Source organism: Olea europaea, chromosome 23, assembly GCF_002742605.1.
Source record: "Olea europaea var. sylvestris chromosome 23, O_europaea_v1, whole genome shotgun sequence".
Taxonomy (NCBI): domain Eukaryota; kingdom Viridiplantae; phylum Streptophyta; class Magnoliopsida; order Lamiales; family Oleaceae; genus Olea; species Olea europaea.
In genome coordinates, this window is record NC_036259.1 from 8,536,202 (window position 1) to 8,608,290 (window position 72,089).

Here is a 72,089-nt window from a genome sequence, read left to right on the forward strand (position 1 = left end):
AATCATGTGTAGCATATCCTTAGGTATTTTTCATATAGCATTAAATTTCAAAATCCTATTTCAATCACGAAATTATGATATTGTCTTCTTTTAGTCGAACAATCCAACGAACATGAGCAACATGAAACTTTCACAATGCGTAAATACGGCTTGTAATCAACCACACTCCAAGTGAACATAATAGCATTCATAACAACGAATGATTTGTATGACTAATCACAATATAACAAATTGACATGTCCATGTCAAACAACTATGATTTACAAAGAGCAGGTTCAACTATTACCTCAAAACACACACATGTTACCGACTTTTCAACATTCAAACTAAGAATCTTTAGGCCAGCAAAATAATACGACGACATTTTACTAGGTGAATGTCACAAAAGTGTGTTTAAAATTAACTGTTGTGTTACACCAAAAAAAAATAAAAAATACACGTGCTTTGCGAAGCACCCTTAGTGTCTACACTTCCAATCGGAGTCTCCACCCTCAATGTCTACATCTCATGAAGAGCTTCAGTCACAGCATCCCCATGTTCTGTCATGTTGACTTGTCGCGGGTGGTAGCTGTCATGAAATTTCAACAGAAGACCTCAATTTCAGGTTTGCATTTGAATAGCATGTCAGTAGTTACATTGTTGAACATTAAGAATGTGAAGAATAATAGTAGGCATTAGCAACTAATATGCCTCCATTCAACTGTCGAACGATCAAAATCAACACCATATGGGGAGTAATTCATGACAGCGGTTGCAACCTTATCAAAGTAAATGCATATAGCTCCACATTAGCAACTTTGACAGTACTACATTGAATTTGTATGAACATAATATTTGACACGTGGTAATGCGAAATGCACGTGCAATGTTCAACCAAAGGTTGACATACATGTTCATGCGAAATGCATATGCAATGTTCAACCAAAGTTTGACATACATGTTCATGTGAAATGCACATGCAATGTTCAACCAAGATGCGTTTTATAATATTTCATACATGTAAATGTGAAGTGCACATGCAATTATCACAGTGGAAATGTGATGTGTCGAGAGAACTGTCACGAAAGTTCATCTCGCAAGATGACTGAACTCATCTATTAGGAGCACCCATCTGTCGAGAATTACTGAGGCAAACTGTCAAGAACGACAGTTCATCTATCGAGAACTACTGAATTCAAATGTCGAAAACGACAGTTCAATTCAACAGACCCTTGCTTCATTTTCTTACAGACGAAAGCATTAAAACCATAGAAATGTCGAGTATTTATTTATGATGAAGGACAACTTATATCACTTTCAAATTTCAGCAACTAATTAATTTATAAGATAAATAAAGTGTGATATTTTACTTCAAATATTTAATACAAAGCAAAATTTGAATTCATATTCGAATTTACATTATCACAAACACCTACTATGCATCTTTTTAATTTCCTCAAAAATTTAATTTTTCTACCTAATAACTCCATTCAATTGATCCAAATATTGATTTTTATGTATAATAACTAAATGTGTATTTCACATATGAATTTTCACATCATACTTACTAACATAAAAAAAAGTTTCAAAATATCAATTTCATACTAACAAAATATAGCACCACTTCAAATTTGTAGAAACAATTTACAAATATGTAACAGAAAGATTCATGAAATGTTCACCATACCCAGAACTTATGTAATATGATTCCTTATCTCATTTGTTCACTTTTACACTCTGGACATTTCAACTTCAAATTTGTAGAAAAAATTTCATCTTCTCCTCAAAATGTAAAAAATGGAAGAAAACAAACCTGAAGATATTAGTGAAAGTCTTCGTCGGAGGTGGGCATCGCAGTGGGAGGTAGGCGATTCCAGTGAGAGAGGAGAGTGCGTGAGAGAAAGGAGTGTGTTTGAGTCGGTTTCTTTCTTCTTGCTTCACCTCCTCCTTCTTCTTTTCCTTTTATATTTTCAACATTGAATAAACCTCATGACATTTCACAGGTTTTTGTATACTTTTTAATAGTTTAGTCATATCTCATTTAATGAAAAACACATAAGGTATTGAAATTATTCAGAGAGGCAAAAAAGTCCGAAAATGACATTTTTGATAGAACTTTAAAAAGATAATATTTTTGATAATACAAAGTGAAATTTTGACTCTTATTGTAATTTCCTCTTCCTTTTATCAAACATAATGGTTTGAGTAGAGATCGAGCCTCCGTTTGACCCCTATTTTTTGAAATGAAAATGTGTGGAATAATATTTTTTTTTTAAATGAGTGATTGAAAAAAAGGAAATATTTTCGATTCACGTGTAATATTATTTTATAGAAGATTTTTAATATACAACTTTAAGCAGTTTCATACGAATTTGGTTAACCAAACCTAGAGTAGAATCACCAAATAAATTTGAAGGACAGAACCAAAACCAATAAACACCAAACCAAATGCAGTGAGACAAATAAATAACGTTGACCAAACCAAATAGCATCTTGTAGACCAGAGCACGTTATTTTTTTGCTCAAAACGGAATGTTGACTAGGATTTAAATTTCAAAGAGTTGAAAACGGTGGACACCCACAGTCAACATAGGGGACCCGTCACTTTCGACGGCTCAATATCCATATGTCACTTTCCGTCAGGGTCTATTTTTGTCACATATTAAAATCTTTTAATATGTATGTCAAAATCAAATAAATAAATATATTTATACATGTATATGACATTGATGGTTAAGCTTTTATATGAAAAGATTTCAATAATCTAATTTTTTTTTTATTTTCCACACGTGCAACTGCAACCTTGTTTTGATGCGACTTAATAAAAAAATATTATTTACAAGACTTTATTTGATACTCATATTTTTCATAAATATAAATACATTTTTCTTCATCTTCTTTTTAATCACGCGTTTTTAATAATATAATATTACACACAAATTCAATATTTTTTCTTATTTTTAACCACGCATTTTCCATCAATCAGCTATTTGATTTTTTTTTTCAATTTAATGGGCTCAAACAAGTCCCAAATATTTTAATGGATATTCTTTATTCGACTTGGCTTAAAATATTGCTTTTGACCTTATTTCAAGAGCTTCTCTATCTTGAGAATCTAGTAAAGTGTTTTCCTTTTCTTAACTTCTAGATAGAGGTATAAAATTTGCTCCAAAAATATAGTTATAATGTATATGGATTAAACTCCTTTAGTAGGTCTTGGTAATGCAGCATGATTCAATGTATATATGTTGTGTTCTTGGACCTTTACAGCTCATGATATTCAAATTTTTAGAACTTTTTTGGTTGTTGTTAATAACTTTTGTCTAGTGAACAAATTTAGTTTATTTTTTAATTCTTAAATTTAATTTTTTCATGGAGTAATCTTGTCAGTTAAAAAGTAAATTACAATAATTAAACTACGATGCAACGAGTAAACAATATATTTTTACTAGCATATACCTGGCATGCAATACTAACTTGAAGTGTGGGTCGAGCTACTCGCCTCGAAATAATAAAAAAAAAGAGAATATTTTTATGGAGGTGGAATTGAATTAAACTTGTGGTACATCCGGGGGTATCGAAGCGTGTACTTGGACACGCGGCGACCCCCCATTGGAGGAAGCGCATGTGGGGACATGCCCTTCCTCCAACCGGGGGTCGCCACGTGTCCATTAGGTACATACTTCTGTATCCCCCGATGTACCGATAGCATTACCAGGTGGAATTTCCTTGGTTCAGTTCCCTTCTTTCTATTTAATAAAATAGAGACAAAAACTATATATTGTTATATAGTTTGAAGTGGTCGTTATAATATACAAGATCTTATGTTCTTTTCTTTTTTTTCCTAATGTTGTTAGCAAATCACATTGATGAACAAATTATAAAATCATGTTTTTTAACGTTATATCAAACAAAATTAAATAGTGTCTTCCGGGTTGGAGAAGAGTGAGCTACAATAAAAGCTCGTAGGAAAAATTAGTGAAAAGTTATAGAAGAGCCTTGGTGTCAACTAAAAATGAAAAATAGAAGCGAAGTAATGAAATAGGGATAAGGGACAAGGAGCATCGAAATCAAGGTATAATCTCAACACTCTAGGGATTGGGATGGGGTAGAGAGCTTCGCCCTACAACAGCCCTATCCCTATACCGTTCTATTGTCATCCATAGACATTATTGAGAAGTGAGTAAAATATTGAAGTCTTGGCACGAGTACGAGGGATAAGGGATGCTAAAGCTTGGCCTTACCTTCTTTGGTTGAAATACAAATAAGTTAATGAAAAGCAAGGTTAGAATCTCGTAACCCTCAAAGCAAAAATCAGCACTCAAATGCTTTAAAATCCCTGAAAGACAGAGATTGAGAGTGTCGTCTTGACCCTACGCAGTTTTCTTTGACCATCCATAGAAATCAAAGAAAATCAACCCTCAAATTTTTTAACAACAGCTAAAGTATTTATGTTTTATTAGGGGATGAGAATTTAACAACTCAATCAAAGTGATAGACCAAAATCGACTTGGCGCATTTTATGTGATTTTTGGATTAGGTCGGTTACTTTTGTCGGTAAGCATGTCAATTTCAATTTTGGGTTTTATCCACCAAACCAATAGAGGTTTAAATTATTTTTTTTAATATTTAAATAAAATTTCAAAATACAAAAGACCAAATACCCAAATCCTACACAACATGACACGGCATAGACATAATGCATTTAACCTAAATTCCAAAATCTTACCCAAGAACCAAAATCCATTTTTCATTCTCGCCATCTCTCAATATTTCTTTTATCTTTCTCGATACCCAGCTTTTCATAGTTTAGTTTCACACTTACACTATGAAATGTGATTTTCTGAAATAAAAACGCCAAAAACAAAAATCAAGATAAAAAAATCAAGCCAGTCCCTCATAGTTACAACAATGAAGTAATAGGTATAACAAAACTCTTCGCCAATTCACCCTATTGAAACTACCTTTGAGCCAAATCCTTTCATTGCTATTTGAGAAAGGCCTTGTTCAACTCCTGATGCCAATGCTAATGTCAGATCATGTCTCACCTTACTTGACACATGTTGGCCTGTTGCTCTTTCCATCAAGGTCTAAGGTATCTTATTGATGCGCACCTTCCTTTGGCGGTCACCAGTAGGAAAGATCTTGTGCCTCAGGTTTCTTTTCGTCATAGTCTCTTAGGTTATTGTCTTCTCATTGTAATGAACCTGTCTCTGTGCTTAAGTTGCTATAACATATGTATTGTCCACTTTGGGAGAATATCTTAAGAGTTATAAGGGATAAGAAGATATATGTTATTTCAAAACGGACAATATATATGTCATAATAACTTAGGCATATAAGGTGGGTCGTTACATTTGTCTTCTGTAAATCTCTCATCACCTCCTTTCAACAATCACGTTTCAATTTGTCAAGGTAAGTTTTTAATTTTCCAAGTTTCTCGAGTGTGTTAGTTTCTCCTACTCTCAACTTTTTAGTTTGTAATTGTTTTACTCATTTTCTATTTTGAATCTCATTAATTTCTCATTTTTGAACTTGATAAAGGGTTATGAAAATGATGTTCTAGTTTGGGAGTTTTGAACTTGATTTGATTAACGTGATGGTGAAAAGTGAAAACTTGTAGTAAAATTGAATAGATTCAAATTGATTCGATTTAAGTTAGCTTGATTTGAGAGCCATTGTTGAGTCGGCTTGGGTTTTGATTCATTCAAATCAACTTGATCGATCGCGATGTCAAATTAGGCTCTAAATCAATCCAATCCACACACCATCGTACTACACAATATTACGAAGCCATTTTTGGATGAAGGCATTTCGGGCAACCCGGGCAGACCCCACGGTTCGGGCAGCTTCTCATAAACACTGCACACGCTCAAAAAGAAAACGATAATTATCCCACACACTCGCACAATCTCTCTCTCCACCTCGATGCAGAGAGAAAACAGACATGTCATGAGAGAGAGAGGAAAGTAAGTACAGTACAGAGGTGAAAAGTTGCAGAGAGCCATAGAAAGTGCTCTCAACGAATTACATAAGTCACTCAAAGAAAAAAAAAAAAAAAAAAAAAGAAAAGAAAAGAAAAGGAAAATATTTTCTTTTTCAGTTTTCATTATCATCTCTGAATAGAGAGTGAGGTTATGTAATTGGATCAATTATTTGAGTGCAATGTTGGAGTTTTTGGGCAGGAAGTGAGATACTATTTTGTGGGTTTTGTGGGATTTTCTATGCGACTCTTCGCTTGTGTTTGGATCTGAGATATATTTTGATGAACCAGTGAGTTTGGATACTTATCTGCACAGATACGTATGAAGCTGATGGAAAGAGAGGGCATGGTATCATTAGTGCTGTGGTTAATTTTAGTGGTGCATCCACTGAAATTTATCTGTGCTAACATGGAAGGTTTGTGTTTACATATGTGTTTTTATATTTGCCTATTTTCAGGTTTTTTTTTTTTTTTTGGATATAATTTTAGTTTATTTATTTATATGTTTTTTTGTTCTTTAGGCCCTAGATGTTGAATTTATTTTCGCAATATTGTAGTTTTATTGTAAAGCTTCAACATTTTCTTGGATTTTTTTATTTATTAATGCCATTATTGGAATGATTTTTTGAAATGTATATTTTGAATATAGGGATGTTATGCCAAAAAATATGTCAAAAATACTCACTCACCTAACTCATTGTGACCTATATTGACGAACTGTTAATTTTATATCAATCCACTGGCATTGACCTTATTTTAGAAATTCTTATATAAATTGTAGTACTGCCTTTCTAATCTTAATTGACTCTTTACTTGAATCATTCTCAAGAAATTTATTTCTTGGTCAACGTTCTTTGGAATTAGTTCTACTTTACTGAAATAATTACGAAAACCTTGATCTTCACACCATATCTTAGCTGTTCCATATGGCAATTTGGGATGATCAACGTCCCTTAAAATTTGATGGTATTGATTTTGACGCAGTATTATTACTCTGTGGAATCTAAGTTTTGCAATTGCATGTATGAACAGGTGATGCTTTGCATAGCCTTAGGACGAACTTAGAAGATCCAAACAATGTGCTGCAGAGTTGGGACCCTACGCTTGTCAACCCCTGTACATGGTTCCATGTTACATGCAACAATGATAACAGCGTTATAAGAGTGTAAGAATCTGCTTTAATTAATTTTTCGATTTTCATACGTTCATTGCTTCTTTCTGAAGTTGGTGTCACGAGTTTGTTTGCCAAGTGTAGCATTCTTTAAGGCCTTCAACATCTATTTTTATTTTCAGTGATCTGGGGAATGCTGCTTTATCAGGTCAATTGGTACCACAGCTTGGTCAGCTGAAGAATTTGCAATACCTGTACGTCATGTAAATTTACCGTTCCTATTGTATTTTTATCATTAAAAATCATAAGGCTTCAAGTCAGCATTATGAACAGAAAATGACCATTATATTACATTGAACATTTCACTATGTTTGGAATGACAAATCTGCTGGCAATTATATTCTGTTTTTCTATGACAAATATATGATTTGCTCATGGCTAGAATCTCGCTGCATCAAACCTAAAATGTATGATATTTACTAAAACATTAGTTGTATGGATAAACTGCATCAAGATGTTTATAAATTGTCAGCACCTGAATTTTGCATGAATAGGATGATGATTGGGACATTGTGATTCAGATTTCATTCTATTAGCACAGCAGTCTTATTATTACGTGAGAAAAAAAACAAATTTTACTATTTGTAAAATTAAGAAAAGTTTGAGAATTCTATCATAAGAAGTTTTGATATCATATAGCAAGTTTTTAAGTGTCATTTTCATTAGACAATTGAATATGTTAAACCTATTTAATGAAAAATCATCCTGCTAGTGATTTTCTGGGAAATATTCTGTTTTTGTACTAAAATATACTTAAGGTCCACCTGGATGTCACATCAGCCATGGAAAGGGTCCCACTACATGCACACGTGTCTTGGGACGGAGATTAACTCCTCGTTCACATAGGCCAGTTGGACTAAAAGAGCACATCGGCCTTCGATGCGTCCCTAAGCAAAGAATACTTGGACCGCTAACACTTGGCTAGAAATGTAATGGGAGGTCCCGACCACAAACAAGATTGAGGGCCTTGGAATGACCTCGAACATGAATGAAACTCAGTTCAAACATTGGCATAATCAAACTGGAAGTTAGTGCACTAAACCCATCTGTGCAGACAATGGAATTTTGGATAAAAATCACAAATGTGCAAGCATCCATAAGCTCTGGAAATGTACTCAATTATGACTTCTAACACAATGATGAAGAATGTTAACTCATGAAAATGGCTAAAGTACCCTCATTAATTACCTATAAATGGACCATTGCACAATAAAAGAGATTCCATCTTTCACTTTAAAAACTCCTAAAGTTTGAAAGATTATCTCTTAAAACATCTCAGATTGAAAGAATATCTGGGATTGGGCCTCTGGAAAATTGAAAGACTATCTCCAATCAAGAAGCGAACTCTGACAAAAGAGCGTTGGAACATCTCTCTTTCTCTTACAAAAATTTGCTTCTAAACATGCAAAATCTCCAAAAAGAGGTAAAACCTCGATCAATTTGGAGATAAAATTCTATTGTTGGCGTTAAAAAAATATTATCGGTTTTTTAAGGTCAACTATTCACCACCGTATGTGAGAGATCTTACCAAAATCACGAGAATAAAACAGGTGAGGGACAAAAAACTCAAAAATACAAGTGGAATCAAATCAAGGAGCAATTAGAAATCAAGAAGAGGCAGGGTGTTCGTAAAAATCCTGCAAGCGTACTGATTTATACAAGTAATAATCGTGATGAGAGAGTTAGTGTCCTACAGAGAATAATGCTCAATTCTAGTATATTTAATATATTTAAATTCGTGACTATAACAAAAGATATTTGGTTGGTAACTAACTATGTTTTATAACAAAAACTTTTAAAATTAATAACAATTGGTTTAAAAGTCAAATATGGGTGAATGTATTCGATTTTTGACTCCACTCATCAATTTCTAGTTCTAATTCTCAAACAGTGATAATTAACTCAATTCATGCAATGTGACAATCGATAATTCCATTTTTATTTACTATTATTTTCCAAAATATAATAAATCGATGATTACTACAAGACAATCATATTCCTAATCCGAATTCATATGGCAAAATATGTATTGACATTTAAAATTATCCCATATGATAGCATACGCCTTAAATACTGTTCCTAATATTTATTGTTCGTGTGTTCCGTAAACAGCGTTCTACCTACCGTGAGTTTTTTAATACTATGAATAAGCAACTTATTGTCCTAATAATGTGCAAACATTAAAACAATGTAATTATACATATTAATGAAATTACAATGCAAAAATTAAGATGAAAACACAGAGTCTTAAATTAAAAACTAAGAATCAAAGAGTTTTGTCATCTATTCAATACAAAGGATTTTAGCCTAACATATTAATGTAAAAATTACAAAGAAAATAAAAGAAAGTCATCACCGGAATCATTAAATTATAAAGAAAATCTGAAAATCTTCAATTTATGCCTTGAAATCCAGATCAAAGCGTTGAATTCTTTATTCTTTGATGTAAATTCTCACTCTTTCTCTCAAAAGTCGGCTTACAATCCTCCAGGTTTCGACATGTTCTCCTATTAATATGATGTCAAGGAGGTTGTTTACCAAAATAAAATAAGGAAACCTAGATTTTTTCACAGTTTAACACTGAGGCGTTCTCCTAGTGCAATCTAGGGTGTGTGCCTGGGAGCCTTGGGGTGCCTCAGCTGCTCATTTTTTATTGGGGCCGTGCGCCTCTCTTATAAGTGAGGGCGTGCACCTTGTCTAAGTTCCAACAGCCAAGCAGTTTTCAGTATTTTTGTTATAACTTTTTCTCTCGATATCTGATTGAGGTGGTTCAATGTACGTTGGAAAGCTTACTCAGAGAGCTGCAATTCTTGTACAAATATTTCTTTTCCAATTCAATGTTTGCTATGCCAAAATTGTGTCTCACTATAAGGCTAAAAATTCGAAGCATAGCCTTTCCGGCAGAAAGTTGATGTATGATAATATTTTGACTATGATTTATCCTTTTGACTTCTTTCCTCATCTAATTGATCTCGAGCATTCTCAAATCTTCATCGTGAGGTTCGAAACAACTTATGAGTATTTATATTTTAGTCCTCGAACTTTGGATTTGCTTCATTTTAGCCCTTTTCCGTTCTTTTTTCTAATTCTTGATCGAAACATGAATTTTTCCTAATGAAAGCAATAAACAACAAATTAGGTACTAATTTGTCCAAAGAATAACAAATTATCATCATTTAGGATCCCAAATAAGTGTAGAGACTACACTTTTATCACAGGGCAATCTTTCCATCTTAGCAGATAGGAGTAAATGTCTCGGAACAAATAAGAAGCCAAACTTACATGGGATTGAATGAACATTCCTTACAAAAGGTCTCGAATTGAAAGAATATATGGGGTTGATTGGTCGATTATCTTGGGGATTGAAAGAAATTTTTGATTGGATATCCATTCATGATTCAACTATCCGAACTTCTAATTCTTTCTGGCGTAAAAGCCTTGAAAGAAAAGAGAAGTGGTGAGAGAAGCCAATTATTCAAACTTCAGATTTCCTTCAACCAAAAAGCCTCGGAATCAATAGAAGTTGATCTACTATGCTTCGATCTTCTCTTAATATGATATTTCGAAGAAGAGAAGTCGTGCAACGGTTAAAACTACAGTTGAAAGATTTCAATACTAGAGGCCAAGAATTATCAAAATCCTTCATTTTACATAAATATGAAAATCGAACTTGGAGGGCTAATATTACTTACTGAAATAATTATAGTCCACGTGGATGCCACGTCAACCATGGAAAGGACACCACGTTCACATGCATCATGGGATGGATATTTATGCCTCCTTCACTGGCCTGTTGCACTGAAAGAACACCTAGGCCGTTGAGGCATTACTGTGGAAAGAATACATAGAAGCTAGGAGGCTTCGACCACAAACAGGATTAAGAGCCTTGAAACGACCTTGGACATGGACGAAAACCTTAGTACAAACTCTAACAAAATAAACATGAAAGTTAGTGTAATACGTGTTAATATGAAATCATCATGCCTTGTACACACATATACATACAAATATTTGCGAGCATTGATTTTACATATTTTTTCACATGTTTATCTGAATGCATTAACTTAATGATTTTGTCTAATATTGGATCTTCAAGCATCATGTTTGTTTGATTTTTTTGACAGGGAGCTCTATAGTAATAATATAAGCGGTCCAATCCCCAGTGATCTTGGAAACCTGACTAATTTAGTGAGCTTGGATCTGTACTTGAACAGTTTCAATGGTCCCATTCCAGACACATTGGGCAAGCTTTCTAAATTGCGCTTCCTGTATGCATACTCATCCTGGATGTGGAATAATATTGCGAATCTGAATTGCTTGTTATGGTCTTTGGCTCATGTCGATTTTTTTTTTTTTTTTTGGTTGCCTGATTTATATCTCTTGTCCCTATCCTCATATGCAAATCAAAGTATACCATGCATGTGGCAACAGACAAAGTTATATGCTTGTCACCTTAATTGTCGCTGTAAAGCATACACGGAAAAGAATGTTGTAAGCCTTCCCTTGAGTGTTGCTAGGATTGCTTCTTTTCTTAGTTATTTTTTCTAGGAAACGAGAACAGATTTTGTGTGAGATGGTTTTGTTGTTTTAAACTGTGGAATGGCTGCGACCTGTGAATATCGTCCTGACGCTGAAAGTAATCATGTTTACAATATGGAAGTGGTTTTAATTGTATAATTTAACTAAAAGAAACAACTTCTTCATTAAAATGGTGTAATTTCGATTGCTTATGAGCAAGGGAATATGCTATATAGTGACTAGAAGAGAGGAAATTAGTTCTTGTTTCATCATCGAAAGACACTTGTGAACAAAAAATAAATTGACAACAGAGGATCACTGATTCTTATTATTGACAGTTAGCAGCGTGTCTGCCACACACTGGAGGTTGCGAAGATTTCAGGGATAATGCTACCTTAACTGAGGAAGAAAGGGGAAAAGCTGAGGGCTTAACTCTGGTTCTTTTGTTCAAATCTGTCTGTTCATCATTTGAGCCCATTAGCTATGTAGGGGCATGCTTGCATGATCATCTTTTGAGAAACTTTGTCAATACAACGAATTTGCTTTGGGTGCTGAAATTTTGACCATAGTGGTGTTGATGATGCTGTTGATGTAATTTTGAGCTATTGTGAAAGTATTCTTGGCAAGTAAAATGGAACGTAAAACTTCTTCTTCGCATTCAACCCCTGACCTAGGAAAAAATGAACAGCAAACTAGGAAAAGATCCAGAAATGGACAGAATTTACAGATCTGTGAAGACTATGATTTAACAAATGTTAGCATGATAATTTCTGTGTGTCAGTGTTCTGAAAGGATTTGAGTTTGCCTTTTCTAAATGCCATCTTATATGAGGATTTTATAATTGTATACTGATGTGTCAGATGGAAACATGTTGACATTCTCGTATGGTTTCTCCATGTGGCTTATTTGCAATTTAATTACTGTAATATCTCATGAGACATTATGAATCTTAACCTGCACTCTTGGTGATTTCTGTGCAAGGATAGCCGTCTAAATAACAACAGCTTGACGGGCCCAATCCCCTTGTCATTGACAAATGTGTCATCATTACAAGTGCTGTAAGTGCCCAAGTTGGTCTAATTCTACTCTGTTTGTCTTTTTCCCCTTCTACACTCTCTTAGATGTAGGCATGCGATTCTCTCTGGATGATGTGATGGTTTCGTGTCAAATTTATATGCAGGGATCTATCCAACAACCGTCTTTCAGGTGCAGTTCCAGATAATGGTTCCTTTTCTCTATTCACGCCTATCAGGTTTCTTGCTGATATACACCCGGCATTAATTTGAATAGAAAGTATCGTGGTTTTGAATTGGTGCTGACTTAGAGAATTTGCCAATTTACAGTTTTGCTAATAACTTCGATCTATGTGGCCCAGTCACGGGACGGCCTTGCCCTGGATCTCCTCCATTCTCTCCACCGCCTCCATTTGTTCCACCACCCCCAGTTTCTTTGCCAGGTAATTATATTAAGTATTGGTTTGTGGCATTTGTGCAAATAGCAGCTCTACTTCAGGTGCTTATCAGATGAGTGCCATCTTCAATATTTTTTATCTTAGTACGTGCAAGGATAGAGTTCTTCTGTCTTTGTTTAGTTTTTGAAGTAAGAAATTCTCTATATATTCACAGTTTGCCATCAGCATAACTGTGTGAAAAATGGTTTTGTTTGGTGCCTGCTAAGATTGAGGAAGTCCTATTTTTTACTCTTAATGGGACGCTGATTTTGCTTGTATTGATTCTATTGATCAAAGATGTGTTGTTCAACTAAGATGTACATAATAAATATATACAGTTCTATTCCTGTCTATGATACTCATGGAAATGTATTAAAAATAGCCGCATTTCATCTCAGCATATCTGCTGGAATTTCACCCAGAAATTGGAAGAACTAAATGAGTTCTGGTGCTGTAAATGGTCTTTTAAGCTTAGCTTCAGTTTTAAATTGGCTGATTTTTACTGTCTATATTTAATTCTGAACATATAAATGTAATTTGTTGGGAATTACTTGCCATTAGCTCTTTAACCGGCTTAGCTGGTATTCCCTAGCTAAATCTATTATACAAGTTTTTCTCTGGGTGATTGTTGATGAGAAGGAATGAAACTGTAGGACAAAATAGTGCTACTGGAGCCATTGCTGGTGGGGTTGCTGCAGGTGCTGCTCTGCTCTTTGCTGCCCCGGCCATTGCGTTTGCATGGTGGCGGCGGAGAAAACCAAAGGAATATTTCTTTGATGTACCTGGTTGGTAGTTTGACTGTACACATTCATTTGCATTGAACAAGATTCTCTAATACCGTACATAACTTGTCTGCGTATCTTTGCAGCTGAAGAGGACCCTGAAGTCCATCTGGGGCAGCTAAAACGATTCTCTCTTCGAGAGTTGCAAGTTGCAACAGATACTTTCAGCAATAAAAACATTCTGGGAAGAGGTGGCTTCGGAAAAGTATATAAAGGTCGGCTAGCTGATGGTTCACTGGTTGCTGTAAAAAGGCTTAAGGAGGAGAGGACTCCTGGTGGGGAGCTTCAATTTCAAACCGAAGTTGAGATGATCAGTATGGCAGTGCATCGTAATCTCCTTAGATTGCGTGGATTTTGTATGACTCCTACTGAACGCCTGCTAGTTTATCCATATATGGCTAACGGAAGTGTTGCATCATGTTTAAGAGGTGATTGTTAAGACCACTCCATTGCACCAGGATCTTCGTGTTTCAAGTGTCCCAATTTCCATTATTTTCTGGTTCTCGTCTTAATTTATGGTTAAAATGTCCAGCCGTTGGATACGCTTTCATTCCAATCATGCACCAATTTAATTAATTGAATATATTTGCAGAACGCCAACCAAATGAGCCACCTCTTGATTGGCCCACACGGAAACGCATTGCTTTGGGATCTGCACGAGGACTATCTTATTTGCATGATCATTGCGACCCAAAGATCATTCACCGTGACGTGAAAGCAGCAAATATATTGCTAGATGAAGAGTTTGAGGCCGTAGTTGGGGACTTTGGTTTGGCTAAACTTATGGATTATAAGGATACCCATGTTACTACTGCTGTACGTGGCACGATCGGACATATAGCTCCAGAGTATCTGTCCACAGGAAAATCTTCCGAGAAAACTGACGTTTTTGGATATGGAATTATGCTTCTTGAGCTAATAACTGGGCAGCGGGCATTTGATCTAGCTCGCCTTGCCAACGATGACGATGTCATGTTGCTTGATTGGGTATGCCACCTTAACTTGCACTTGGTTTTCATACTCCTAGTTCGATGTTTTAAGAACCTATTTAAGCTTCCAATTTAGTCTTTCCCTGTATCTTTACCCACACCTTCGTCCTGGCTAATTTGAGAGGCATCTTCCTTTATGCAAATTTTCCGGCAAATCTAACTTGTGAAATAACCTGCTGATTTTTTTATTATTATTTTTTTAATCCTATAAAATTTCGGAACTCAAGGCATTTGAGTTTTATGTCTTACCTTTCAGGTCAAAGGACTTCTCAAAGAGAAGAAACTGGAAATGCTGGTTGATCCTGATTTGCAGAACAATTATGTGGAGTCAGAGGTGGAACAGCTAATTCAGGTTGCGCTACTTTGCACTCAGAGCTCTCCTATGGACCGGCCCAAGATGTCAGATGTGGTGAGAATGTTAGAAGGTGATGGTTTGGCTGAACGGTGGGACGAGTGGCAGAAAGTTGAAGTTCTTCGCCAAGAAGTTGAACTTGCTCCACATCCAAGTTCAGATTGGATAGTTGATTCGACAGAAAATCTACATGCAGTCGAGTTGTCGGGTCCAAGGTGACCGACCACTCACACTCATGGCTCATTTGAAGAGAGGAAATTACTAAGACTTTTTTCTTTTTTAACCCGTTTTGCTTACGAGAAAATAACATCTTTCAAGTCTCCTGAGAGCCTGTTGTGAATGTATGGTTATATTTGTGCATAGGAATTTGACAGACATTTGATGAATTGCATATAGGGTTAAATCTACCAATTGCCACAACTTTATACTTTAATGTCATCATGGTCGTCTAATTCGAATTTGTTTCACCGCGGCCACCAAATTTCATATAACGGTTCACAATGGTCGCCCAACTTCCATTCATCCTTATCGCTAATTTTAAAGGAATAAAATGATAACTTTACGTTACATGTTTAAAATAAATTCTAATAAAACAAAAGTAATTTTTTTTTTAATTTTAAAAAGGTTTTTTAGATGAGACTTTTTTTTTTTAAAATAAGTTCTTTGTATATTTTGAAAACACTTTTTTTTTCTTCACATCAAGTTTTTATTTTATTTTTTAAGGAATGTTTATTTAAATAATTTTTTATTTTATTTTATTTTTTTAAGTAACATTTTTTTAAATAAGTATTTATTTTATTTTAATTTTTAAGTAACTTTTTTAAAATTAAAATTTTATTTTATTTTATAAGTATTTTTTTTTCAGTAGTTTTTATTTTTTAAAAATTTATTTTATATAAATAACCATTTATTTTACCCATTTTAAAATTAGTGAAAATGGTGAAAAGAGGTTAAGTGATCATGGAAAAATATTATATGAAATTGGGTGGTCATAATGAAATAAAATCAAATTGGGTGGTCATGGCGGCACTAAAGCCTTGTTTGTCATCCTTTAGCAAATTAAATTGTTTGAAATAGTAATATTCTCCATTACACATTCACATAGAGCCTGTTTGGGAGTGATTTTGAGAATTGATTTTTTGACCGTTATGAAAAAAGTGAGGTCCACCTGTGAGAGAAGAAGTCAAATATGAAAGTTGGAATAGTGAAATAACGGTCAAAAAATTAATTTTTTGAGGCAAAAAATAGCTCCCAAACAAGCTGATAATAAAATATTTTACACACAAACCAATAAAAATTCTTTAAATTTTAACCACACATTCTTCAAAAAATACTGTACAAAAAGTCTATAATTTATTCTATAATAAAAGACAAACAGGCTCTAAGTATAAAGTTAGGTGATTATTGATGAATTTAACCCATTGCATAAATGAGTAGTCGCACAACTTATAATTGGTCTCTTAATCAAGCTAGCGAGTTTAAAGTTTACATCCTTGTACCAAAGGGATTTTCATAGAGACCATAACGATTGATAATCGAGATGAAAATTGACTTATTAATCGGGTTTCCCAGTTGATCAGATTTCTCAATCATAAGCCATCTGTTCTCCTCGCGATCACCAAATTTGCCAGCCTTTTCAAGTAGTGGACTTCTCGGATGAAGCGTGCCTCTAGTATCATGTGGACCTCTTGTGATGTAAACACAGTTCTATTTTTTTTTTTGCTTATTCCCACTTAATAGTGGTGACAATCAGTTGAGCTGGACACCTGAGCTTGACTCGACTCATGGCCCTCATGGGATGAATTGATCCATCTAGAACCCGTTTGTACAAAATTTGTTTGACTCGATCGACGACTCATTTCAAAACAAGTCCAAAGACGATCCCGTGAGTGGCTTGACCTGGTTGTCACCCTTATCATTTAAGTAAGGGAAATTATAAAAAATGACACTTTTTTAAAAATTGCTATAAAACTTTTGATGTGCACTAAATTTTATCAAAAATGTTACTTTTTTGGTGGGAAATGTCCAAATTACCCTTAATCTCCCCCTTTTTAGGAGCATTAAATGCTCATTAATGGTAGCTTCCAATTCAATCAATTGTAATGATTTCATTATTTAATTTGTATATTATAATGATTTGGTAAATGTATATTATATTGTATAATATGAATTGACTAAAAAAAAAAAGAGAAAAGACATAAAAAAAATTTAAAAGAAGCAAAAATAAGATAAAAGAAGCAAAATAATCCTAGTTCACATCAAATACATCCATTCTTGAAAAAACCCTCCATTTTCTTTCATTTTCTTTATTCCTTCATCAATAATATATTGCTATTCAATTCATCATCCATTTGGAGAGGTTAGTTATTACAAATTATTTATATTTTTATGTAATAGTTTATTATTTTTCACATATTAAAAGCAACATGATCATCAAAGTGAAGAAATCATTTAAGACCATATTAATGATGATGATATTGTTTTTTCTTTTTCAAATCATTTTAAAGGGAAAATATACCAAAAATATTTAGGCAAATGTCAACTATTCCATATTTAATGAAGCGGTCATTTGTTTATGGAGATCTGTAGAGCAATGAAATAATTGTTATAGTTGAGAATTGATTATAATCATTAATATTTCGGAGAAAGTAACAAACAAACAGGCCTTAAACTTGTCGGCGGTCTCGACAATTTATCTGTCAATCTCGACGGTTATACATGTCGATCTCGACATTTATAAACTGTCGAGATCGACAGATAAACTGTCGGGATAGAGTTTTAAACTGTCAAAATCGACAGTTGAAAACTGTTGACACCCTGCATTTCACATTCTCCTGTTGCATCGGTTTAAATATTCGAAAGTGCCCCTTCGATGCTATTACATATCGACATATTCATTGTTCATAATTCTTATCATTGTAATCCCTTTATTTTAGGTATGAACACCTATTTGAGATTCATCGTGTCGCACGGGGGAATGTTTATTCACGCGGATGACGAATGGAAGTGGACAGGGGACAAAACTACATCCATTTTAGTGTCGAAAAATATTACTCGAGCCGGACTTCTGTTACGGTTAAATGAGAAACTTGGCATTATCGATCCGCACATCGAAATGGAATTGAAGTTCAAAGTCCCAAACATGAATATACCGCCAGCTGAAATACGTGAAGATGAAGACCTCATGTGGTACATATCTATTCATATGGAAACTGCTCTGTACGTTAATATTGTGGAGAGAAATATGCGAACTGTTGACATGGGGAGGGATACGAATTTGCATGACCATTTGTTTGCGGCGACGGATGTTCACCAGAACTTAGAACACGATGACATGAATCATGAGCCTAGTTCCCCAGTGAATAATGCAGTCGAAAAGGGAATTTTGATGATGGGGCTGCACCTGTAGACGATATGTTGGACAACCCATTCAATGGTACAGATGCTGCTAGTATTGCAGACGTTAACGCCTAAATGTTATCACAACATATTTGTTCGGGTACAGATCAATGGATTACAGCTGTGGATACATCCGATCTTGTTGAACAACAAATATTCTTGAGCAAGAAAGAGCTGTACTCGAAAATTCGTGTACTTGTTTTGCAAGACAAGTTTGAATTTCATGTAAGCAGGTCAAGCCGCAGAATGTTAACCGTTGCATGCGTGGACTGTAATTGCAAGTGGATGTTACGTGCTTCGAGTGTGAAACAGACTTCTATATTCATGATCCGAAAATTCAACCATGTGTACACATGTTCGGTAAATATCCGTCGTAACGCACATCGACATGCCACTACTTCTGTAATTGCTGAGCACATTTTGGAAAAATTGGATAATCCATACCGGTTGTACGATCCTACTGCTATTGCACGTGACATAGAACGCGAGTTTGGTGTCAAAATAAGTTACCAAAAAGCACATAGGGCGAAAGTTACCGCTTTACATATGGTACATGGTACACCGGGGGATAGTTTTCAAAAATTACCTTCCTATTGTCACGTTCTAGGAGAGCGTAACCCGGGGATAGTAACCCACATCGAAGTTGATTCCCATAACAGGTTTCAGTACTTCTTCCTAGCTTTCGGTGCAAGCATTCGTGGCTACATACGCTACTTGAGGCCTGTTATTTGTGTTGACGGTAGTCACTTGAAAGGTCCATACAAAGGTACACTTTTGCTGGCAACCGGTCAAGATGCCAACAAACAAATATATCCCTTGGCATGGAGGATCGTTGATGCTGAAACAAATAGATCGTGGATGTGGTTTATGTCCAACTTGAAAGAGCTTATAGGTGACTTTGCTAAATTGGTTTTTGTTTCCAACCGGAAGAATAGCATTTCCAATGCCATTGCTCACCTATTTCCCCAGTCCCGTCATGGGTATTGTATCTGACATCTAAAAAAGAACTTAGTCCAGCGGTACAACAACGCAAGTGTAATATTTCTATTCAAACGAGCTGTACGAACTTCTCGGGTTGAAGAGTTTGAAAGACTTATGGGATAGATCCGTATGGTAAGTGCAACAGCGTACGGGTACTTAGAGCGAGCAGGTTTCTCGTTTTGGTCACGAGCACTGTTTGTTGGTCAAAGGTACAACATTTTGACAAATAACAATGTCGAATCTTTGAACTCAATGTTGAGACATGCTCGTTCATTACCGATCACGTGCTTGGTCGAACACATTCGACAAACTATGCAGAAGTGGTTTCACGAACGTCGAACCAATGCAACCACATGTACTGGCATGCTATCGTTGAGGATGGAGAACGAGTTACGGACAACGTTTGAAGCAGGTACAAGGCTTCGAGCTCATGGCTTGACAGAACAGTTAACACAGGTTGGAATATCCAATGACACGGACATCGTCGACTTCTCTGATAACAGCTGCACTTGTCGTGAGTTTCAAATTAATCGTATGTCATGCGTTCATGCCACTCGAGCTGTCTGCTTGCGAGGTATGTCATTGTATGACTTATGCTCACCGTATTACACATCGGAATATTGGAGAGCTGCGTATAGCGAAGCTATATATCCCATTATGCGTGAAGTGGACTGGATAGTCCCATACGAAATTACAGGTACTCCTATTAGGCCACCCAATGTACGTCGTCCTCCAGGTAGACCAGCCACAAGACGTCAGCGATCCAAATTCGAGTCCGCCATACGACTCAGGAAATGCACTCGCTGTGGTGGACAAGGTCATAATCAGAGCACATGTTCCAACCCCATTGTACCACGAACCGTTTAAATATGCGTTTGTAATAAATAGGCTTTTGTTCGAAAGTGGTTGAAGTTGTATGTGAACTGTCACCCCTATGTCGTTTGTAATGAAAGAATGTAAATGTTCTCATTTCGTTATCATTGTCGTTTATTTGTTGACATTAGTGTTTCGTATGATCGTAACTAGTTAGAAGATATTGTAGTTGATATCCCTTCAGAACATCTCGATAGTTAAAGTGTCAGTCCCGACAGATGGTTACAGAGTATATAATATGACTTGTCCGAAATATTTATGCCTGCATGACTACACTGTTACCCATTCAACTCTCTACTTACACAGATATTTTGAATCATAACATTTCTTTTACATTCCATTATCGTTTCTTAACAGCAGATATCGTCTTCTAATTTAGCAACAAACAAAAATGGTATATTTCAAGGACGATTTAGGGCTGACCTAATTAGTACTTTTTCCATACGGACTTGTTCATAAGACACCACGTACATATAGACACATAACTCCACCTACAAGGAATTTTAAAAATAACTTATTTTCGATGCTTCCAAGTTCATGTGTTAAGCCCGAACCAAGTAATCCCGACCAACCTACGTTGTCAATAAAGTGAACTTGTTCATTCGAGGGTACGTCAATTTTCAGTAAACAAGGGATCCATACAGGAGAATACAAGTTTCATACTTACACAAATGAACCTATGCTCTTACATCCCGACAGTTAATCTGTCGTTCCCGACAGTATACATGCCGTTCTCGATAGATTGTTTCCGTCCTTGTCCATAGTAGGTCCAATACCAATATCTACCAAAAGATGAAGAAAACAGGACGTAGACAATGGAGGTGCTCTTGGTCACCATTGCCGAACTATGTTACCAGATCCATCCCTGACAAAATACGAACTATACATTATTTCATACGCACCACATACCCATATTAGCCACTTCATTGATTGTCCACACTCGAACCATCTTGTTCGGAGTCATCGGAGCTGATCACAATGATCTTGGGAGATGGAACATGAGCCAACCACGCGTCATCGTCAGACTTAACTTCCACCGGAACCATCAATGGGACGACCCAATCAAGCACGGTCTTTGGACTCTGGGAAGCTTCACTTGCAACGTCGTCGAGGTTCGGAAAAGGAACAACGGATGTGGCTCTCGTACCACGTTCAAAACTCACTTCGTCATCGTCCGAAGCAATAATGATGGGACATAGTGGGGACGAACCAGGTGTTGGTAGCGGCTCCTCATGCTTGAATGATTCATTACTCCCTGTCGACGACGCTATTGTTCTGATATGAAAATATTTGTTGAACCCGTTGAGGAGTAAACGTAGAGACTGCAACATGAATTTTCAAGTGTGAATATTTAAGGTGTCAATGATAATGTGGACTTACCATGCTATATAGAGTAGATTTTTTGGAGAGATGCATTGAAGCTCATTAAGTGCCCCAACCACCAAACCCCATACAATTAAAATTTGATAGACAACTATATGATGGATGATGGTCTAATTATACTTAAATCCCTACTAGATGTCCTTAAATGGTGGCTGGGGTTGGCAGATTAGTGCCAATGTGAGTTATGACTATTGAATTATTCTGGCAATGACTAAAAATGAGCTAAGCACGGTTTTCAATTCCATTTTCAGTTTTTGACTGTGGTGCTCCTTCCAGAAATTGAGAAAAAACTTTTCAATTTAACACCCATGTGTAAGATTTTTTCCATGTTGCTGCATGTATTTGTTATAACATTACATGAAATACAACTTAAATGAATTGTGCTATGCTGGTCCTTAATTTTTACTCAGTTCAAAAATGAAAATCATAATGCATTCACAAGATTCTGAAATTACTGTCTTTTAGATGATGCATCAAACTACACTGCATACTCTCGAGTTAGTGGAAATTCCGGAATACATAATTTATAGTCACACGCACATGCATAAAGAGCAACAAATGGCAGCTTTGTACAAGTACTTCTGATATAACACATTCAGACATGATGTACAAAAATTTAGGATCATCCATGTGCGCCTGCTTACCGGGTTTATACAACATTCATTGCAACCAACAACAATTACATGGACGAGCTAGGCAAGCAAAAGCGTAACTGAATTTGGACCTATTTATATAAAAATCATCACAACCAATAACATAAAATTTGTTCATACAACGTTCACCCCTTTCAAACACCGTACGTGAACTCAAAGTTGCGATGCAATGACCGTGGAGGGGGTTGAGGCATCTTCATCCACTGTCATCTGCACTTCAATAACCAAAAATGATATAATGAGATCAAAGTTATCATGGAAGTTAATTTGGTAAACGCAAATATACAGCATGTTCGACAAGAATACTCAACTAAACAAATAACGACACGACGGTGCTCTTACATACATAAAGAAGAAAAAAGCTCAGCAAACTAGAAATTACTCCACAAGATTGCAATGCTGAAGTATAATGAAATCCATAATCCAATGCGAAGTGTGGAAGCTAAAATTTAAACTTATAACCTTTGTTACTCAAAATGGGAATGCTAAATTTGGCAAGCCTCATGAAACATATAGATACATTCCCAGACAACTTATTGTCACTTCAATCCAACATTAACCCACAAAACTAATCTCATTCGGTCATCCGACCCAATTCACAAGCAATCAGCAGCACAACATCCAATCCAGTGAATTTCATATAGAAATATGAATACTTAGAAAATTGTCTTCCAAGAACCATACAATTGAAATGGAACTACGATTACCAATAAATGCCCAAACATACTAAAGTGATAAAGCATAATCAATTATTAAATAACTTCAACTATATCAGATATTAAGAATAAAGGAAATTAATCTAGGTTAAAGAAAAATACTCACCTACATGGTAGCATAGGACGGTGGGGGATTGAAGACGGATACCGGCAGCGACAGAGGCGGAAGAAATTTCTCACCTTCGTTCGCACAAAGCTGAGATTTTCACCATTTTCTCCCCACAATATCAAATATGAAAACACGGAAAGAGTGATAAGTACTTAGGGTTAGAATCAATAAAATAAAGGGCGAATACTGGCTTCGTGATGGATTGGAGGAGACTAGGTTTTCTCTCAGGGGGAAATGGAAAATGGGAATGGGAAGGGTCAGGGAAAAGGAAGGGACCTTATACTCGTTTTATAATTTCTACAGTTTTTTAAATTTAACTTTTGTATACGGGTTGGGTTGGTTGGCTTCGGGTTGGGTTTAAGGGATAACCCATGACCCAACCCAACCAGACAGAAAATGGGAGAAATAAATCCGAACCCAACCCATTTCATTGCGAAAATCGACCCTAACTGCTCCGTTTCGGTCGGTTTGATCGGTTTTGCCCATCCCTTTAGAGATATTCAATTGAACGTGACAAAATTCGACAATATTTTCTTTGAATTGCATGTGATATGAACAGTACGGAGAATATTCGTATACTATTCGACATGCTCCTTTAGAATAACATAAATGTACGATTACGCAAAGACGAAGTCCACACAAACTTTAAATCATGTAAATGTTTCGCCAAAAATACCTTATTTCTTCACTCTCTTCACCCTCCCCCTGGTGTACAGAGTCTTTGTAGATACAGCAGGACGTCGGACGCATGTCGATCATCGCCTCTTTGTGGTGGGTGGGTCATTGCATTGCACGGGTATGCTGGCCTCCCCCGGCATGTTCGTCGCACCGCATACAAAACAATTCCACTTTAATTAGCACTTCATCCATTTTCATCACGACTTTGGGTTAGGGTGATATGATGAGTTCTCCACTGCAATGTACTTACCATCCACCTCCGCTACACCACTAGCGGACGCAACAGGTTTGTCTAAGAGGTTCCTCGAACCACCGGAAGACACTTCGTCATCGTGACTGCTCTTTTCTGGTTCGGAATCCATGCCGCGTCCATCTAGTATGAAATTAACATGCGACGAAATATTAGTAACACTGTATACTTCAAACAGTCGAGAATACATACTAGTGCATGAGGTTATACGTAAGTAAATGATCCAAATATTATGCGTTACTCTAAGCAGTGAAATAGAAGTAATCCACCGTAGTGTACGTACCATCCGCCTTCGCTACGCCAGTAGGGGACGCAACACCGTCGTCCTCACGTTTCCCCGAACCACTGGAAGCTACGTCACCGTCGTTACCGTTCAGTGCTAGTTCGGATTCCATGCCGGCTCCATCTACGCATGAATACCAATGTCAGCAAACAGTAAAGAAGAGATGAAAATGTATCCATAGTAATTGATGCACATACTTTGCGGTTCCACACATTCTGGGACAGGGTCGATCTCGTCTCCATTTCCGTCTAAGTTACAAATCCCATGTATACTTAATGTCAGCAAACATATGTAACATATAGTAGATAACAATTTAAATGCAGTACACATACCATGCACTGAAGTAGCTAAAACTGTGGGCTCGTTTGCCGCCTGAGCCGTAGGTAGGGTATTTCTAGAGGGAGCTGGGGGGACGAGGGTAGAAATGAAGTCCCTGACCTTCACAAATTCATCGGTCACATGATGCATGATCTCAAGCTTCACTGTTCGCAGGTGAATTTCGATGAGCGTTCTTTGATCGAGCAATAGTTCCTCCACCTCATCTCTCGTGAGGCTCGCACCAGAGGTTTGACCTTGTCGTACATGAGATGTGGAGGGTGCATGAATGGGAGAAGTACGGCTGTGCATGGGGGGGGAGGAATATGTCCCAGTCTGTGGTGTACGAGTGTGGTCATCCTCATTGTCCCCACTGTCCCCCTCGTCCGAGGCCTCTCCATTGCTGTCTCCACTCTTATCACCTCCGGTCTCCTCACGGGCTCCCTCGTCCTCACTGTTGCCCGACTCATCATCGTCCTCGGAGCCTCCTCCACTGGAAACCATTGCGCACTCCCCCCTCGAGTTTCCAACATTCCCCCCACTGGGCAAAGGATCTGGGTCAAGCTGTACAGGGATAATGTCCCATGCAACCTCGTCCAACGCAGGTACAGTACGGTCTTCAAACGTTAGGAGGGTGGAGATACATGGTTGCCCAAGCTCGGCTTCGGTGGGATGAAGCGTCGCGGACACGTGCAGCTGCAACATAAAGGAACTGAGTGCCATCGAAAATGTAACGAGTAACGACACGTGCAGATCGCGTGCATGAAACGCAATCCAATACCTTAATGTTCTTGAAGAATGCATCATACATCTATTGCTGTGGCTGTTTGGTACACGTCCAACTCAGAAGCCGTGGGGATTGATGACCCAATCGCCGAGCAAACCTATCCCCAATTTCCGGCATTGCCTCGAATGCCCAGATCTGTTACAGCAGATAGTAACTGTGAGTTGAACATTAAAGGAACCAATGACAATACATTTCTGATGAAATAATGAATACGTTGTACAAAATCTGTGTGTAGTACCTGCATGGCAATGGGGAAGCCGTGAACTGTATAAGTAACCGCCTTCTCCTTCTTATTTGTGGCATCAACAAATCTTTGTCCCAGTTTGCGTTGGAAGCCCCTTATTAGACAAATGTACGATACTCTACCCCAAGGGTAGGAATAGAACATGTCCAGATCGTCCACGATCGATAGCGTGGGAAGTTCAATACTGGCATGGCTATCCGGAGCATTGAACACTCCTTCGATGATTAGAGCAAGTTCGAGCTTGTACCAATCTGCTCGGGGCGTCGACGGCCGGAGAAATGCCTTCTCAAGTTCGCCACATGAAATCCTATCCGTTGATTTGAAGTATTTATTCTTGAACCTCTTCTTTTGTAGAACTCGGTCCATCGCGGCGTCATCTGGAAGAGGACCACACATTAAACCCGTGACTAGAGCATACTCTTGCAGGCCAAACCTGGCTAAAAGGCATTGCACTTTAAACCATACTTCGCTGGCCTTTTCAGTTCGTATGCAGCGAAAAACGAGCTGCTGGATTAGTTGGGCTGAGAATTGGAGATCTCGAACCTCGGCTAAGAACCCTAGGCATGAGTTACGGAAGTTCGTGTGCTGCTGGTCATTGAAATGCTCCAGCATTGTCTTCACGTATTGTAGATTGCTTCGCTGTGAGATGTGGGCCCTCAGCCGCGCATTATTTGGAACCAGATATTCAAAATTCATGCACCCTCCTGCAGTTTAACATAAATTTAATACGTCAGATGGTAGTATTTGAAGACACACGACACGTCGGGACGGAAATAATAGAACCACATTTCAACGAATAAGGTGCAATGACTAATCAATCAACAAATGTCCGGATCATAGCATTGCAATTATGTTAATGCAAAAGCAAAAGCACACATGCAATGTTGGCACCACTAAACAAATCATGAGATCATACGTTTGAGTAACAGTAATACAAAACACACGTACGATGTTGCAACGATAGATCAATGAACAAAATCGTGACATCATAGCATAACAGTATTTTTAATGCGAAACTTACGTGCACTGTCGGAACCAAATTTCATAAGTAGGGAACAAATGAACTATCGTTCCCGACAGTTCATTGGTGGAGAGGCTCATCTGTCGAGAATTACTGAGCCTAACTGTCGAGAACGACAGTTCATCTGTTGATTATTCCATCTGTTGAGATTTTCTGTCGCGAACTGTCGGGAACGACACTTCGGTGGTAAGTGATTTAACACTTCATGTCTGTGCATGGAGAGTGATAGTGTAAAACATTATATTCATTTTGGAAGTAGTGCATGATACAGTTCTCAACGTGCAAATACGATAAGTACACCTCAACGGCCATGTCCAGACTACAAAACACCAGCTCTGACTAAGATAATAGCAATTCAAGACAATATCAATTGAAGACAACAACGTGCAAATATGCTAAGTCAAAACACCAGCTTTGACTAAGACAATAGCAATTCAAGACAAAACTGTAGTAAGCAAAACATATCTAATATTAGGAAGCACAAAACAGCTCGGAGCACTCACGACTCACAATTCCCTGACCTCTTCTTCCTTTCCTCTTCTCAGCAACACCTTGAGCCTTCTTCTAAGTCAATTTCACATTGGCCACTGTGCCTGCAAAATGTAAATTAATCAACTCACATTTCCAACTGTAAACACTCAAAACTTTTGAAATTCAAAAGTTATGTCGGTTTGACAAATATGGCATTCCTAGTGTTAGGCTATAGTTTACTTTTGCTTTCTTTACCATTCATTGTAAGAGAAGTAATACGTCCTCATCTATTTTCTTATGTATTTTTGCTGCTTTGTTGGAGGTCAGGCCTCTGCCCCTTCCCCCATGTGTATATTATGGTTGGGGATCCTAACCTACATCATCCTCCTTTGGAGGAGCCTAAAAACACTCTGAGAATGAGTTGATGATTAATAAATAAATAAATAAACAATTTCTCCCATCAACTCTTTGAAGTGGTGGGAATCTTTTCATGATAGCATATTAAGTATTCCCCTTTCAAATTCAAAAAAAGCAATATAAGTTGATATGGAATAGCATAACAACCCAGTAAATGAAAAACATTGCCTTAACCCTTCAAAAAGAGGATCCGTAACGTGTTCTCTACTTATGACTTGTCTCCTTAGCATACAAATTGTTTGACATCCAGTGACCAAATAAAAAATGAACATGAAAACTTGGAGACAAAAATGACCAAAAATTGACAAGTTTAAATTTAAAATTACTTTATAATTCCATAGAGGAGGACTGCATTAGTCAATACCACCAAGATAATTATACTTCCGAAATCTACACTCCACAAAACCATAATCCCTAATTGTTCAATTTCCTAAATCGAATTCTAAGCTTTCTTCTCAGCCAAGGGAGTTCACCAAGTATAGGCTCAGGAAGCAAGCAACAACTGCTTGCTGTGGATCCTGGTAGTACATGTTCCTTCCCAATTCGTATACTTCGTTGATTTGATGTGTATGCAGATTATACAACTTTCTAAGATTCTCAGTACAAATTCAACGATATATCTCATCCAAGATGTCATATTTCTACCTATAAACCAACTGTCATAACTGCCATTCTTTTTTGAAAACCATTTTCCTTCCTTTGAATCCTTTCCATGGCAATCCCATTCTCCTCGTCATCATTTCAATTCAATTCTCTACTCGCATTTCCGGTAAATATTCGCCCTCGCCCTCTCCCTCTCATATCAAAGCTCCCATTTTTCAAGAATAAGAAACTCCACCGATTCTGTTGCCAATCAAGCAGTAATTCTAATGAGGTAGATACAAATTTCTGAATAATAGGTTTCTTTCTTCATTATGATTCTGACGTTTAATTAATGTTATAGGATTATTTGTTGGATGCTCCCGTTTCAGTTGGAGATAGGTTCTCTTTCAGTGGAGGTTTGGAAGTTGGAACTAAGATTGATAATACGGATCCCTCCCATCCCGGCCAGCTTTAACTATGTTTTATTGAAAATGAATAAATTTTAATAATGGTTTTTCTGAAATTAAAGTGTAATTTTTGACAGGGAAGTATTCTGATGAACCAAGCCCGGCTGATGAATGGTTCAAGCAAGGAATGATAGTATGCTATTTGGACTTCTGTTTGGCTTCATTTTGAGATGAAGACAAAATTGCAACTTATTGACTTTATTTTTCTGCCAAAATTTTTAAAATTTAAAGGGGTTAGGCTCATTTGGATGTTGATTGATGGGTATGTTGTGTTCAGATGAAAGGCCATCCTGTTGGTGGCATAGGAGAGAAAGCAAAGGATCCAATCTTCGGACTTGCAATGGGTGGTTCTTCACATGCCACATCTGATCTTTTTAGGTAATCAAATGAGACTTTTGTTAAAGATTGTGTTTCTGGGAGCAACAAGCACTACAAGAACAAATATGACATGTTAGGTAAGGTGGATTGTAGAGTCCCAGGAAGTACAACGGAAGGAATGAAAGTTATATCTTATCTATTCTAGACCGGTCTAATACTGTGCACCAAACATGGCCTTAATGTTATGGGTTAGCAATCAATGTTATTCAGATATTGAGGACATATTATTTGCAGGGCTATGAATTGAAACATGCTCATTTTGTGCAATAGATGATTTTGTGTACAAAGTGGAAGCCCTGAAAATCCACGAGTCATACTGATTCATGGTTTCCCTTCACAGGTGAGTCTTATGCTTTTTTGCTACTTTCAATCAATGAAAACAAGATATAAATGTAGTCCCTTCACACATATACTTAGTCCAGTTGAAAAGTGGGAATAATTCGAACTTTCTTATTACTTTGGTAGTTGTTGCATAATTTACAACTTCCCGCCACGTAATTATTCATTTGGATATGAAAGCATACTTAAATCCTACAAGATAATATTGTTATATTCTCACTATACAGTGGTACTGAAATCTTAATTTTTCTGATATTTGATAAAAGCTTACAACTGAATCCAAATTTTCTTGCCAATATATCTAAATGGGTGTACTCTGAGGTCTGTTAACATTGAGTTACAAGTTCAGATATCAGACCTCTCAGTTTCTCTAGGATACAATGTAATCCACTTCTAAATTTTTTGGTATATTTTACCTTAGATTTCACTGCTTCAAATAGAGCATTAAGGGAACCTTTTCAGTCTATTTAGATTTCCGTGATGAGTAGTACCTTCAAATAGAGCATTAAGGAAACTTTTTCAGTCTATTTAGATTTTCGTGATGAGTAGTACCTGAAAAAATAGTTATATCTTTCTGTTATAGGCTTATTCTTATCGCAAAGTTCTACCAATTCTCTCAAAGAATTATCATGCTATTGCTTTTGATTGGCTAGGTAAGCTTAAGCTCACTATTCTTACTAGAAATTACAGTTATTTGCATAGTTTTTGTAATTCGCACAAACAAAAATAAGTATTTCCGTTATGTTTCAGTTTTGAGTAATGTTTTACACTAAATTCTTTCTTGTTCGTGGCATAAATGATCTGTCATTCCTGAAGTCCCGTTACAACAGTTTAAAACAGTTTTTTGCTGCATGAGCTTAGATAAAGCTATTGTTATTAAATTCTCTTGGCATTCTTGTTCTTACAGGATTTGGCTTTTCAGATAAACCTCAACCCAAATATGGCTTTGACTACACTTTGAATGGTATTTTCTGCCATAAGATTTTAATTAGTTGTCGTGTCACTATTAAAGAAAAATATCTACTATCAACGCTAAAAGTTTCCTTCTGGCTTGCAGAATATGTGTCATCCTTGGAATCTGTTATCAATGAACTCTCAAAAGATAAGGTTACTCTTGTTGTCTAGGTACATGCCATCTTGAATCTGGATCTATAACCATACTTCCAAAGTTATTTGTCATCTGGCCTCTAATTTTGACAAATATTAGCTTATGCTGTTCTTTTATAGGGATACTTTTCACCAGGAAAAGCTTAATAATCTCATCCTTCTAAATCCACCAGTATGATACAAATATGGATATGCTATTTATTTCCTTATAGTCTTGGATAGTTGAGATATTGATTGACCAGAAAATATTTTTATCATCTTAAATTGTTGAGGATTATACTCATCCTTGGAGTTCAATGAGAATGCCAAAATGCTACAACCAGGCTGAACTGAATAAACACTATCTTGACCATTATTTGAACAAAGTGGCCATCATTAGATTTCATCTCACGTACTTACAGCTGAAATGAGGACATTGTTTGATCACACAACGTATGCTCCCGAGTTTTGTTATTTTATTCATTCGTCGTATGAAGATCTACTTGGAATTTTCAATATACTAATGTTAGCAGAAAGTTTGTACATAAACGCACTTATCTCCAGAAGAAGCACTCTCCTAACAACTACAGAAGCATCAACTTAAACAAGATAATAATACAGAAAGGAAGTGACAGTATCAACAATTAATAATGACAATAATATAGGAAGCACGAAACTAAAAGAGAATAAAGAACTTCACATGCGAGGAAGGAGCTCACGAACTGAACCAATTTTGCAGAAAATAGAGAGAGAGAGAGAGAGGCAGGAGGCTCACGAGTCACGGACTCACGGAGTCTATTGTCACAAACACGGTGCAGTGGGCCAGTGGCAGATATCGGAGAGGCTGTGGGTGACCGTCGGCGGCAAGAAATAACTAAACCGCAGATTTCCAAAATCTTCAAAGCCGGTGACTCGAGGCAGCAACGACGACCGATCTCCCCCACGATCGATGACAGCGATTTGGCCAGAAAATAAGATAGCCGGTGAGTGAGACAGAGGCGGCGGGCGTCCGGATGTGAAAGGCAGAGACGAGAGGGAAATGGAGAAGTAAAAATTGGATAAATTAGGTTTGCAATTGCATTTTCTCTCGTCTGCCATATTCTGACACAACACACATTACACAAGTTTGGTATTCTAATATTTTAGAGGGGCAAAAATGTCATAAATTGATATTTTTGATAACAAATTTATAAGGTGACAATTTTGATAAAGCAAACCCAATTTTTGATACCCAATGAAATTTCCTCTTTAAGTAATGAGTAGATAATGCATTCATGATAGCTCCTAGGTATCAGTGTCTTACATTTCTAATCACTCATATTCGACAAATTTTAACTACATATGTCATACTAGATAAAATCAAATAATATAGTAAATAATTTATTTTTATTTTTTAGTATAATTTCGAACTATTTAATCATCGTTTCCAGATATGCCAGAAGTAATCTAGATGTATCCTACAAGAGGTGATTTGGTAAAGAGTTGATTAAATAAAATGGTAATACTTTAATAAGCCTGCAATTGTTTGAACAAAATTATATTACTATTCTACAAAATGTACAAGCTTTGGAAGCACGTACTCATTTCTTCCCATAGAGGAGCAGGTGTACCTTATTTTGGTTGTAAAAATAACATAATAGAAGCCACTCAACTTTGAACAAAGAGTCATTTCAATCATTCAACCTTGTTTATTTATTTATTTATTATTATTATTTTTTTTTTTTTTGGTGTTTCGAAAAGTTTTATTTCATTTCAATTTGATCACTAATAACTATTTTATCACAATATTTAGTGCCTCATTTTACGTAACAGACACATTTCTATACGTGGACAATAATTATATACCTTACAATTTTTCATGTCTAAAATAATTTCATGTATAAATTTCGTGCTATTACATTGTTCTGAAAATTTCTAATAACATGTCATACTATGCTATAGTAAAATTGAATTTCACCAACTTTAAGTATACGTCGCTGTCACACCATGTTGCAAACTAACATAACAAGAGGTCGATGCAAGAAAATTCGCTTGCCGGATAGGAAAGAACACTTAAATTGTGGTAGAATCTTTATTGGTAACAGAATTGAAACTGCATTTATGAGTTTAAAAAACTAGTTAAGTGACTAAAATGAACCTTTCTCAAAAGTTGGGGACCTGCCATGCTTTTAATACAACTATATATCTATATATTTGCACAATCCTGTTCGATGAAAAATATCATCTGATTTTTAAATCTAACATAAATCTTATATTAATATCCACAGTCGTCAAATTCTCTCAATAATTATATAAATTTCACCATCTAATAGTCAATTAGTACAATTCGCGGGCTGTGATTAGAAAAAATCGCTTCGTCGATGATGGATTCTTTTATGAATAAGGGAGGATTCAAAGCTGCGAAATGGTAATCTATTTTTTCTTATTGTATTTATAATCATAATTTGTTTTCGTTTCTAGGGTTTTTATAAGTATGCACAATTGGATAAGTTGGCGGAGAACTGTTGGAAATTTTTGGACTCGCGATCAAATCAGCATGATACTTTCGAGATGACAAGTGTATAATTTTAATTGACGATTTTATGTGCTGCTATACTCGATTAAATTTGATTGGGCTTTTGGCGTTAGTTCATTAATCTTTTATTTTTATAAATTTATGGAATATTAAACGGGTGTTTATTATCGAAGTGAGGATAGTATGTCTGATTGATTTGTTTTTTTATTTTTTGTTTAAAATTGTAATGTTACACAGTAAAACTCTGTTGAAACTGACAATTCCACGAATAAAGCTTCTGAGGAACAGAAGAGAGATACAAATAAAGCAAATGCGTAGAGAAATTGCCAAGCTCCTTGAGACCGGCCAAGAAGCCACTGCTAGGATTCGAGTATCAATCTGCTCCTTTTGTTCTTATAAACTTATTTGATTTACACGCAGTCTTCGTCTTCATGCAGAAAATGATTATAATTATATTGTAATTTAGGTTGAGCATATAATAAGAGAAGAGAAGATGATGGCAGCACAGGAGATAATTGAACTATTCTGTGAGCTTATTGTTGTACGTCTTCCAATCATTGAAGCACAAAGGTATTTTGTCCACCACCACGTCATTTTAATAGCTATTCCATGGTTAAGTCGTTCTCGACATAGTTTTTGATTTGAGCTCATCAATTCTTGTGAGATGTACTCAGGGCTGGCCCTGATAATTATGAAGCCCTAGGCCACTCATTATTATGAGGCCCTTAATGTAGAATGTGAGGTTCAATTCCAGCTCAATGCAAAGAAGTCTCCACCAGTTTGTCAAAATGAATGTCTTTAGTCTGCAAAATATTTTAGCCTCTGCAAATAGAGAAATGTCAATGGACTCCAAAGTTGCCCCTCAAACCAAAGAATTCACTTTGTAGCATCAGTTTTCCATAACTTATACCATCTGTTCTTGTGACATACATATCTAAGTTGAAGATCTTTTTGAAGCATTGTTTTATAAGCAATTAAAGATTCTAATCACAACTGGCAGATGCCTCGACGTTGATAAAACAAAATCCAAAAATTGTTGCTTGGAAGAGCCAGTTCAACAACCTCACCAACCCTAACCCCAACCCCAATTGATATCCAGTCTGAACTAAAATTGATATATAACTTTAATGTAACATTGATAATGAAATTAAATATTGTAAGCATATGAAACATAAATGCACATTCCATGCTTCTGTTTTCTGTGTTCTCAGTTTTCATTAATTTAGAATCTGAATTTTGATTAATTCAGTTTGCTATAAATGGTAAGATCAGTGAGAAGGTAGTTCACAAGGCCAGAGATTTTTTGCCTCTTCCAGAACTATTTTTGCATAGTAATTAATAGTGCACTAGAGATTCTTTGCCTCTTTCAACACTACTATTTGCAGGAATTTTTTTTTTTTAATTTTTTTTTAATTTTTTTTTTTATAGATTTCTATGTTTAGTTTGAGGCCTCCTTAAAAGTTGAGGCCTTTTCCATTGCCTAGTTGTCCTTGGTCTAGGGCTGGCCCTGGATGTACTAATGTTAAAGTCTTAACAAAGTACAAGTTAATCTTGGAAGAGGAAGATATAGAAATATCTGTGTCGTAACTTTGCTTGTTGTTCTGTAAAATTCTGCAAGCCTATGGTATTGTTGACATGTAATAGATTAACAGAGTCGAGAGTATCGTCCTATATGGAATGAATTTAATTCAAGCTTACTAGTTTCTTATGGGATTCGAATTATGTAAACAAAATAGATATTTTGATGTTGTTTTTATGCTAAATTATCTAAGAAAGTAGTAGAAAGTATTTGTGTATCAAATTATGGACGATTATATTGGATTTAGAATCCACCTATTGTTATCTGTTGCAATTCTTTATTTTTAATCTAGTCTCTTTTGTGCATTTTTGAAAAGCAATAAAACTAATGTATTGAACTTTCTTTTTCAAGATAAATTAATTATATCATAAGCACGACTCGAATTTGAATGATTAGAATGCATTAAATTTTAGATTATTTATATGATTGTACAAGTGATAAATGTTATTCCTAACATTTATTGCAAACATGTTAATTTTGCCAGTTTCTTAACTTATTATAAGTCTCTCAACACTGCAATAAGCAATTAATTATTTAATTGGTGTCCAATCAATTAAATAATGCAATTAGTATGTAAAATTAATCAAGAAACGCAAAAATTGAACTGAACTAAACTACTAGTCTTGAATTTAAAATAACTAAACAATAGGGTTCATCTCATTCAATACAAAAAAGAGATTTAGTCTAGCTTGGTTTTAAATAAATTACAAGAAGAATAATGAAACATATCCCCCGAATCAGGAAAGAAGGCAAAAAATCTTGATTTTCAATTCCATGGTTGAATTCTTTAAAATCTTGATGTAATTGGCTTCAATTCTTTGCTAGGGTTTGATCTTCTCTCCCAAAAGTAATGAATTATCTTCTTGTTCTTGATGAATTTGATGTTATTCTTGTGTATGAAGAGGCAAGAGAGAGTTCTGCAATATTTCTCTATAAGTTTTGTATTTCTAATGGTCGAATTTAGGTCAAAATATCGTTCTGAAGTTGATGCCAATAAGAGTTTGAATCAAGGAAGGGAATTGGCCAATCCGTAATTTTTTTTTAGTATTTTGGTCGTAATTTTCTTTCTCGATATCCAATTGAGGTGATTTTAAATACATTGGAAAGATAACTCAGCGGGCTACAAATCTTGTAGAAATAGTATTTCTCCAATTTGAATGTTTGCTATCCGAAAAATGAGTTTCAAGTTGAGGCAAAAAATTTGGAGCATAACCTTTTCTGCTGCAAATTGATTTGTGAGAATGCTTTGGCTATATTTCACTTATTTGACTTCACATTGCATCCAATTGATCATATGTGATCTTCAGTTATCATTTTATGGTCCGAATCAACTCTTGGGTGTTAACATTTTGGTCCTTGAATTTTGGATTTCTTTTGTTTTTACCCCTTTTCATTCACTTCTTCCAATTCCGCCAATTCGTCTCGAGTTTTACCTAATGAACAATATTAACATCTGATTAAGTCATAAATCCTCAAAATTTATTACAGTTAATTTTATTTAATGGTCCAGATAAGTGTATAAACCCTAAACCTAAAACACACTTATCACTAGTCGAACAATGATTATTATGTCAAGGGTTCACCTATATATGTACATATGAAACAGGAGTCATTGTTTCCTCTTAACCGAGATGGTATTTGAGAAACTCAATGACAATTTGGAGGTCTAGTTCTTTAGCTTAATGATGAGGGAGCAGAAACAGATAAGGGTCTGGTAATTGTTATGTAGCAAAACCAAAAACTAGGAGAGATCAGTAATGAGAAGATATCCAAGTTCCAACTGCTATCCTTTTCGTCATAGGTTTCTTTTTTCAGTTCAGTGGAAACTTCCCTATAATTTTCTTTCCCCAATGATTTTGAGACTATTCCATCTTGCTATTCCTTTTATCTGGCCTTTATTGGGATGTGTGAGCATTTTTGGAGTCATTTTACTCTTTCCCACGGGTGAAGTTCTTAAGAAAATTGAGAAAATTAGAATGTTTGGTGATGGTAAGCATCCTAATTGTCCATCATACAAAACATACTTACATTGTGGTTAAGGATTTTCTAACATCAACAAATTCTTACTCTCGGATAAGTATTTGATAAAAGATGTTTGCAATAAGCTATTGATAATATCCTTTAAAAATCTAATGAATGATAATATTTTTGTGTCGTCTCCTAATAATGCCATTTCTCCTCTCACCTCTGCATACAAATGTACACAATTTTTTATTTTTCTTGATAGATATAATTCTGAAGATCTATGGTTTGTGAGAAAAAATGTAAGAATGCCATTGCACCTTTTGTATGGAAAATTTAAATAATGGGAATAAAATATTCCTTCATAGTTCATAATAATTTTGTCTTTAATAAAATTCACAAATAATTTTGTTGAAATAAATGTCAAAATAAGGGAAAATTGTAGCTTCGGTCCCAAATCTTTCACTTGGTTGTAGTTTGTACCCGCCAACTTTTTCATTTGTGGTACCTATAGTCCCAAATCTTTTAATTGCTTGCAGCCAAAGGACAAATTTGTCTGTCAGTTGTCCCAAACCTTGATTATTTAAGCACATGGATTGACATGTTGTATCTTTTATCTTTATAGCTTTCTATTTTTCAATTGATAAATAATTACTTTTTTAAGATTTGATTTTATAGGCTTTGATTTATGTTGGTAAGATCTTTAGATTTAGAGGTGGCATTTGTGTTAAGATATCTTTGCGTTAAGTTCTAACATTAAAAATATCAAGGAAAGAAAAATGTGTAAAGTAGATTTAATTCAAATTAGACAAACTTCTTAGGATTTCTCTTGCCTAGATGGAAACAAATGTGATGAATTGAAAATATGAATACATTGAAGTGATGATCAGTCAAGTAAATAAATTTTAATTAAAAAAGACTGTGAGATGTATTCTCATACCGGTATCCAAAATTTGGATCCTTTTTAACTGTATCTTCATAACCTTTTATTTATTTTTATTTTATTTTTAAAACAAGGATCCAACTCCTAGATATGTACGTGTACCTGAGTCTAAGCAACATAGCATTGAAGTCGTTTCTTTTCTGTTAGAGAAAAAAATGTTAGTTCTCAAAATTCAGTCTAATGAGTGGGCAAGTTTCTAAATTTTAGGAATAGAATTTTAAGTGAGAAAACCATTTTGAATCCTGGATCCAGCATGGGCACTGCATGATTATTTATGAATTGAAAAACTAATTTTGAATGCTTAGGGATAAAAAGTATTGCTGCATATGTACTGCATATTCGCTTCCCGGATGTTTTATCACTTGTGTCTGCATATTATACCATCTTGTAGTTAGATTTCAGACGTACCCTTTCGCACTTGTACCCTTACTTGAAGCTTCCTGATTTCAACAAATTATTCCTTTCCTGTGGATACCTCTCTCCTGAAGGAAAATTTCTTCAATGAAAGCACTGTAGTAATGAACAGGGACTTAAAAACTTGATACAGATAGATTGTTTGTGAGATGAGATACTGTTGGTCTGGTTTGCCTTTATTTTGTTCAATCTGACATGAAATGTCAACGATAGATTAGGAAAGCTTAGAAGTTAGATTACACTGGTTGTAAATCAATTCTACCTGGCCTCTCAATAGAAAAGAAATTTGAGTTCGACCTGATTTTTCATGTTCATAGTCTTTCTGGACTCCAGCTACAAGATGGTTAAAACTTATTTTTAGTTACGTAGACAATAATGCAATCTTTAATCTATTCATTTAATATAACAGGACATTAAATTTAACCCACCCTTGCTTGTAAATGAGTGGCCACTTGTCAGTAATTGCTGTTTGGTTAGAGACAATGATATTAACCTCCATGGCTTTGGTAAGAGGTTTAGAAATATAGGAATCTTCAACTGCAATTCGTCAGTTAGTGAAAATTATAATTGGGTATTTCTGATGGTATAGAATGTTATCGGGGAAAAATTAAAGAAAAATAGAAAATATTGTGTTTGCTTTCCCTTTTTGGTTGCAAAATTCATCTGAAAAACCAGATAGAATTGGAGTAAGTAACCAAACACTTCAGCTTGTCTGGGGTTAGACTACATACAATAAAATTGATTTTGAAGCTTTTGGTACTACCTTAAGCTTTCCTGTCTTTCGATTCTGTATCGCCCCTTTCCTCTCTCCCTATATCAATAGTTGATGATGCAGATTATCAAATGATGTGGTTATATGAAATTTTTTTTTTCCTACTCTTATTATAGATTACGTTATTACTTTTGCTATATATTCGTCTCTGACTGAGCCATTGAGGTATAACAAACTTTACCCACTTGATCTATGATCTGAATGTAAATGTTCTCTACAATATTCAGGGAGTGTCCTCTAGACTTGAAAGAAGCAATTTCCAGTGTATGCTTTGCTGCACCAAGGTGTGCCGATCTTACAGAGTTAATGCAGGTTCAAATGCTGTTTGCTGGCAAATATGGAAAAGAATTTGTTTCTTCTGCAACTGAGCTTAGGCCGGAATGTGGTGTCAATCGCCAGGTTGAATAATTTGTCATCTTATGGGACTTTATTCAGAATTTGAAACATTTTGATTTTATTTCTTGTGACATTTTATACACTTGTAGTTGGTGGAGCAATTATCTGTTCGAGCTCCGACTCCTGATGTTAAACTGAAGCTGCTCAAGGACATTGCTGAAGAGCATGAGCTAGACTGGGATCCAAGTGCGTCTGAAAGTGAATTGCTGAAGCCACATGAAGACTTACTGGTACAGATTACTTCTCATTGCCTGAACTCCATTCATATCTTCATACCTGATGTGCGTGCCTTACTTTCTAGAGCGGTCCGACACAATTTGTCAGCGGTTCTAAGCTGCCCTTTAACAGAGAGAAACATGACGAACCACTGTATTCCGCATCCAAACAAGACACAGAGAAACTGTCTGATTCTGATACAGATTTTGAAATATTAGATTTTCCAGAAGTTCCTAAGCAGCCATTACAGTCAAGTAAAGGCACTGTATCGGCACCAGAAATGCTTCCTTTTCCTGCATCTGCCCTATCTGAAAGTTACGAAGAAGATTCAGATCCTTCTGGAGATAACAAAAGTCAGTCAGAAGTGTTGCTGGAGAAATCAGCTAGCAAAGAACGTGAATCCCCCGATATTTCATTGGGTCCAGTGGAACACAAACAGTTTGTGCCATTCATATCTCCTCCATCACCGTCTTCTGCATCAGTTCCTGTGAGACAAGGCAATGCACCTCCCCCTGTTGTAGGGATCAAAAGTGAGAACAATGTGGATTTACAGGATGTATTGGCTGCTGCTCAGGCAGCTGCTGATAGTGCTGATCGTGCAGCTGCTGCTGCCCGCTCTGCTGCTAGTCTTGCTCAGCTTAGAATCAGTGAACTTGTCAAGAAAAATAATGACGTGGTTTCAGATGGTACAGTTGAAAACCCTTTTCATGGTACCGAATCCAAGTTGGATGACATAGAAAAGCCTGTTTTGGATAATCAAAGCTCGTTTGGTTCTGACGGTGTTTCAGCTTCTCCCAGCGTGCATCAGGCGTCAAACCTTATTTTTTTTTAAGAAATCAATCTTGTTAGGGAGAGTAGTATAAGCCTTTTATGGTAGTTAACATTTCAGTATTCATCAATCTATTCTCATCATGCATGGACACTGGCCATTCAGGGAAACTTACCGCCATAATTTTAAATAGAACTTTGTGGATAAAAGTTATTTAGATCGACTAGTACTAAATTGGCATCTTCGAAGAGCTCCATGACCACTTCTCTATTAAATAAGAAGGAAGATGCTACACTACTAAGGCAGATGATTACAGATGTTCTACAGGCCCTCTCTTAGTTGGTGGGTCAAAATTTTTTATTGCAATTTTTTATTATATGCGGGTCCGACCTGGGGCCCACCTCATTGAGAGGAGCCTATACACGGTCTGGTAATTTTCTCTTGGCAGAGCAGCATTTTCCAAATAAGAAAGCTACAAAAATCGATGGAAATTCTCTAATCGTCAAAAGCTGGGCATCATCACAAACTTTAACATTTTACATGTACCATCTCAAGCCAAACTTAATGTTATGCAGAAAATTGTAACCAAATTAATCCAACACTAATTTGTTGGAGGAAACACAAGATTATAAGTAAATATGAAATAAAGATCACAAAAAAAAAAAAATTTTAATTTGCCGAGAATAGATATTTTACTATAATATAGAGAAAGAATACAAAGATTTTGGGTTTACAATATTTCAATCTTAATCTAAATTATAATGAAGAGCCAATTATAGAGAATAAGAGGGTGTTTGATACCAATTTTCATGTAAAAATGCATTTTAGAATAGTAAATTGCTGAAAAATGTGTTGTTAAAAATAAGAAAAAGTTTTTTATTTACGTGTAATATTATTTTAATAAAGAATGTGTGGCTGAAAAGAAAAGAGAGAAAAATGTATTTTGAAAAAAATGAGTACAAAATGGGGCATAAATAGAGGATGTTCAAACTCTATAGTAGAGTTATATATAGAAAAGAAAAACTTAATGTTATGCAGAAAATTGTAACCAAATTAATCTAACACTAATTTGTTGGAGGAAACACAAGATTATAAGTAAATATGAAATAAAGATCACAAAAAAAAAAAAAAATTGTAATTTGCCGAGAATAGATATTTTACTATAATATAGAGAAAGAATACAAAGATTTTGGGTTTACAATATTTCAATCTTAATCTAAATTATAATGAAGAGCCAATTATAGAGAATAAGAGGGTGTTTGATACCAATTTTCATGTAAAAATGCATTTTAGAATAGTAAATTGCTGGAAAATGTGTTGTTAAAAATAAGAAAAGGTTTTTTATTTACATGTAATATTATTTTAATAAAGAATGTGTGGCTGAAAAGAAAAGAGAGAAAAATGTATTTTGAAAAAAATGAGTACAAAATGGGGCATAAATAGAGGATGTTCAAACTCTATAGTAGAGTTATATATAGAAAAGAATGCTTAAAATGTGTCAAAAAGCGAAATGGGCGTGGGTCGGATAACTACATTGCTTGAGTGTCAGGTGGGTGCTAACTTTTTGTTCACATTTTGATGACATCGCTCAAACGTCAAACTAGCAGCCAGCTAGCAAAATTGCGACAATTATTCTCCCTAATCCATAATTTGATCTCTTCAAGTCTAACATAAATTCCAACTCCTAATTGGACTTTCAACTAGAATTTGTCAAATAAACTTCGAACATGATTCCAAATAACATCTCAAATTGGTTAACAAAGTCCACCTTAACACGAATTCCACTATAATAAACAAACTTGAAAGATTCTCCACCTTAAGACAAATTTCACTGCAAGGAATAAATTTCAACTCTTCACCAAAAAACACAAACAAAAATTCTCTATAAAAATTTTTCAATTGGAAATATTCTCCACCTTTGCCACCCCAACTAGGGGCAAAAAGTGAATATAAGCCTAGTAAGTTGTAACACAATCACAATTGAATGCATCAAAAGAAGGATTTTCGTTAGAATCAACACCATTAATCGTATTCAAATCATCAACTGAAGCGGCAAAATTGTACCTATGTGGAGCCTTATAGCCAAAAATGGATTTGTTACTAGCAACCAAATATAATGAAATAGCCGATAATATGGTAAGGCGAATTTATCCATAATTTCTAAATTCAACCGATATGTTTTCTTTAAACAAGACCCTAAATTAGACTCTAATGGTACAGAATACAACTCCAAATCCACTTGAATTCTTAAAATGTGTCGATTGCTCAAAAATTCTATATAACAATGCAAGATATATAAATGAAATTTTCTATGTCTAATGAAATACGACTCCTTTACTAACCTTCAAGACTCCACCTTCAGTAGTGTACCTGTACCCTTTTGAATCACGAATACTTAAGGAGATGAGTTCTATCCAGATATGGAATGTGTCTCACTACATCAGGTGTTCTAACCTTTCCATCAAATATCTTTATTATGACCCAACCAATACCAGTTATCTGACAAGGTGTATTATCATCGATCATCACAACACATTTTGAAACTTCTTCTTATATTGAAAACAAATCCCGATTAGGACATATATGAAAAGTGCAAGCTGTATCAAGAATTTAAATCTAGTCAAATCTGCAGTTGTAGTCAGACATAAGTAAAAGCTTTTTATCGTTGTTAGGATTTTCTGTAATACTTGCTTCCCGTGAAGTTTCTATTTGTTGGTTTGTAGTCTATTTTGTTTTATTCTCCAATTTATAACAATTGTTTACTGAGTACATTTTTTTCTTGCAATAATTACAAAATTTGAAGTTAGATTTTGATTTGTTCCTTACATGACTACCATCAATAATAAGGCCATCTCTATAAATCTCAGATGCAACAAGATGCTCCACATTCTCTTTTGAATATAGAGCATCATAGACTTATTTGATAGTGAGAGTTTCACGACTATATAAAATGGTGCCTCTAAAAGACGTGTGAAGCGGGCAATTAACGCAATAAAATCAATTTCAATTCTTCTTCATCATATTTGATCTTCAAGATCTCCAAATCAGCAACGATTTCTTTAAAAGTAGCTAGGTGATCCTCAAGAGATATACCTTTTGTCATACGATGAGAATAAAGGCGTTGCTTCATATGCAATTTGCTAGTAAGACTCTTCATCATTCATACTTACTCCAATTTTAATCATAATGTAGCGGTTCACTTCTCTTTTAAAACATCCTGGAGAATATTATTTGAAAGATGAAGATGTGTTTGAGATAAAATCTTTCTAACCCTCCGTTGTTTTTCCTTCGGATTCCAAGTTGTGGGTTTCTTGTCAAATCCTAACAACGCATCTTCCAAATCTATTTGAGCAAGTATTACTCACATTTTTTCCTGCTACAAAGAGAATATTATATTGCGATCTAATAATGGAATATTATACTTTATAGTTGCTTTCACAAAGGATTAAGTTGAGCTCTTAACTTGATCAAAATATCAATCTTCCCAAGAATTGAAAAACCAAAATCTCTAATACCAATTTGATATATAGAAAATTGGAACTGGAATAATTTAATACCAATTTGTTGGAAGAAATACAAGATTATAAGCACAATATGAAATAAAAATCACAAAAACACAAGAATAATATAATTTTCAGAAAATGAAGACTTTATTATAACATAAAGAAAGAATACTAAGATTTGTGTTTACAATGTTTCCAACTTAGTCTTAATCATAATTAAGAGCCAACTATTTATGGGGGGACAAATAGAGAACGTCCAAACCCGTACCGAGGCTGGATAGTTACTTTGATCGAGCACTAGGTGGGCACCAAGTCTTTGTTGAAATTTTGACGACGTCACTTGATCACTAAGCTAGCGAAATTGCAACGACTTTTCTCCTCGATCCATAATTTGATCTCTTCAAGTTCAACACAAATTTCAACTTTCAATTGAGATTTCGAATAGAACTTCAATTAGAATTCGCTAAATAGACTTTAAATAGTATTTTAAATAACGTTCCAAATAGAATTCATGCCATACCCTAATTCTAACACTTAACTAGCTACTACATAATGTAGATGATTAAACAACAAATTATAAAAATAAAAATATAAAAGGCAATGTTGGCTTTAGCTTCCTCCTTTTTAGATTGGATGAGGTGAAGGGTCTCCTTCCTTCCAGATCTTGAACTAATATAAAAGTGGAATTTCCATGCCTCATTCAGCAAAATAAATTTTGATTACCAAAATAAAACAACCCTGCAGTAAGTTACGTGGCTAACAATGTTTTTATCCCTACATCGAGATGCATTGCTGACGTATTTTTCTCAAACTCTATTTAAGTATTCAAAATTTGAAACATGGGAGGACACATCACTATCCATAAAGGCAAGAAGTAAAGAAAAGAAAGTTCATTTAATCCCAACTATCATCTTCACGTTTATGACAGCCATTCTTCTCCTTACAATAACTCCTTCCATTAAATATGCGTCACCGTTTTATGATCTGACAAAGTTGAATAAAGAGAACACGTAATGTGTGTTCACGTTAATTGTGAAATTCATTACATGCAATGTTTAGAAAACAAGTTTCACTCGAAAAAGTAAAGAGTCAATGGTCGAACCGGTGGTTGAAAATATTAATATTTTGGCGTTAACCAACGAGTTAAGGGTTAAACGCCAATCAGTTTCAATTGCCAATAGGGCGATTTATGGGTTAAACTCGAAGGTTGTTAGATGATTATAACGGGAGTTGAATTTTCATTTTTTGGCCTATAACAATACCTCTTCCATTTTTCCGGTTGAAATATCCAATCCATTCATGCTGTGTCTTGTATATTCGCTCATGCAGTGTGCGAGTATCTTTTTTTAACTATATATATATATATATATAATTGATAATTTTCAATTTAGTTTTTGCATTATTTTTCTATCTTGCTAACTAGGAAATATGTCGTGACGTTCATAATGATGTTCAACTTTCCTATGTGCTCTAGGATTTTGCCTTGTCTAACAAATGTAAATATTATTCTATTTCTAGGGTTTATTATTTTGAGTGGCTCACTATAACATGTGAAACTCTTTCAAAAGATGGCCGCGTATCATGTGAAGTGGACAGTGTACATCCCACACTAATATTTAATACCCCACCCCATGTAGTTTGTTATAAATCTTGTCCCATTTCTTGCATTCACTCCAATGGTTTTTAGTATTTTGACTTCCCTTTTTAATGTAATATTTTCGTGTTTATCGAATTAATCCCTTTTTTGTAAGAAATGAAACAAATGAAGAAAGCACTGTCAATTGCAGTATTCTTGCTGATACTTGCCACTGGAAACACTCTTCGGCCTTATCATTGTAAGTGCAAATTTCTCAGTTTCATTTATTCCTTTTGTACTACAAGAAATTTCATTCTTATGCGGATCCTGAAAAAAATTCAACACGGGCTAATACGTATAAAAAAAATTATTGCACATAAAAAAAATTATATATTTTACTTAATTTTTTTTAATGGACATTTGGGCCGAAGGGACTGGCTGTAGTACGGCCCAGCCCGTCCCTGGATCCGCCCATGTTCTTATGGACGGAAATTTTTGTGTTGAAAAATTATTTCGTCAAAAGGGATCGTTGAGAGATTTTTCAAGACAAAAATTTTCATTGTTAAAAGTGGAATTATTTATATATTTGTATGTTGTTACTAAGTTTAGATTTTTCCTGCAAAAAAATTTTAGTTGCCCACCAAAGCGAAGGTCCTTTCAAGGGTCACCAAAGACAAATGTTCCCTCAGGTATGTTACCCTAATTAATAACATTAACAGTACATTTATGACATGTTCCATGCAGAGGATTATATAAGAGAATGTACATAATGTACAAATAGATGACATGAAAGATTATAATAACTGAATTTCTTTTCTTTCATGCCTTTTTTTTCTCTTTCAAACCTTAATCTGTACACCATTATATACACAACGATGTATAAATAGCATTAGTCGATAAGAGTAATGTACGTATTGAAGAACAAAAAAGAACTTAAAATCTTGTTCGTTATATTGTTTAATCTTAATTAAGTGATCATAAGTACCATAAGTACAATTTATTACATTGAGTTTCATAGTATTAAGCAAGAGAAACAAGTTAAATTTATCGATTTTCTTGTACAATATTGTTGAGTACTTGATGCAAACGATGCCCCAAAAGTCCATTGTTTACTTACAGAATAATTTTCTCATCTTAACTTAGTTGACGTACAACAAAAAGCTATGTATACAAATTCTCATGTTCCTTTCAATATTTGTGTCGATTATTACCTTCAATTTATATAAAATATCCTTACGTGACTGGACAGGAGGAAGCGAAGGGAGACGGACTGGGAATGGAACTGTACCCGACGGGGTCGAGCCTGCCGGATTGTTCGCACGCATGTGGTGCCTGCGTCCCTTGCAAGAGGGTGATTGTGAGCAACAAGTGCTCGACCGAGTCGTGTCCCGTCATCTACCGGTGCATGTGTAAAGGAAAATACTACCACGTCCCCTCCAATTGAAACAATAGCAGACGGCAGACTAATTTTAAAGGGCGTATGCAGTTAGCTTTGGAAGAATTATTAAAGTTTGCTTAAATTTGTCTTAGCTTAATTTTCCCATTTAGCTTGCAGTGATAAGTTTGAATTGCAGGATTAAATTGAAGCCATTTACTGATGTATATTCGTCCTAGAAGTTGGTCTGTAATGTTAATTGGGTGCCTCAAAATCCAGTTGAAATCTTAGAGATTGCGTGTGCCATTAAATCTCAATCTTGCATCGCCTTTAGGATCAACATCTAATTTAAATTTTTAGCAAGAATCGTCCGTAATGTTCCAAGCTCGTAGCAAGTTCAAGTGACTTGCACATGCCTCATTTCTTGAATGGTAAATTACGCGTACGCTTCATTTCAAATTAAAAAGTAAATAACAATAAAAATAAAAAAAAATAAAAAGAAGAAGAAGCAAAAGATCGTCCCTGCCAACACCATGCACGCCCAATAGAAATTTAAAATTTAATTTCTTAATCCCTACACTAATGTCCACAATGATGTTAGAGCATGATTTGTGATAAGAATATAACAAATTTCACTTTTAATGATGAATATTTTAATCAATAAAATTCATTTCTGACATATTTCACTAAAAAGGGCCGTCAAAAAAGATTTCGAAGTAAAAATTCAGTAGTTAACAGTGAAATTTCCCATATTACTTGTGAAGATTTCAAGGTCATTGCACATAAATGCTCAAACTTTTGTGTTTTAATCTTAAACGACTACTTCCTTTGTGAACTTTAGCATATGAGAACAAGGGGAAGAGTCGGGGAGACAAATTTTTTTATATGTTGTAAAACGTGCTTTCATGCTTCAACAAAATTTCAAATAGTAAAACTTACTAGAAATCACAAAAACGAGGGCACTTGACTTTGTTTTGCTTGTCTTCAACATTTGTTTGTGTTCACTCCTTGGTCAGAAATTCGATCACAAAGAAAGGAATTTAATAGCCATAATCCAAACCCCAATTTGGAGATGATATACTTCCAATATCAAGCCACCATACTCATGTATTTTTCGCTCTATGTTGCCTTATGAATTTATATGCATTCTATATATATTTTCGTTTTTTTTTTGGGTGGAAGTTATATATGGGAGTTGTAAGTTGTGGGATGTTGAGTTTCAAATTCAAATTCAACTTCCTCAACTTCTCCCTCCAATAATATTCACGCAATCCAGGTTGGGTCAACCTACATGAATGACCTGTTTTCTTCTAACATTTTTTTTTCCATGTTGGGCTAATACACAAAAAAAATTCACTTACGTTAAGGCAAATATATTATTGACCTCTTGCATCGGACCAATATGGCTGAAGCAAAGCAACTATCCTCTCCTATGGTAACTGGTCGAAAATTGTTGTCCCAAGATGGTTCTTTACTATCAAATCCCATTGAATACAGAATAATCATTGGTGCACTTCAATATTGTATTAGTACAAGATCAGATATCTCTTATGATGTTAGCCAACTATATCACTTAAGCATTATCCACACGAAGGACATTGGACAGCTCTTAAACACGTTCTTCGATATCTAAAACAGACATTGACTATGGTCTCTATTACACTCCCGCAATGATAGATCTAAATGCTTTAAGTGACTTAGACTAGACGTAAATCCTGATGTCAGACACATCAACAATAGGTATGACATTTTTCTAGGCAAAAACTTGGTTCCGTGGAGAAAAAGTAAATGTTGGAAAATTTTAACATATATGGGGCCACAACCAGGAATTTAATGTCAATGTGTTTTGACTTAGATGTGCTCCTGTCGTTGTTGGAATACAAAACTGCTAAGTTATTGTCACAATATAATTTGAGGTTGTTGAGTTTGCACTTCTGGAATATTACCTCATTTTGGTTGGAAAGTTCTTCAACATTGTCTTGCTGAGGTTCTGGATATACTTCTTGACCAATGACAGGTATAGAAACCTGTACATTGTCAAAAGCAGTAGTAGGAATCAAAATCGATCCTTCCTCAACTTCTTCCTCAAAGACAATGCTCTAACCTTATTTTTCCCCCAAACTCAATATCCTCAAAAAATGTTGTAGTTCCCGTTTCAAAAATTGACTTAAGTATGGGATCATAAAATTTGTAGCCCCTAGATCGCTCATAATAGCCAATAAAGTAGCTGCTTACTGTTTTGGAGTCCAATTTCTTTTCATGTGGCCTATAAGGCCTAGTCTCGGCTGGACATCCCCAAATGTAAAAATGTTTTAAACTAGGTTTTCTGCGTGCTCAAACCTCATAAAGTGTTTTAGCAGCAGCCTTAGTTGGTACTCTGTTTAGAATATAAGCTACAGTCTTTAATGCCTCTCCCCAGAGTGATTTTAGTAAGGTGGAATGACTAATCATACTCATTACCATGTCCTTAAAAGTCCTGTTTCGTCTTTCAGCTACACCATTCATGCTAGGCGATCTTGGCATGGTGTATTGTGGGACGATTCCACATTCCTCTAGATATTTGGTAAATGGTCCCGGACATTGTTTACCTGAACCGTCATATCCGTCGTAGTACTCACCACCACAATTAGACCTAACGCTCTTTATCATTTTGTTGAGTTGATTCTCAACTTCAGTTTTAAAAATTTTGAACATGTCCAGTGACTCGGATTTTTCATGAAAAAGATATAGGTACCCATTTTGTTAACCATTCCAGGAAGCCGTAGGGAACGGTCCACAAATATCTGTGTGTATCAATTCTAAGACATCCAAAGTTCTGTTAGCACATAATCTCCTTGTTTTGGTCTATTTTCCCTTGATATAATCAATACATACATCAAAATTCGTAAAGTTAAGGAAATCCAAAATACCAACACAAGTCGTTTAACTCTAGCTTTTGATATGTGATCTTCTTTCATGTTATTATATGGATTCTGACATGTTTATATGGATCAAGATCAAGTTGGAAAATTATTGATGCAATCAAAATGTCAAACTTATATCCGGCTATTTAATTCTGCCGATTTTATTTTGCCCATTTGTTTAATTAATGGATCAAGATTTTGGTGGCATAATTGGATCCAAAGTCAGATTATTACAGCTGCCATGTGAGAATTTAAAACTTTTGAATATAATAGTGGTGGCCAGTTCCGTGAATCCACTGACTTTTCTAGATTCCAATTGTGGATAATTATAATGACAAATGTTTCTGTGTAAGGCTTTATAGTTGACATTTTTGACGTGTTAAAGTGATAAAAGTTTTCGGGATCTGTCATGAATTCCTCATGAATCTGAATAAATTAACTAATTCCATTAGTTTAGCAATATTATTTCGGCAGCATGTTGACATGAAATGGGATTCAACATGTAACTGATGCCGGCGTGCGGTTTTAGATTTTTTTTTAGGATGGATTTTGGGGTGGGGGCCAAGTATTACCACGGTAGAGGAAGCTATGAGTGTCTGCTTGGCACTCTTCCAGGAAATAGCTCCTCCAACTAGCAGATAGATATTACCTGATGTGGATCTCCTGCTATCTTGACATCCAGCAAAATCATAATCGGAGCACCCTATGATCTCCAACTGATCCGATCTGTCACATGTGAGAATTTAAAACTTTTGAATATAATAATGGTGGCCAGTTCCATGAATCCACTGACTTATCCAGATTCCAATTGTGGATAATTATAATGACAAATGTTTCTGTGTAAGGCTTTATAGTTGATACTTTTGATGTGTTAAAGTGATAAAAGTTTTCGGGATCTGTCATGAATTCCACACGAATCTGAATGAATTAACTAATTCCATTAGTTTAGCAATATTATTTCGGCAGCCTGTTGACATGAAATTGGATTCAGAATGTAACTCATGTCGGCGTGCGGTTTCAGATTTTTTTTCAGGTGGATTTTGGGGTGGGGGTAGAGTGCTGCCATGGTAGAAGAAGCTATGAGTGTCTGCTTGGCACTCTTATAGGAAATAGCTCCTCTAGCTAGCAGATGGATATTACCTGATGTGGATCTCCTGCTGTCTTGGCATCCAGCAAAATCAGAATCAAAGTACCCTATGATCTCCAACTGATCCGATCTGTTACATGTGAGAATTTAAAACTTTTGAATATAATAGTGGTGGCCAGTTCCGTGAATCCACTGAGTTTTCCATATTCCAATTGTGGATAATTATAATGACAAATGCTTCTGTGTAAGCTTTATAGTTGATACTTTTGATGTGTTAAAGTGATAAAAGTTTCCAGGATTTGTCATGAATTCCACATGAATCTGAATAAATTAACTAATTCCATTAGTTTAGCAATATTATTTCGGCAGCCTGTTGACATGAAATTGGATTCAGAATGTAACTGATGTCGGCGTGCGGTTTCTGATTTTTTTTAAGGATGGATTTTTTTCAGGTCCCTACTTGCAATTTCACATTAGGGCTAAATATTTAAGGAATAATCCCCTGAGGTTTAAAGCTTATGCAATTGGGCCTTTTAAGTTCTAGGTTTAATAATTCAACCCCCTAAGTTCGAAAATTATTTAATTTGGGCCATTTAACTTCTGAATTTTGCCATTAAAACTCTCATGTTCACAATTAATTTAAATTGGCCCCCAAAGTTTCAAAATTTTCAAATTTCAACCCCTGAAGTATTGAATTATTAACCCTTAGGTCCCTAAAGTTTCCAAAGATATCTATTGATGCAAATTGGCGATTCTCTTTCTCAAATTTTGGTACTAATACTCCTTTGAGAGGTACTAATTAAGGTTTAATTATGTAGGAAATTTAATTCAAATATTTTGGGAAATCATTTATAATAAATTAAGGTTGTTTAGTATTTTAAATAAACCAATTGAAGCAATATGTCACCAAAGTGACATCTCTTGTGTAGATTGGTTTATTTGGGATGCTTAGATGTTGTGTGTGTGTTAGTTCATGCGGGTACTATCCGGCCCAAAGGAGGGTTAATATTTGGACGAATTGCATACACACTTGTGATGGTAAATATGTGACAATTATCAGGTTTCCATGTGAATAATAAATTAATCCAAAGATGGGTTTATTATTTGACAGGAATTTTTGTCAATGTTTGATCACTACGCTGAGAGTACCACTTGCAATTAAAATTACCGTCCAAAGACTTGATATTGATGGTGCACTAGGTATCTTGAGATGGGACTTACCATTATTTGAATTTATTAATAATTAAATGTGGATATTCGAATGAGCATAATTGATTAATTTTATTTCATTTTGTTCTCTCTGCAGCTAGCTCATTTGCTACTATATCTGTCAATATTAACTCTATTTCTATGCTTAATGGGAAAAACTTCAAGGGTTGGAAGGAGAACATATTGATTATTTTTTGCTGCATGGATCTAGACTTTGCACTTTGGATTGAGCAACCCACACCTCTTAGGAAAGAAAGTTCACCTGATGATAAAAGGAACTTTGAGAAGTGGGCTCGTTCAAATCGCATGAGTCTAATGATCATTAAGCGTCGCATTCCCGAAGCCTTTAGAGGTGCAGATACCGAAAAGGTATCTAATGCCAAGGAGTTCCTTGTCGAAATTGAGAAGCGTTTTGCGAAAAACGATAAGGCTGAAACAAGCACCCCTTTTGCAGAGCTTAATTTCAATGAATTATAAAAGCAAGGGGGACATAAGGGAGTACATCATGAAGATGTCTCACATTACTTCAAAACTTAAGGGACTAAAGCTCAAGCTGTCAGATGACTTGCTCATACATTTGGTATTAATCTCACTTCCTGCACAATTTAGTCAATTTAAGGTAAGTTATAACTACCAGTAGGAGAAATGGTCTCTAAATGAGCTCATTTCATATTGTGTGCAAGAGGAAGAAAGGTTGAAGCAAGAAAGAACTGAAAGTGCACACTTGGCAAGCACTTCTAAGGATAAGGGCAAGAAAAGGAAGAATGAATATGAAGCTGCTCATAAGGGTCCAATACATAAGGGTCGAGTACAAAAGATACATAAGGAAGACAAAGGAACTTGTTTCTTTTGTGACAAGGCTGGACATGTGAAGAAAGACTGTACCAAATATTGCGATTGGCATGCAAAGAAAGGTACAATTCTTACTTTGGTCTATTCTGAGGATAATTTAGTTTCAGTACCTAGAAACACTTGGTGGATAGATTCTGGTGCTACTACTCATATAAGTGTTTCTATGCAGGGCTGCCTGAACTATCGAAAGCCAAATGATGATGAAAGATACATCTATGTGGGTGATGAAAAATCAGTGGAAGTTGATGTAATAGGCACTTTTAGTTTGTTATTAAGAACTGGTTATTATTTGGATTTGAAAGATACTTTCATTGTACCGTCTTTTAGACGGAATTCAATTTCTGTTTCTTCATTGGATAAATTTGGATATTGTTGTTCATTTGGAAACAATCAGTTTAGTCTTTTGTTAAATTCAAATGTTATTGGTATTGGTTCATTATCTACATATGATAACCTATATTTGCTTGATATTATTGCATCATATAATAAAATCTTGCATATGGAATCACGTGGTACTAAACGCAAATTAAATAAAGAAAATTCAGCAAAATTATGGCACAAACGCTTAGGTCACAAATCAAAAGCTAGAGTTGAATGACTTGTATAAGATGATATTTTGGATTTCCTTGACTTTATGAATTTTGATGTATGTATTGATTGTATCAAGGGAAAATAGACCAAAACAAGGAGATTATGTGCTAACAGAACTTCGAATGTCTTAGAATTGATACATACAGATATTTGTGGACCATTTTCTACGGCTTCTTGGAATGGTCAACAATATTTTATATCATTCATAGATGATTACTCACGTTATGGATACCTATATCTTATTCACGAAAAATTCGAGTCAATGGACATGTTCAAAATTTTTAGGACTGAAGTTGAGAATCAACTCAACAAAATGATAAAGAGCGTTAGGTCTGACCGTGGTGGTGAGTACTACGGCAGATATGACGGTTTAGGTGAACAATGTCTGGGACCATTTTTTAAATACCTAGAGGAATGTGGAATCGTCCCACAATACACCATGCTAGGATCGCCTAGCATGAATGGTGTAGTTGAAAGACGAAACAGTACTCTTAAGGACATGGTAAGGAGTATGATTAATCATTCCACCTTACCAAAATCACTCTGGGGAGAGGCACTAGACTCCAGCTAATATTCTAAACAGAGTACATACTAAGGCTGCTGCTAAACCACCTTATGAGCTTTGGATAGGCAGAAAGCCTAGTCTAAAGCATTTTCACATTTGGGGATGTCCAGCTGAGGCTAGGCCTTATAGGCCACATGAAAAGAAATTGGACACTAAAACAGTAAGCAGCTACTTTATTGGCTATTCTAAGCGATCTAGGGGCTACAAATTTTATGATCCCACACTTAAGTCAATTTTTGAAATGGGAACTGCAACATTTTTTAAGGATATTGGGTTTGGGGGAGAAATAAGGTTAGAGACATTGTCTTTGAGGAAGAAGTTGAGGAAGGATCGGTTTCGATTCCTACTACTGCTTTTGACAATGTACAGGTTTCTATACCTGTCATTGGTCAAGAAATATATCCAGAATCTCAACAAGACAATGTTAAAGAACTTCCCAACCAAAATGAGGTAATTATTCCAAAAGTACAAACTCAACAACCTCAAGAACCAATGCCATTAAGGAGATCCACGAGAGAAAGGAAAAATGCTATTTCGAATGATTTTATAGTATTTCTCCAAGAATATGAGGAAAATAATGGAATGATGGAAGATGATCCAATCATTTCCATCAGGACATGTAGGGTTCTAATTCTCAATAGTGGAATGATGCCATGAATGAGGAGTATAAGTCTATGCAAGACAATAAGGTTTAGGATCTTGTCCCGTTACCAGAAGGTGCGAAGCCCATCGGTTGCAAATGGATTTTTAAAATCAAAAGGGATTCGAAAGGTAATGTGGGAAGATATAAGGCTCGTCTTGTGGCTAAAGGCTTTACCCAAAAGGAAGGTATCGACTTCAAAGAGACTTTCTCTCCAGTTTCAATGAAAGACTCTTTCAGGATAATTATGACACTTGTTGCACATTTTGACCTTGAGTTACATCAGATGAATGTTAAGACTGTGTTTCTCAATGGCGACATTGATGAGACGATATATGTGGTGCAATCAGAAAAATTTGTGTCAGGATACCCGAAGAATACGGTTTGCAAATTAAAGAAATCCATTTATGGGCTCAAGTAAGCTTCCCGTCAATGGTACTACAAATTTCATCAAGTAATTATCTCATTTGCTTTTGAGATGAATACTGTTGATGATTGTGTGTACCACAAGTTCAGTAGGAGTAAGCATATTTTCCTGATTTTGTATGTTGATGACACACTGCTTCCCACTAATGATGTAGGCATGTTGCACGAAATCAAGAGATTTTTATCAAAGAATTTTGAGATGAAAGATCTTGGTGACGCTTCTTTTGTATTAGGGATTCAGATGCACCGGGATCGCTCTCAAGGTATTTTTGGATTGTCACAAAAGAGCTATATCAATAAAGTATTTAAGAGGTTTGGCATGCAAGACTGCAAACTGGGTGACACCCCTGTCGCTAAGGGAGACAAATTTAGTCTCAAACAATGCCCGCATAATGACCTTGAAGTTAAGGAAATGCAGAAGATCCCCTATGCATCAGCTATTGGGAGTCTAATGTATGCTCAAGTTTGTACACATCTAGACATAATATTCATTGTTGGAATGCTAGGCATATATTTAAGCAACCCTGGAATGGATCATTGAAAAGCAGCCGAAAGAGTTATGAGGTATTTAAAGAGAGCAAAGGATTATATGCTCACATATAACAAATCGGATTAGTTGGAGATCATAGGGTACTCCGATTCTGATTTTGCTGGATGCCAAGACAACATGAGATCCACATCATGTAATATCTATCTGCTAGCCGGAGGAGCTATTTCCTGAAAGAGTACAAAGCAGACACTCATAGCTTCTTCTACCATGACAGCATAGTTTGTAGCATGCTATGAGACATCCAACCAAGGAATATGGCTGCGAAACTTTGTCACTGGGCTGCGCATTCTAAACGGCATAAAAAGACCACTAAAGTTATATTGTGACAATAACTTGGTAGTTTTGTATTCCAACAATAACTGGAGCACATCTATGTCAAAACACATTGACATTAAATTCCTGGTTGTGAAGGAAAAAGTACAGAGTGGACAAAATTTCATAGAGTACATTGAGACGAACTCCATGATTGCGAATTCGCTTACTAAGGGATTGCCACCTAAGGTCTTTCATGAGCACACTGCTTGTATGGGTGTCAGATTTATTGAGGATATCGTGTTTTAGTGGGAGTTTGTATTCTTATTGCTTTACATTTAATTGGACACATTTGTGTATTTGAATATTTTTTATGTACAGAAATATAATATTCAGTTCATTTCACTTTGTTATTATATTCAGTATTGATCTCACTTAAGAAATAAGGTTGGACCAATTGAAAATAGACATGTTTGGATCATATAACATGTAATTTCCATGCTACGCTCCCATGATTGATCTATGTCTTTTGGTTGTATGAGTGTACCTGACCATTGATGGATTTAGTCATGCTAAATGTGACGAAAATCATTTTGATCCTACATCAATATGACTAATGGATGAGATTGTTTGGAAATGCCCTAATAATAATAGCAAATTTTGAGCTCATAATGTTGTGCACATTTAAAAGATTACATGTATGGCCCAGTGGGAGATTGTTGGAAGATTCCAACATATATGGGGCTACACATGTATATAAATTAAAATGTGTGTTGCTATCTTAAAGTTTTTAATCCATTAAAGTGATCCATCGGGTTTAATTTCGGACTTATTGATATTAAGTGTTATGAGATTAAAGTGCAGAGACGGGTTGGTTGTTTTAAATTGATGAGGGATCAATTTAAAACAAATAAAAAATGATAACTATCTGCAGTTATTTATCATGGGGTCATGGTCCCCAATTGCATGACAAATTTTTCCAGACTCTCTGCATCCCCATCAACAGAGAGTTTTTCAAGAATTTCAAAGAAAATCATGTAACAGTTGGAAGATCATAACATGAACAAAATCAATTATAATGTATGGATCAAGGTACGCTTTCGCTTTCATTATGTTCTCTTTGATTTCAACATGGATTAATTATGTGAAAGGATTGTATTTTGGATTATTAGTTCCTTTCAAAACTAGATTAAAATCTTACAGTAAAATCTCATATCTTGTTCCATTACAGAAGCTGAATATCAATTACTGGCTCTGGCAACTTCTGAACTCTATTGGATACATATGCTTTTACATAATTGGGGATTTCTCTTCCTAAATGTCTTGTGATTTGGTGTGACGATATATATGCAATTGCTTTAGCTTCAAACCTAGTTTTTCGTGCTAGGACAAACTTATTGAAGTCGATTATCATTTTGTTAGAGAAAAGGTTGAGAACAAAGATGTTCATATTTGTTATATTTCTACTTAAGATCAAGTTGATGATGTGTTTACTAAAGGGCATACAGCCTCATAGTTTCAACTCTTGAGGTCCAAACTAATGATTTGCATGTTGCCCATCAATTTGCAGGCGTGTTAGTATATATCAGGATAACTGATATTATTGACAGGATAACAATCTAGTTTGTTCAGGTTGTTAGACTTCCTTGTAAAGCTGGACTTTGTTTGTTAGGATAACAACTGAGTTTGTTTAGGTTGTTGGGTTTCCTTGTAAAGCTGGACTTTGTTTATACTATGAGCCTATAAATATGCAAGTCATTCAAAGGGCGAGACATCAAAATCTACTCAAAAAAAAAACTCTCTGTCTTGTTTAATTACTGTATTATTAATTAAGACCTGTTTGGCATCCATTTTTTAAAAAATATATTTTTCTCTCTCTTCTTTTCAACCACACATTTTTTATTAAAATAATATTACACTTAAATAAAAAAAATCTCCTTATTTTTCAACCACACATTTCCCATCAATTTACTATTGAAAAATGCATTTTCACATAAAAATGTCTCCCAAACACCCTCTTAATCTTATAGTTTGTGCACACAAGCAGCCATGCACGATGCACGCACTCTCTAACGAACGGAAGAGAAATTCATCTTTTGTGAATTGCCAATGAAAAAGATGTCAATACAAATTGTTCACATTAGCCAGGAATATATAAGTAATTGTTGAGATTATTATAATTAATTATAAGAAAGTGAAGCTATTATGATATTATTTGCTAGATGGAAACTTAACAATCTTGTCTGAAAATCAGTTGACTTTTGGTGAAAGTAAGTTAAAATACATGTGATATTCAACCACTATGATTTGAGTAACCTAATCCTTGAACTTAACCACATTATTGTTGCTTCCAATAATATGCTTACTAATGATCAAGTGAGTAGTAAATGGCCATTAATATGTAGGTTAGCTAATTATTTGTCTTATTTGGAAAAGCCCTACAACCATTCGTATTCTTTTCTTTTTTTCTTTTTATTTTCATTTTTTTCGAATAATGTTATTTGCAGTTGTCCTACATGACATACACATGAAAGATAATTATTTGATACACAAGTCATTAAATAACTACTATATTAATGTATTTAATAACTACTTTCCATGTGTATGTTATGTAAAGCGACTGTCATAGTGAGCGACTACACTATTCTTTTTTTCGTGAATTCTCAGATCAAACCCAAAATAAATATATGAAAACAATTAATATGAGTATCCGGTCAAGTTTCTCTAATAAATTGTTAACACACGAGCTAACGTAACTTTACTTAAGTAAATAATAATATAAATATATGAATTAGTCCACCTAAAAACTCATTTAATAATCGCAATAATCCTAAAAGAAGATTTATGCTATATAAATCACCGCTTTCGCTATTTGGTCCAAACTAATAATTCACCCCTCTGCTCATTATTGTTCACAAATCAATTGTTATTTATCACTATAAGTGCAATAATCATAATAATAAAAACAATACTTCAATCTTTGAGCTTAACCGCAACATTGTTGCTCCAAACAATCAGTCAGAATCAAGTGGATAGTAAATGGCCATTAGTATGGTGGTTCGCTAATTATTTGTCTTATTTGGGAAGGCGGGAGGAATAGTCTTTCCAATTTTTATTTTTTCATTTTTTTTTATTTTTGAAGTATCAAATCAAACCTGAAATAGATGCTGAAGTCCAAATATACCTCGCAAATTTGCGATACCAATTAATCCATTTCAAATAAATTTTATATCTACATTTTTTCTTATTAAGTAAATCAATGAAAAAATTGTTGACCAAACAATATAATATTTGATGTACATGGAATGATTATTATGTTCAGAAAAAATTGGACGAAAAGAACCTTTTCTGCAATGAAAGGTTAAAATAGGGCTGAAAATGTCAAAAAATGAAAGGTAAGAACGTTTTGTGCTAATTATCTTTTTTTTTTTAAATAGTGAAAAACATTTTTTTTGTGTCAACTTTGAAATATTTTTAAATAGTGCAAAACAAATTTAAAATCTTACAAATGAAGATGTAACCAATGGATTTAGGAAGAACCCATTGGTCAAATCTCTGGTAAATTTTTTCGAATGACTTGTGGGGCCTTTATATAGATACCCAGTTTTTAATTCTCATGGAGATGATGAAATAGTTCACAAATGTTGTAGCGCCACTTAACTGTGATACTTGTTTTTCTTTCTTATTGTATCTCAATCATTAGAATCCATGTTAAACAAACTTGTGACCGATCATGAGTAGTGCTTCCAATGGGACCACGTGCAAGCCCCATATTCACACACGTGGCATTGAATCAAAAGTAAAGAAAGAGTTATGAAAGTGCTTTCATTAATAGTCGAGGTCATACTACTAAAGTTCTCCGAAGTGGTGCTACTCCTTGTTCATCCGACGTGGTGTTATCCATTCTGTCGAACCCCTTCATGCCCGAAGTCCATAATGCCCAGAAGAGGATCCGGTAGACGTATCTTTAGGATTGATTGATGTGACGCCCTATTTAAATAGCTGTTAGGAATGTCAACCTAAAAATATAGGGTGGCTGACCTCTTGTCAAATATCTATCAATGTAATTGATGTGAGATAGGATGATGCGACACCAAGGTCTAGTAGATTAGACCACGTGGATTTGATCCAATGGCGACATTTTGAATGGGGGATTTTCAAATATATAAAAGAGCATTATATATTTCTCTCTACATAAACTTGTTCATTGTTCTATACTTTATACTTTCCTATTTATTTAAACATGCTCGATCATTAATCCAACATGTGTCTAAGCTTGTAATCGAAAAAAATTGAGGAATACATCCACGTGTACATTGTTGGCTCTTTTTGGGGGTCAACAAAATATATTTTCAGGTTCATAAATAATTATTGTATCATATATTGAGAATAATGAAATTCAAATTTTGTGACATTTGTCATTTCAACGACTACATGATAAAACAAAATGATGCATAATTTTCAAACCGTATTCTATTTTTCTCCTTTAAACGTAGCAAATTAATACACATTATGCCGTTGAATATTCTTTAGCATGTAAAACATATCAATAGCTCAATTTATTTTTTATTTTTTATTTTTTCATTTTTATCTAAGACAACATTTTGATTCCATTAAGTTAATAAAATTTGCATAAAAAAATCACATTACTTCATGAGATCTAATCTTACAATATTCTAATAGAATTTTCATATACGATATGATTTACAAATATTTTGAATTGATGCTTCTTTGAGATTATTAATATTATGTTTTTTTATAGTACAAGATTGATATATTGAAGTACTGGTTCTTCATGAGCAACAACTATTAAAACATTGATATCATATAAAATTATTTTTAATATTTTATAAAAATTGAATAACACAATCAAAAGATTTTAAAAGAACGTTCCTACTTCGAATAAAAAGATTACAATTTGATTTTAATACCATCCAACTTTAAGCTACGTGTAATTGATATAGATCTCAATATGAAGTGTGTTTAATCTTTAGACGATTAAACAAAAAATAAAAATAAAAAGAATATTCGTACTGATACGGTGATAGAAAATAAAAAGAGTTGTGGAGTTTGTGGTAGAAATATAAGGGTATCGATGGAGTTTGATTTACTTCATACAAAAAGTTCATTGAAACCGTGATGTAAAAGTTTTAATAATTATTAATGTCTTCAACTAATTTTTTATTGCTATTTCAATTATTGCATGTAGTAATCTAAATACCGCCAATGGTTGTGATTGAAATATTTTGATATATATATATATATATGTGTGTGTGTGTGTGTGTGTGTGTGTGTGTGTTAAAATGGAATGTAGACTATCAATTATCATACTCATTTACTTTATTTCCATTGTTATTTTTTTCTATGTTAAAAAAAGTGGCATCCACAACCCTCGTTCTTATTATACAAGTTTAGACTTTTGGCAAAAAAAAAATAATAATAATAAATAAATAATAAATAAATAAATAAAAACAGTAGAAAGGGAAAAAGCATATATAAATAGAATAATATAACAATCTAAAATTTTCTTTCTTATTTTTTATAATGATGGGAAAAATACAAGATAACTAATAAAGTAGTCTTAGTAAAAACGGCTAATTCACACGATGAGATCAGTTGTTTCCATTTAACTATCTCATTTGTTAGTCTTCACTAATATTTTGATACCTCGACACATTAATTTTTATTTGCAATTAAAAGACGTCAAACATATTACAAGTAACATCATCTTTAAAATGACATCTTCCAATTTAACAAAGCTAATGAGCATATTTGGATCCAACTTGAAAAATGTCTAACTATTTTATAAGCATAAAAAACACTCAAACATGCTGGCTTAACAAAAATGAGGTCTATTTTAAAGCAAATAAAGGATAAGCAATAAGTACCTCACATCCTAATATTGTCTAATTTTTTTAGTTGATCATAACATTTTTCATCTTACCCTTAATTTTTGAAAATTTACAAACTCATCTTGAAATTTGTATTAAATAACTTGGCCTATAAAGGACATCTCGGTAAACGAGAACATTTTTTGTACTTATAAATAAACGAGTTCCCAAACATGTTAAGTAACAAAATTGAGACTTATTTTACTTATAAGATAGTATCTTACTATTAAATACACCCAAACAACCTCAATACATCGAAATGTCAAAAATTAGTGAAGAACAACTAAGATACAACCAAATGAGAACAACATATCTGCAAATATACTATTCATCGATGTGAGAAATATTGGCCGTCATGGCAGTAAGGATTTTAAGGATCGTGAAATGTGAGATATTTACCAATTAATTCACGAGATTAAAACTAAATATATATATTTCAAATAGTAATAAATTTCTAATGCTTAACATTATTATGTTTTGAATATTTAATAATTTTTCCTTGTTTCTTGACGTGTAAGAAGTGTTAGTCATGCAATTCATGCCCAAAAAATTCTGTTGACAGGAATTTTTTTTAGAAAATAATAATAATAATAAAAACAAAATAAACTAAGAGGATAAATAAACTCAATAAAGAGCGGCCAATGGCCAATAGGCCGTTACAACATGATGCTTGTGTCCTCACCATTCCCGCCGTCCTTTCCCGCCACCAGTTTAATTCCACGCCGCCACTGCCGGCGGATTCCGGCGATTCTTAATTCCGGCCGCTCTGTCTTGGCGGCGTTTTCGGCCTCCACTTCCGATGATGTGGACGCTTTTACGAAGTACTCGGGGTATCTTTTCGAGCTCAGCACGTCGGAAGCCGAATCTTTGACTGAGTACAAGATAACAAGAATCTCTGCAATCTATAAGAAGAAGCCTTTTGTTCTCCTCCGCCGCCTGTTCCAAATTGGCACCACTTTTGGCAAATGGTTTGCTCTCCGCTACTACGATAGCCTCACCGAGCGTTCTGACCTGATGTTCGAGGTCAGAATTAATATTTCACTTTTCCATTTAAGACTTTTGTGTTATGGGTTAATTTTTTATAGTTTTATAATCCGAAATTCAAACTGTAAATTTTTATTTGATATAATTTTTCAAATTGTTGAGTATTAGTCAAAGAATATTTGGTTGTTAATTTGAGATTGAGGAAGGATATTCCAGGGTACAAGTTTTACAGTTGTCTCGGGTGCTCTCAATAACTCGGCACGTAACCTTTTGCTGTTATTCTGGTAGAAGACATTGTAGTAACATATTACAAATAAGTTGAATACAAAAGGCCTTGATGAAAGATAAAATGCCTTCATTGTTAAAAGTCCTAACTTTGTGGGACCAAAACGAAATAGATAATGAAAAGAAGATTTTCGTCCTTTCTCTGAATATAACCAAATCCTATGGTATAGAAAAGGTTGATTGGGATTTTATCCTCACATTTTTTTATTTTTTTTTTCGATTTCTTCAAATGGTATTGAATAAGAGTAAAGAGAGTAAAGAAGGTAAATTTATCCTCTAAGAAGAGAAGAGAAGAGACTATTTCGAAGATGATTATAATGGCGCAATGCCTGTATTTCCCTATAAATCAAGTAATTGTAACATATTTCCATTAAAGAGACTAATAGCTTTCAAGAAACATACATGGTTACCTATAATGTATTTACATATGTACATATGTAAAAGTATCTGAGAATCTGTCTTTGTTTTTGATTCCTTCTTTACCTTTTGTGAAATGTAGGTTAGAGCTGCAGAATTGAGAAAGATATTGGTACAACTTGGTCCGGTATGTCATGTTAATTAATGAAAGTATGGATGGTTTCTTCCTCGTACTACTATATTTAGTAGCATATTGGGATTTGTGTTTGATTCGTGTAAATATTTGTCCTTCATCTGTACGGTTAAATTGCATTACTGAACCATACAATGGTGTACAGGCATTTGCGGTCTTGAATTGTTGATTTGCATATACACATCCACGAGTTTTTGCTTCCATATACCAGTGCATTATTATGAATTTACATAAGCTTAAATTTCTTTCTTGAATCCAATTCCATGTCTATCTCTTCCATTCCAAATAAGGGATATGAGACAAGTCCCTTAAGTTTGATCTTAAAATTATTATATGACATGGCATTGCTGTAGTAGCCCTGAATGGACTAAAATTGCTACTCTCACTTATGGTGTGCGAATTGATCATCTAATTTGGACTTAAAGGATCTGCCTGTCTTATCATGCAAATGATATGAACAAAAATTAGGTGCAACCAGGGAAAACGTATTCATCACATTTATATTGATACAATTAAGATAGAGAGTTGCGTGGTCAGATATTACCAAGGTTGGTTTTTTTATAATTATAATGATTTTGAAAAATTTGGTCCTTTCTGGTTCACTATAGATAACAAATATTTATCAATTTTTGCAAATTCAATCTGATGGTTCCTTTTCTTTAGCTGTCATAATTCAAATGTTTGCAATATGAAATATGGAATATTGGTGATAATAAATGTTATATCATATTTATTTCTATTTCATGTTGTAATGCTACTGTTGTGCATGTGGCTCATATAGAGTAGAACACGGGTCCTGGATCAAATGGGCCGATGCCCGCGGTACAGTACAGGGGTATTTTCTGTACGGACCTTAAAGTCTTATATGGGCTCAGGCTAGAATTAGTATAAATAATATGTTGTAACCCTATTTTTATCAACTGAATAAAGAAATCTCCGCTTCGCTCTCGTGGACGTAGGCACACAGCCGAACCACGCAAAATTCTTGTGTTGATTTTCGTTTTCATCTCTTTAATATTGCGCATAAAATCCAACAACTATATTATACAATATTTTATGATGCCTATTCTTCCATAGTGCAGTTTACTGGAGCTAAGATTCTTTATACGGTTATAGAGCATAAAGAATCCACTAATTGCTTTGGAAATATCATCAGAAAGGCAACAAATAAACAGTTTTAGAAAAACATGCACGAGCTGATTTAAGATTCCCTAATCAATTTGTGGTAGAATATTATAATATCATGTAGGAAAATGTAGCTCAAGATATGAAACATAATATGTCAAAAATTAGCTTTGGTGCTAAAAGAAAAGAGGAAACCTTATTTTGGATTTTAGGATCGCTAATGTTTTGGTGTTAGTAAATATGTGCTTCAAAGTACAGAGAAACTTAATAAAATTTTGGAATTAGAAAAAGTTTAGTTAAAAAGATTCATACTTACTCAAAAGGTGGATAAATCAGTATACAAAGATTCTAAATTTTAGTGAGAGCATGCAATATGTGTTAGTGGTGCTTGATATGATTATTAAGAAATTGAAGAATTACCTTGGTTTGTGTCAATAGAACAAGATGGTGGCACCTAAAAGGTTACATACAAATATCTTTCAGGGATAGACATTTAAAGGAAGAAAATGAGGACATAGACAGGGATGGTAATTGGGTGTGGAATATGGTGGTGGTCTAAGGAGTTTAAGATTGCAACCGTATTTTATGAAGAACTATGATGTAGAACACAAATTTTTAGATCAAGTTAACGCCTAAGCATGATGCTATAAATACTTAATAAAAACATATATATGCTTTGAGAAATATAAATTTGCCAGAGTAAGGGGATGATATGGAAGTCCTAGGCAGAAATTGTTTAGAAATTATATAGGTAAGTGGGGAAGATATTGTTACAGACAAAAGAAAACTAGAGATCTGAAGTAAGTGCTTGAAAAGTGAAAACTACCGAGTTTTGTTTCATATAAATGAGATCGCAGAAAGATGGAGCAAATATTTCAGAAAATAGTTGGAATGCTTAACTTAGATCATGGGGATCCATCAACTCTCTTGAGCATAGAAATATTATTATTACTGTATAAAAGAAGCTAGGTCTCAGAGTTGAAGGACGTTATAAACCGGATGAATGTGAGAAAGCATTTGGTCCATATAGCATCCATTATCTGACTTAGGTGTGAATTTTTGGCCGACCAAGAGTGAGATCTTAAATAATCAAAACTAACTTCAGAATTGGAGAAAGAGTATTATAATGTCTATTTATAAGAATAAACATACGACCATGCAAACTATAGAGTTTTAAACTCGTGAATCATGCTGTGAAATTATTAGAGTAATTGAATATTGATCAAGATGCAATTCAAAGGTAACAGAAAACTAAGTTGTCTTGTATTTGAGCAATCTGTTACTAAATCCATTTGCCTATTTGGATATTGGTGCAACATTATAAAGAAAATAAATAAGTTTATATTATAAGTTTTATTGATTTCAAAAGATTCATATTGTGTTAAATATGCCACTCTAGAGTCTCATCGGATGGGATTTAATAAAAGCTTGTTCGTTTCCAACTCGTCAACTTAGTTGCACAAAGCTATGTGATACACCTTTTTTTCCTTAGTCGGTAGTTTAATCAATTTACCTATAGTTGAAACTCAATTTGAAGATATATATTCCAAATTTACCAATAATTGGAACTCAATCTGCAGATATATATTTGAAATAATGTAATTTCCACTACTAATGGACAACTGAAGATATAATTCGACACCATTGGATCGAATTTTCAATAGATTGAGTAGGAGGGGAAAAACTTGATTTGAAAAGACTAGAAGGGGATAAAGTCAAGTTAGAACTCTATGTAGCATTTTTGGAATCTAAAAGTTTTAGGTTAAGTACAACCGAGGCCCACTGAAGCTCACAATGCGCATGGAATATCTTATAATTATAGAAAGAAGAATGACAGTGAAATTACTATAGAGGATCATGTTGTTCCAAAGAATGATTGTTTCAAACACTTACAATTGATTATTAATAAGGAATGAGGGCTCGAACAGGATGTAATGCCAAAGATAAGATGAAGTTGGACGAAAAAGAGAAGTGCTAAAGGTATTATATTTGATTAGGAAACATTTATCAACTTACAAAGAATGTTTTGCGGAATGGTTATCAGATGAGCTATGTTTTATGGTATTAAGTGTTCAAATTAAAGAACATACGAGAAATTGAGGTGTTATTACAGGTAAGTAGTCACACTAGAATGAACGAAATAATAAATGAGAATACATGCCAACAAGTAGAGAAGGTACCGAGGATTAATAAGGGGAGAATGACTTTGGTGTTTGGGGTATGTCTTGCTTAAACCTGAAGAGAATCTAACAAAATACCAGAGAATCTATCAAATTTATGTAAGAAACAGCTATTAAAATACTAAAGTGAAGTAAACAGAGATCTTGCCGGAGATTCTCAGATGCCTCTTTCATTACTCCAGGGGTACAAATAAATACAATAGCTAGATATCTTGTTACAGATGTTTTAGCCTAAATAGTAGGATCTAACAAGCTATACAACAATTAAAATCAAATACAATACAGTTGTGATATTTACAGATTTTAATATCTAAACTACCTCCTTAAAACTTTGGACTAAATTGACTGCACCATTTGAAGAAGCATGTGAATAAAATAAGTGAGCATTTCTTTTTCCACAAATACTAGAGAATATAAAACCCTAATTACGTATCCAATTTTATGATTCCCATCATGTAGTCTCTTTGACATATTATTCATATAAATTCTTTTACTTTTATGTGTTAAGTCACAACAGCTTTTCGAGAGAATTCATTTGTTAAGTCCATACTGATGTGTAAATGTAATTCTGCTTGCACAATCATGTAATGCGCCAAATAAAGCATTGAGAATGACTATGTGACCAAATACGTTGTAAAATTGAAAAATGTGATTATAAGAGTACAATATCAAATTTAATTCCCACCATATGCATAGTAATAGAAATATAATTATAGTAAGTTTAATGCCAAAATTAGTGCCACTTTGTGCTAACATGGATCCTAAAATTCTCTTGTTTCAGTGCTCTCTTTTTAGGTCTCTGTCTCAAAATATGGGCATATTCTTCTGGTGCTCAGAAAGTAACTAATAAAGAACTACCTCATTGAAAGACTATCTCTTTGAAATGTTTCTCTTTCTTTAATGTAACTTGTTATTACAGGCTTATATAAGACTACCCATCCAATAACTGGCTTACTGTTGTCAAAATGTAATATAGTTTAAAAATTAAGATGAGATTTTTGGGCTTATGCATCTCGTTTCTAGTTGCTGTCTTCACTCACAAACTCCACCTTCACATCCATTATTGCTGATCTTACCTTATTGTTGTTTGATCAATTATTGGCAACTGATAAAGGTATTATGCTTCATTTGATCTGTTTTGCAGGCATATATTAAAATAGCTCAGGCTATTTCATCTCGACCTGTAAGCTATTATTTCTTGACCTTGTTGGTTGTATTTGCTTATTGTTATTAATTTTATGCCTTGTCCTTGGGTTCTGGGGTACTGAATTTTGTTTCCTTTTTGAGTTTTAGACGTAGGATGCAATGAACAAGAACAAGATGAGAAAAGAAAGAGGAAGAGAGAGAAGAAAGGCGAGAAAATATCAGTTTTTATTCAATATTAAAATGTAAGTGTTACAATGAATAATTCCCCAGCAAAGAAGTTAAAATCAAAAGAGCTTTTATTAAACTAGAATATTATCAAAATATTAAAAATAGTCTAATCCGATCTAAATAAACATAATTTGAATCAAACTCTATGTAAATCATACATTTATTCTTATCTTCATTTCCCATAATTTTTCCCCTATTTAGAGAACTCAATTTCGACGAGATAGAATGCAATTTCTTAGCCAACTAGTGTGATCTTTTTGACCAAATAACGAAACAATCATATGATGACAACTGAATCTGCAAATTATCCCCAACAATAAAATCTAACCCAGGAGGATGATATTTTCTTTTAAACTAGTAGTGACAAGAAACTCCAAAAAGTAAAAATATGACAATTCAACCATAAAAACTTCAATTGGATGTATATATTGAGTAGCACAAGGGGCTAACACTGTCGACGGGCCAACAGAAACAAATGATTGCAATGTCGGAGGCTCGAATGAGCCCTGATAAGGAAATAATTCTACTGTATTGAAGATGTAACTTTCATTTAGGTGTGATGGCCAATCAAATACATTTTTATGTGAGTGATCCAAAAAAATCTTAACATTTTTAGAAAATTGAGTCAAAAAAAGCTTGATAAAGCATATTCACCGTTAAAGTATCCAAGCCTATATTGTGCATCAAAAGAAGCTCGTGAGTTTCATGATTGAAAATAATTTGTCTTTTAATCTCAGCATGAAAATTAGGATCATTGACAACAAATAGAGGAGCTAAAGAAATATGATGGTAATTAGTAGGCACCAACCAAACATCGACTGGAAGAGGATGCAAGCGGACCCTTGGAAAAAAATGTGGCAACCGAAAAAGTATCAATCAGTCAAGGTAATGCCATGACAAAGTCAACCTTAAAGGCATGTAAAGGAGTAGACGAACCATTTGGCTTAGGTGGCAACACCATAAGTAATTCCCCAACAATGCCATTGTTATTCATATGGACTACAGGTGTGGTCACTAAAGGAGACACTATACAATGTTCAAAACTTCCATCCTTGCTATCAGAATATATAATAAGCTCCACAATAAAATTCTCGTTTTCTTCTTCCTGATGAAGACTAACACAATCAGATTTAGAAAGTGATTATCGAGACTTAGGTGATAGGCCTAGCTTATGACATGCTTGGCGAAGACGACAAGATATGCGTAACGGCCCCAAATTTTCATAAAACCGGAGCGTTACCAAAATTTTATTTTTGTTTACTTTACATGCGAAAAGATCAAAATAAAGTTCTTTAATAAATAATAACTGCGGCATTCATAAATTTAAAGTAAATATAGCAATTGTATCTAAAAAATAACAATAAACATATCTTAAAATAAATTAACAAATAATTATGAAGGCAAAAAAACTTAATGAAAATTTTATTCTCTTTTCCTACGATCCTCTTGGCAGTCCGCATCACCGCCCTACCACAATTCCAATCTACCCGCACTAACCTGTAAAATTTAATGTAAGAGTGAGTATTTAAAAATATCCAGTAAGATACGTGCAGTTTCCATAGATAATTATATAGCAATAAAGTAAACACTTCATACCACATTTCTTTTATGGAGTACATCAGTGACCAAGCAACACACCCATCATTTGTCATTTTGAATTCCTAAATGATTTCACATCTCGTTGTAAAGAACCCAAAAGAGTTCACATTCCATTAGGTCGACCCAAAGGTCCATTTAGCATTTCTAGCATAAATTATTGAACACATAAAAGTATACGGAAACAACCAATTGCACAAAAGTATCTTACCTTTATTGTTTAAAAAAAATTGTGATGGACCAGAAAATGCACGTGAAAGACCCCTTTTTCTATGCTTCCTTCTCTTTGACTTGACTATTTATTTTCTTTAGGCAAAGAAAAAGCTTTTTGGAATTTCTGTAGGTGTATTCTTGGAACCCGTGGCCTTTATATAGGTGTGGCTAGAGAACAAGATGGGTTCTATTTGAAATATATTTGATTTGATTTAATCATAATCCTAATGGCTGACAATGAAAAGTGATACAAGGTAAATCAATTACAAATGTTTAATATATCCATTCTACATACACGTGCCCCCTCATCAAAATTCTATTGAAAGCGGGACATTGGAACATCACTTCATGGTGTACTTTTTAGTCAAAATAAAACTTCTTGTCAAAAGCAAAGATTGGGGTTAACCCGTTAGGACACTACACGTGGCCGTCCTAAGTGAAATGGGAAAGTGGGACACTGTAGCAAACATAAACTCTAGGTACACTATTAGACTTAAATTCTTATTCCTATTAACCAAAAAGATTTACCTATATCTACCTAGAACACACACGTATGTGGTTGATTTCCAAATTGGGAAAAAAAAAAAAAAAAGAAATCAACTAAATCCAAATGAGTTTAAGACTATCTACAATACTATATTTGCAACAAAAAATTCATTTTCCATCACTTATCTACTATAATATAATTTATCTTCCAAAAGAAATCCTCTAATAAAATAAAATTTATATCTTATTTTAATAAGGATTATGCTTAAACAAAAGGTGGCCTAACTAGTCAACAGTTTTTGCCAAGAATCTCTAATGAAAGGAATTATATTAATTCCTAATTCTATTTAATCTTGTTTTCTTTCAATTGGGTCTAACTTAAAGTGATTTTATCCAAAACAACTTTTTATCGGGTTGAAAATTTCTAATTAATTACGAGCTACAAAATGAGTCCAATATTGATATATTGAATCTTGCTCTATAAAAATCTAATTATTAGACCCAAATAAAAAAAAAAATTAAACTTATTTCATTTTAGTCACAAATTTTTTTTCCAAAAAATAAAATATACTATATAAAACAAATAGCTTTTATTTTTAAATTTTCGGGGCATTACAGTATGTCCCGTAGGTAAGTAAAACCAAGAGTGACAGAGGAAGAAGACCACAACAGAATGTAGTGAATCAATCTTATTATTAGTCTCAGCCAAATTTAATTATTTATAGGGCAAGAGTACATAGCAATGATCCTTCATTCCAAACTTAAATATATTCTAATCCCATAAACAAGGAAATAAATTATATGTTAACAATAATGGTGCCATAAGATATGGTAGCAAATAATCCTCCAAATCGGCATCTAATATTTTAGAATCTTCAACAATAAGCCTGTTGGTAAGCTTTATCTAAGGATTGGGATGCGAGAAAATTGTCACTCGCGATTTCAAGATTCAAACCATTGAGAAACCTAGACACTGCGACATAGGGAGTTTTATAAATATCACAATTGTACAATAGCTCTTCGAAGTGAGCAAGATATTCGTCAATAGTGGACATACCTTGCCTACAAAGCAAAAAAATTGATCTAGGAACTAAGTTCGATAATATTATCATGTGATCTCACAAGTGACAAGGCTTTTACCAGAAGAACTTTTATAACACCTAGCAGATCCGACAAGTGATATATTAGCATGACAAATACCAAGAAAGTCACTCATGTTGGGGATGTCAAAGAATTTCTCAAGATTATCGAGTCAATCAAGAAATGACAAGCAATCAATAAGACCATCAAGTCCTACAATTGGAAATTAACTTTCCTAGTCCTACAATTGGAATTAACTTTTCTAGAAGTATAATGAACGTACTCAATATAGTCTCTAGACTGGAGATAGTTATATTAATAAGGGAAAGGGAAGGCACACTATCATAATAACGACCAAGGGGCTTGGTGTAGTTATAAGAGTTGTTATAGGAACCGTACATGCTGTTGAGTGGAGTACCGACACAAAGCAAGTTATTTGAAATAATTGCAAATTATCACATGGCACATGTAAAATATAGGAATAAAACTCTAAAATCGGTTCAAAGTAAAATTTTTAAAATTTTTATTGTTATTTTTAAAATGAAAACGTAGCAACTGAAAAAAGTAAAAGCTT

General features: G+C 34.6%; 6 protein-coding genes and 1 long non-coding RNA gene across 10 annotated transcripts in view; all 7 read left to right on the forward strand.

The window, feature by feature from the left end:
• Window positions 1-6,284: 6,284 nt before the first annotated feature.
• LOC111372301 (somatic embryogenesis receptor kinase 2) lies at window positions 6,285-15,631 on the forward strand. The gene is made up of 11 exons (XM_022994562.1): window positions 6,285-6,378; window positions 6,995-7,127; window positions 7,256-7,327; window positions 11,258-11,401; window positions 12,638-12,709; window positions 12,832-12,903; window positions 12,995-13,107; window positions 13,755-13,886; window positions 13,970-14,311; window positions 14,476-14,870; window positions 15,129-15,631. The coding sequence occupies exons 1-11, from the start codon at window positions 6,285-6,287 to the stop codon at window positions 15,441-15,443; spliced, it is 1,884 nt and encodes a 627-aa protein (XP_022850330.1). The 3' UTR covers window positions 15,444-15,631.
• A 3,067-nt stretch (window positions 15,632-18,698) lies between these two features.
• On the forward strand, window positions 18,699-19,616 carry LOC111371996. Its single transcript, XM_022994137.1, has one exon. It carries the CDS (start codon window positions 18,699-18,701, stop codon window positions 19,614-19,616), a length of 918 nt encoding a protein of 305 aa, XP_022849905.1.
• Window positions 19,617-29,487: 9,871 nt separating this feature from the next.
• Window positions 29,488-30,807, forward strand: LOC111371898. Its single transcript, XR_002698668.1, has 4 exons — window positions 29,488-29,571; window positions 30,154-30,223; window positions 30,478-30,534; window positions 30,628-30,807. It is a non-coding gene; the product is annotated as an uncharacterized LOC111371898 (long non-coding RNA).
• A 2,068-nt stretch (window positions 30,808-32,875) lies between these two features.
• LOC111371997 (IST1-like protein) lies at window positions 32,876-40,285 on the forward strand. Its single transcript, XM_022994138.1, has 6 exons — window positions 32,876-33,063; window positions 33,409-33,541; window positions 33,638-33,741; window positions 39,069-39,240; window positions 39,327-39,467; window positions 39,539-40,285. The coding sequence occupies exons 1-6, from the start codon at window positions 33,017-33,019 to the stop codon at window positions 40,283-40,285; spliced, it is 1,344 nt and encodes a 447-aa protein (XP_022849906.1). The 5' UTR covers window positions 32,876-33,016.
• Window positions 40,286-45,392: 5,107 nt separating this feature from the next.
• Window positions 45,393-46,968, forward strand: LOC111371899 (protein EPIDERMAL PATTERNING FACTOR 2-like). The gene is made up of 3 exons (XM_022994052.1): window positions 45,393-45,560; window positions 45,935-45,990; window positions 46,551-46,968. The coding sequence occupies exons 1-3, from the start codon at window positions 45,479-45,481 to the stop codon at window positions 46,743-46,745; spliced, it is 333 nt and encodes a 110-aa protein (XP_022849820.1). The 5' UTR covers window positions 45,393-45,478; the 3' UTR covers window positions 46,746-46,968.
• Window positions 46,969-50,893: 3,925 nt separating this feature from the next.
• On the forward strand, window positions 50,894-52,352 carry LOC111371998. The gene is made up of 3 exons (XM_022994139.1): window positions 50,894-50,910; window positions 51,376-51,458; window positions 51,973-52,352. The coding sequence occupies exons 1-3, from the start codon at window positions 50,894-50,896 to the stop codon at window positions 52,350-52,352; spliced, it is 480 nt and encodes a 159-aa protein (XP_022849907.1).
• Window positions 52,353-62,286: 9,934 nt separating this feature from the next.
• The window catches only part of LOC111372302 (uncharacterized aarF domain-containing protein kinase At1g71810, chloroplastic), a 22,446-nt gene continuing 12,643 nt past the window's right edge, over window positions 62,287-72,089 (forward strand). For all 4 annotated transcript variants that reach the window (XM_022994563.1, XM_022994564.1, XM_022994565.1 and 1 more), the window contains exons 1-3: window positions 62,287-62,665; window positions 63,411-63,455; window positions 67,911-67,949. In XM_022994563.1, coding sequence (XP_022850331.1) covers window positions 62,306-62,665; window positions 63,411-63,455; window positions 67,911-67,949 — 444 coding nt within the window. In that variant the 5' untranslated portion in view covers window positions 62,287-62,305. The remainder of the gene's footprint in view (window positions 62,666-63,410; window positions 63,456-67,910; window positions 67,950-72,089) is intronic.

Coding starts and splice junctions, on each gene's coding strand:
- LOC111372301 (XM_022994562.1), top strand. CDS start 6,285: ATGAAGCTGATGGAAAGAGAGGGCATGGTATCATTAGTGCTGTGGTTA. Junction 14,312..14,475: donor TGTTGCATCATGTTTAAGAG/GTGATTGTTAAG, acceptor ATATATTTGCAG/AACGCCAACCAAATGAGCCA. Junction 14,871..15,128: donor ATGTCATGTTGCTTGATTGG/GTATGCCACCTT, acceptor CTTACCTTTCAG/GTCAAAGGACTTCTCAAAGA.
- LOC111371899 (XM_022994052.1), top strand. CDS start 45,479: ATGAAACAAATGAAGAAAGCACTGTCAATTGCAGTATTCTTGCTGATA. Junction 45,561..45,934: donor CACTCTTCGGCCTTATCATT/GTAAGTGCAAAT, acceptor AAAAAATTTTAG/TTGCCCACCAAAGCGAAGGT. Junction 45,991..46,550: donor AAAGACAAATGTTCCCTCAG/GTATGTTACCCT, acceptor GTGACTGGACAG/GAGGAAGCGAAGGGAGACGG.
- LOC111371998 (XM_022994139.1), top strand. Junction 51,459..51,972: donor TACTAATACTCCTTTGAGAG/GTACTAATTAAG, acceptor TTCTCTCTGCAG/CTAGCTCATTTGCTACTATA.
- LOC111371996 (XM_022994137.1), top strand. CDS start 18,699: ATGTTATCACAACATATTTGTTCGGGTACAGATCAATGGATTACAGCT.
- LOC111371997 (XM_022994138.1), top strand. CDS start 33,017: ATGATGGATTCTTTTATGAATAAGGGAGGATTCAAAGCTGCGAAATG. Junction 33,542..33,637: donor AAGCCACTGCTAGGATTCGA/GTATCAATCTGC, acceptor ATTGTAATTTAG/GTTGAGCATATAATAAGAGA. Junction 33,742..39,068: donor CCAATCATTGAAGCACAAAG/GTATTTTGTCCA, acceptor TACAATATTCAG/GGAGTGTCCTCTAGACTTGA.